Here is a 72,089-nt window from a genome sequence, read left to right on the forward strand (position 1 = left end):
AGCTATATTATATTATTCAAATCTGCTGTGCAGGCAACGTGAACTGCGTTGGTTCCGTCTCGCTGTCTCAAAAATTCTCCCATTTCTGTGCTACACATACTTAAAGTTGTTGTTTTTCGCCCAGTTCTTTGCATCTTTAAGCAACTCCTTGTTCCTCTTTGTCGAATTCTCGAGCATAAAACAGCTTGTTTTCAGTTGATTCAGTTCTGCCTTCTTGTTCAAGAAGAGATCTGTCTGTGACTTTCTGATCTTTCTGTGAATAATCGCTGGGACCTTATGTTTAGGCGCTGGCAGCTGATGCACAGAGGCCACATCGTTCATAGCACGGAAAGGTTCACCCTGCTCGTAACTGCATTAAGCTTCGATAAAAGGTCCTCATCTTTACTTTCCGGAATGCTATAGAATTCAAGGTATAATTTCCTGCTTTGCCACTCTAGGTCATTGATATCCTTTGTTGTCAAGGCACTTCGTGTGCCTTGACAAGCCCTTCCCAATCGTTCTGAAGGCTGAGGTTGAGGAGGCGTTGCATAGGAGTACCTTTGGATCATGTCGGTTAGCATCGCCACTGACACTTTGGGCACCATGTTCAGTGTTTACGTACCAGTACAGCTTCATGCGATTCTCGAACGCCTTCGCCGAGGATAAAGAGTTGATCCAGGAGTGATGTGCTCGTCGCCATGTTTTCCGTCAGCTCAGACGGAAAAGCGGGCGGACATCATAGAATTTCATCCTATTTCGACCGCTTCGACACCAAGTGTGAACTTAGCCTACGCATACAGCCGGTAGACTGAACTGGAATTGTGCTTTCGCGCTCAGTGTGTTCGCTCCCTGTTAATGTTCCATCGATAAAGCAAGAACTAAGAACGCGACCCTAAAAAATGCTGCACCACATGCTTACACATTATATTTCTTGCTTATGCTGGCCAAACTGCTGTGACTTTGTATCACACCAGTTATGCGCGTTGTGAAAGTTTAAGTTGGACTTCCTACAAAACTGTGCTTCTTGAGTCCAAAGGTAATTCTCTAAATAAAAAGCCTCTCCATGGTTGCATTGAATTGCGCAGGACCGCCAAGGCATCCTAAAAATTGTGCACTGAAGATAACAATGCGTTTTGTTTTCGAGACTGAATTATTGGGTGCGCGAATGTCAGAAAACAGAATGTGTTGTAATGTTCTCCGTAAATAGTTATATGAACCAATTATCCAGTGTAAATAACGCAATAACGTAGCTTCTGACCAGGTAAAGCTTACAGCCACTTATGAGGTGTCTAATTGCAGTTTTCAATTCTTCGCGAAGCGTGGCCTTATACCCTGGACCACGAGGAAGTTTCGGAAGTTTCGCAGAAAGACTGGAATTTTGTGCTTCAAAAGCGCAAGTATCCAAGCGCGCAAGACACTTGGCCTGCTCATGTCTTCTGACGCCTCGCAAAGGAATTAGGGCGTCGTGCTAGCTGATCGGCGACGCCTGTTTAGAACTTTGCTTGGCAGCGCGTGGTATCGATGAGTCCTTTTAGGGAAAATATCAAGTGTTCCGTACTTTTTCAAGACCATGTGTTTCGTAGAGAGTTACTGCCACTTTTCCTTATCGGGTACCTCTGTTTGTAACGTCTCTTCCTAGCTTCTTTCTTCGCAAATACGGAAGAGAAAGGAATAAAAATAAAAAGAAGTGCAGTCTAAAAATGTGACCAACGTGATAATAATGAACCATGTATTGTATTATGAGAGTTACTCAATATTATTTATTACTAGTAAAATACTGGATATAATTATGATACTGGTGAAGGTTATGACGATGATAATGATAAGTTGGGTAACATGTCGCCGTTTAACCCGGAAGGCGAAAAATCATTGATGCTGATGGCAATGTATTAGACAACGGAACGAAGTAAGGTTCATAGCTCTATTTGCCATTTAAGTTATAGCAGACATTCGCTAACTTATTGAAATAACAAGTATGGTGTCACGCACGCACAGGTAAACAAACAGCTTTCACTAGATGACCACGAAGACTTGCTGTCACAACTCTGGCGTGATGAAGAGTGGAGGCAGATGAGAGTTTCGTGCTTGCCTCTCACATAAACGCATCTCCTGAACTTGAGATTACAGGACATCCAACACCAGGTGCGCAGGAAGACAGCGTACATGAACCCACCAGCCATCCCGGCTCGTCGTGTCTTTGTACCCACCGGACCATGCCTCCAAGGTAGGGCGTGCGGACCGCCATGATGCTGTTGCGGTCGCTCCAACGTGGTCACTCAAGCTTCGTCATGTGAGTATCGTCATGTCGTCATCATCGTCGCGCAGGCTTCGTAATTCAGACAATGTAACGCCATTGTCGTCATACACTAGTCACGATCTAATCCTCTTCGTACCGTTATCATATCATCGTCGTGACTGCGTCATCGTCATCGCCGTGATGTCATCAAGACTGTTTGCATTCGTAATTCTAACTTCTAAGTGCGGATCTCGTCATGCCGTCGTCGTCACGCTGTCTTTTTAGCATTGTTATCAATTGAGTGAGGTAACCTCATTGTGGTCATGCCATCGTTGCCATACCGCCTTCGCCGATGTATTGACGTCATTCCTTCGTTATGTTGCCGCAATCATGCCGTAGTCATTGAATCGTGATTGTTCCGCTGTTGTCATGACATCTTCGTCATTGCGTCGTTTTCAGGAAGTCTTATCATGCATCGGTTGTCATACCATCGTGATCTGACAACGGATACTGATCCAACGGAAGTCTCATGGTGAGTACTACAGGTGGTAAATGAACGCAACTTCATAAGTGATGTGTATCGCTACATTGCTCGAACGCTAATCGCATTACCATCTGCAGTCATTTCTGCCGTAATTTTCATATAATTCTTATACGGGCTCCTTGAATGAGGTAACTGCTCACTATGGGCGATGGACACTTCTCTTGGTCAAAAGTAATAGTTTATTCTCTCTTTTATAATAAGGCTTCCCTATGCACGAGCAATCCTCTATGCAATCCCTCTAAAAAGGGATTGAGAATAAGTGTAATAGCGAAGCTTTAAATGTATTGAGGCATGTGTCATACATTTTTCGCGCGACGAGCATACTTCACCTACGTCCTCGTGACACAGCGAGATGACAGGTACAGGTGACAAGGTTATGCACTTGTAATCCGGCGCATCTGCTACCTCGGTCTCTCCAAGAACGTTTGCGCCATTTATACTACGTGTGCACGCTCTCTTTGTGTATTTTTATGTCGCTATATTCTCTTGCTAAAAAGAAATAGGAACTCTCCTTAGTTGGAGCTTGCATGCGGTGCATTTATCGCGTTTTTATATATATCCATATGTCTGGTGAAATACCCACCTGGTGGCACATGCGCTAAAGCCCCGGTGGGTCGCACAGAAGGAGAAACAAGCTTCGCTTAAAAAAAAAATGTCGGCTAAATGCTGCACGTCCTCACTAGCTTCGCTCGTTAGAAATGCTTATCTACTTCACAGCGCCAGTAACCCCCCCTCCCCTCTCTCTCCTCGACTAAGAGAGAGGAATTTCCAACCTGCGCACACCACAGCACCAACGCAGTAATTTCAGCATGTTGCATCCCACACGTGTTCGGTATGAGGAAAGTTCGTCGGAAAATGCGTCACTATTAATTCGCTACCACTACTATAAAACTAGCCGACGGCGTTCAACACAGAAAGAGCCGTTACTGAAGAGGTCATCTCGATCGCCTATCAGTTGATCGGTAAGAGGAAAGAAATGCTCTATTGTCGGTTTATAACCGCGTTACTTCGTCTATCAGGTCACCTTATTTCTTTTACGGACTCGACCGACAATAGTATGCAAAAACTTCCATGTTGCATTGCCGACGAGTTGCGATCTGGGTAAGTTGGCAAAGATTCTTGAAATATGAACAACACAAAAGACGACCGATGGAGGAGATACGTGGCACAGACAACGACCAGTGGCTGTGTGCGACACGTTTCTCTTCTGTTCTTCATCTTTTGTGTGGCTTATATCTCAAATACCGTGCATTCGGTGCACCTTAAGGAAAGCCAAGGAGGACAAAATTGATTCGGAGCTTCCTACTATGGTATGCCTCATAATCTGGTGGTTGTGACCCGTGACACCTGAGAATCTATTGACGATAGTAGTTTCGGTACTGTTCTTTACCTTCCGCTTCTTTAACTTTTTTTTGTTTTACCGATGCATTGCTTCACAACGTTCAGATGGAGTGCGAAAGTTGCGCACAGGTCGCGATGCAGGCACTAACAGGAGTAAATTCCTTCACATGTTCATGAATAATAAGGATCTGAAAACTAGTAACGTGCTCAAAGTAGTGGAACATCGAAAAATCGCTCTTCTTTGAAAACCAATCTTTTGATTTCCACGTCGTCCACACTTTATATTATTGCTACAAACACCTAGCTCATTTATTGAAAAATTTAAATAATGAACGTCAAATATCTGATTCTTTTGAGCCCCTGCCTTCAAATAATGTCATCGAAGCAAATTTTTTGTTTGATATCCAGAGCTACACAGACGAAGACAAGTATTTTTAGAATTCTATCAAAATCTTTTTTCTACTATTAACTCATTATAGAAGTAAACAGCAAACTAATGGCAGTAGTTGCTGGCAGATTAGCTTTAATAACACGAAGTAAGTGACTGGCGCATCATAGGCATGGTGGCTGTGGCCTCAATAGAGACTACACAGCAAGAGACCTGCGGCAGCTCACAGTGCAGTTTCAGCACGGTATACCATATCATTAATTTTCGATGTAGTTTGGTCGATTTGCGTTACGTCAATCTTTTAATCTACTTGTTTGAAGATGCGTCAGGTTGCACTGCAACATTATAAATTGTCCAATATTTCCAGGTTTGCACTAAGCTCAGAAAGGTGCGTCACGTTACACGAGGTCGTGTGCGGTGAAAATCATTTGCACTAGCAGCATTTTCTTTCTCGCTTGCTTAGACCGTGCACGCCCAAATATGCATCGCACGACGTTGTCACGGTGTATGCCTCCGATTCCGTTTTAAAGGTGGACTCCGCCGCGCTTTGGGTGATTTGATTCAACAGTGATTGCATTAGCCGAAGTCATGCAGGACATAAAAGGCGCAAGGTTGTGATTTTACTCGCTCGACTTCTTTATGCAGATCACTGCAAGAAATGTCTTGCTGTCTGGGAATACAGATGCTCGCCGTGGCTGTCATCACTATTGGTAAGACGTCCTTGTCTTGTTGAGGAGGCGTTAACGTTTTCGTGAACGAAAGAGAAAAAGAATAAGGACCTGTATGCACCAGCGTTTCCTGCAGCCTTGATCTCGCTTGTTGTAGTAGCCGCAAAATATCAGGGAGACATCGCCATTCCCGCTTGATTTTTTTTTATTATGGCAACAACGTGTTCGCGGGCCAATTTCACACCGCCTGTTGGCGCCCCTGAAGTACACTGACAAGCCGAAATTACAATCACGCAAAGTTGCTCAATAGAGCTATTAGCTAAAGGCGAATTGCCATAAAGCTAAGATATTAAACTGCGGTGGTTTTAAACAAGTATTAAGGCGAAAGCCTTTCTAGGCTCATGGTAAAGTTTGTGTCAGCAGACCTGACCGCCGGAATGCCCGCCGAAGCGTCATAACGCCATATGCAGACAAATTAAAGAGAGATTAAAGACCCCGCAGGGGCGTCTGCGTAAGCAGGCGTTTGGTGTGTTGCGACACCACGTACCCGAGCGCGCGAGGGTTGGACCCTCCCGCGTGTTGCCGTGGGCGGCTTAGTCGTGTCTGGGGAAAGGGGAATCCTGGGGGTTAAGCCGATGCTGGATGTTCGGACCGTCAAGGCCCCCGGCGGAGGCATCACACCTCTTCGGCCTCGGCTTCATATAGATGGCACCTCCAGTCTGACCCACCTGAAAGAAATCGGCAGTCGCCTTTTCCTGTCCTCCTCTTCAATCTTCGACATTCTAGCCTTTTCATCTTTCGTGTCTTCTCTTCACTTCTCCTCACTTCCTGGTTTCCCGGCGGCAAGGGTTAACCTTGTGTGGCTAGCCAGCCTTGGTTATGCTGTATTTGGTTATAACAGCAATGTACGGCTGGCGTTGGCAGGGTTTCTCTAGCAGCAACTTCTGTCACGTCCCCCTGTTGGGCTCCATGGTGGGTGGTCGGCATCGCGGCCGAAAGCCCAACTGTACCTATGGAAAACGCTTTTCCTAAACTCCCTGATCGCCCTCAGAAACGAGGGCGCACCGAAGAGGTCTTTGAGTTTTTCGGACGCCAAGTCCACAATTTTCCTCGTTTTCACGCGATCCACTCAGAAAAACCAACTAAACAAGTGCGAACAATCTCACCGTTCCTTCTATCGAAGTCTCTTACTGACGTTTTTGGTCCAGGATAAAAGGTGTCGAGGATGGCTAGCGGTGACCTCCTCTAGGAGCTCCGCGATCAGTAGCAATTTGAGAAATTGCCTAAACTAGTATCATTTGGGGAGACCCAAGTAGTAGTAACCCCGCATCGCACGATGAATACCTCCCGCGGCGTTGTCTCGGATGATGATTTGTTGGAGCTCACTGAGGCTGAGCTCTCGGAGAGCTTCAGTGAACAGAATCTTATAAATGTCAAAAGAATTAAGATGAGGCGAGATGGAAAACAAATCCAAGCCAAACACTTCATAATCACCTCCGGTTCGAGTGTCCTGCCCGAGCCAATTGAGGCCGGGTACATCAAGCTCCGTGTTAGGCCATACGCGCCAAATCCCCTCGGATGCTTCAAGTGCCAGCGTTTTGGCCACAGTTCGCAGAGCTGCCGAGGCCGCCAAACTTGTGCGAAATGCAGCGCCCATGAACACAGCTCTGAAGCTTGTGAGAATTCTCTCAACTGTGTAAACTGTGATGGGGAGCACGCCGCGTACTCGCGGTCATGTCCATCCTGGAAGAAAGAAAAAGAAATCGTAACGATCAAAGTAAAAGACAATATCTCGTTCAAGGAGGCACGCAGGCGGGTTTCATACCTGCCCAAGAAAAGTTTTGCCGATGTGACGCGTCAGGGGGCAGCGACACGGCGGCCACCGGCGGCTGTCCGACCCACAACCAGTGAGTCGGCAGTTACGCCATCTGCCCTCGCGGCGGTTGGAGCTAGCGCTGCTCCGTCAACTCAGCAGACGGCGCCACCGACCCCGAAGATGGGCCCTGCCGAGGCTGCCCCAACCTCCTCGGCCCCTTGTAGCGCTGGCAACAGCTGGCGCAGCCAAATCCCCCAGGGAGCCCCATCGACCTCCGGGCTGGTGGGCGCAGGGGTCTTACACTCCAAGGCTGGTAACTCGCTGGTAACTTCTCGCTCGCAAGAGCACGTGTCCGGCGCCTCAAAAGAGGCAATGGACACTACACTTGTCCTGAAGGCGCACCAAACGCCTAAGGAGCTGCGAGGCTCCCTCGAATGCTCCAGACAGGGCAAAAATCCGATTACTGGGCCTCGAAAGAGCTCTGTAATCTAAGGCATAACTTCCGTTTCCCTACACATAGCACTAATTTTAAATATGGATACACAAATATTACAATGGAACGTCAGGGGACTCCTACATAACCTCGATGATGTCAAGGAACTCCTGCGTAAATATAATCCAATGGTGCTGTGTGTCCAAGAGACCCATTTAAAACCTACACATACAGGCTTTCTTCCACAATTTAACATTTTCCGCAAAGACTGGAACGATGCTCTCGCTTCATCCGGTGGTGTCGCTATTATAGTGGATAAGCGTGTAGCATGTCAGGCCTTGGAACTCCGAACGCCTCTTGAGGCAGTTGCGGTCCGAGCCTTACTGTTACGAAAACTCGTTACAATCTCCTCTGTGTACATACCACTCCACTATCGACTCCAAAGAACAGAATTTCTTAGCCTAATCGATGAGCTGCCTGAGCCCTACGTACTCGATGGGGATTTCAACGCGCACCATTTTCTTTGGGGAGACTCTCGTTGCGATGTAAAAGGCCGCCTAGTAGAGAGAGAGAGAACTTCATGTAGTCGCCTGCAGAACGACACCATGACTAAATAGCGCCGTGACGCGGGCCCTGACGTCTTCTCAGCGGGTGGTCTCTACTCAACTCCAGCGCGTGTTACTCCCGCGGTCGGTCGCCCTGAGGGGCAACGTTCCGTCGGTTTCGCACGGCCTTTGTCTTTCAAGAGCCCCCGAGACCTGCTGGACGGCCCAGGTTTGACTTTCGTGGTCGTAGCATTCCGCCGCAGCCGCGAGTCGCGGCGGAATCGCTGTACTTGTCGAAGCCTCATTGGGGAACTTGGTGCAATCCCATAGGAAGTGCGTCAGGGTGGCCCTCTCCCCTCTCCCGCTGGCACACGCGGCACACATCACTCACATAGAATTTAGGGTAAAGATGAGTCATTAACACTGGGGTGGGTAAAGAACCAGTTTGCAATTGTCTGAACAGCACCGCCTCCGCTCGGCTTAGCCCCGGGTGCGGGGGTGGGAAAGTCCTTCGAGCCAGGCGGTGGAACTGTGTAAGTTCGTTGAACGTCGTCGTGCGGTCCTTGGCACTACACCACGTTGGACGGTCGTACACCACGTTGAGCGCTCGCGCCACTGCGTGTGCCGTCTCGTTGTGGTTATCGTCCTTCTCGGACGCATCGTTGCCCGCGTGCGCCGGGAACCATTTGATTCTAACACACCGATTCTGTCGTTGCAGGTCAGCCGAGCACAGAATGCGCACAGCCTCACCACACACTATGCCTTTGCATAATTCCGCACAGCACTTCGCGAATCGCACAACACCGTCTGGCACCCGGAGTCGGCAATGGCCAGGGCAACGGCCACCTCCTCCGCCTGACACGCCTCGCGGACCCAATAGAAGATTTTCTTGTTTCTTCAGGGGCATGCTTATTAAATAAAAAGGAGCCGACATTCTATAGCATAGCACATGGCACGTACTCTTCGATAGATTTAGCTATCTGCTCGGCTACACTTGTACTATGCCTAGAATGGGAGGTGGTTAAAAATCCATATGGGAGTGATCATTTTCCCATCTGCCTCAAAACTTTTGAACAGAATGAATTCCTACCACATCCCCCTCAATGGAAAGTTGCATTAGCAGATTGGAAAAAGTTTGAGGAAATCCCCCAGATGCAGCGAAACGCTTTTAAAGATTTCAGTGCGGACGATGCTATTGCTTATTTTACAGCTTTTATAATTGACGCTGGAATAGAGTGCATTCCACAAACGAAGGGGACTACAAAGAAGAGGCACGTGCCGTGGTGGAATGAGCAATGCAAGAATGCGCGTAAGGAGCAAAACAAAGCCTGGAGTTTACTACGTCAGTCTCCAACGACAGAAAACCTCATCAACTTTAAGCACGTGCCATCTAAAGGCAGACGAACGCGTCGTATCGCTAAGCGAGAAAGCTGGGAAAAATACGTCACAAGCATAAATTCTTATACGCAAGAAGCAAAAGTCTGGAATACGCTAAGGAAATTAATTAGTCGACAAAGCTACAACATGCCTTTGGTTGATGATCAAGGCTACAGCCTTCGAGACCAGGCGATCACTCTGGGACAACACTTCGAGCGAGTTTCTGGCTCTGAAAACTGCTCACAGTCATTCCAGAAACATAAACAGATAGCTCAAAGTAAGCCGCTGAACCGTAAAGGTAGCGGAACTGAATTATACAACCATCCCTTTAGCATTGCGGAGTTCAGAGCTTCCTTGAACGGCTGCACGAAATCGGCGCCAGGAGCCGACCGAGTCATGTACATAATGATAAAGCATCTTCACCCTGACACGCAGATCGTTCTGTTGTCTATTTTCAACATTATCTGGGAAACAGGAGACATTCCGTTGACATGGAAAGAGGCCATTATAGTCCCTGCATGAAACAAGGTAAAGATCCGTCCTCTGTGGCAAGCTACCGGCCCATAGCGCTCACTAGTTGTCTATGTAAGCTCTTTGAGAAAATGATAAATCGCAGGCTCTTGCACTTCCTTGAATCAAACAAGCTCCTTGACCCATATCAGCATATATTCGCGACGCTTTCATACATAAACAGTTCTTTCTTTCTGTATTCTTAGACATGGAAAAGGCTTACGATACCACGTGGCGGTATGGAATTCTACTTGACTTATCGGAAATGGGCAGCCGCGGGAAAATGTTTAATGTAATACAAAGCTATTTATCAAATCGCACATTCCGTGTCAGAATTGGTAATATCCTCTCGAGGCTATTTCAACAAGAAACTGGGGTACCGCGGGGGGGCGTGCTTAGCTGCCCCCTTTTTATCATAAAAATGAATTCTTTGCGCTCATCAATACCACGTAATATATTTTATTCGGTATATGTTGATGACGTTCAGATTGGATTTAAGTGATGTAATCTCGCTATCTGTGAGCGACAAGTACAGCTTTGTCTAAAGAAGGTGTCTAAGTGGGCCTATGAAAATGGCTTTACACTCAATGTCAGCAAGAGTACATGTCTTCTTTTCACACAAAAAAGAGGTCTTATAGCAAATCCTGAAGTTGAACTTCAGGGGCAGCACATACCTGTGAGCACAGAACACAAATTTTTAGGCGTAATTTTATACACGAAATTAACCTTTATTTCACACCTTAAGTACCTCAGAAATATATGCCTAAAACCATGAACATTCTTAAAATTTTGTCACACACAACGTGGGGTAGTGATAGGAGATGCATAATGAACCTTTACAAGAGCCTCATTCGAACACGCTTAGATTTTGGGCCAATGGTTTATCAATCGGCTAGCCCGAGTGCATTGAAGATGTTAGATTCAGTACATCACCAAGGTATCCGCCTGGCGACCGGTGCCTTCAGGACAAGTCCTGTGGAGAGTCTTTACGTTGAACCTAATGAGTGGTCGTTTCATCTTCAGAGGTCGTATTCAAGTTTTATGTTTTTTCTCAAGGTAAATGCAAGCCGTGCACATCCCTCTTACTCAAGTGTAAACAACATGACATCTGCAACTCTATTTAATAATCAACCGATAGTTAGAGAACCTTTCTCACTTCGCGTACGGAAACTCAGTCGAGAAATGGATGTTCCACTTTTTGAAAACCCTCTAATTGCTCCTGTCACGCTATGTCCGCCGTGGCAATGGCAGCTCGTTGAGAGTGATACTTCGTTCGTTGAAATAACGAAGAACGCTCCCCAGGTACACATTGAAATGCACTTTCCTGAACTTCAGTCGAAGTACTCTTGCCAGGAATCTTACACAGATGCCTCAAAGTCGCATGCCGGCGTTTCGTATGCAGCCGCCAGTCCATCATTTTCAGACTTAACGTTCTGCACTCAGAAACAAGCATATTCACTGCTGAGGCATATGCTGTACTGACAGGTGTTAAACATATCAAAAAAATGAAATTGCAAAAGGCCATTGTATTCACAGACTCCCTTAGTGCCGTAAAATCTCTAATGTCACTCCAGAAACGCAATAATCCTGTACTCAATGAGCTATATTCGCTCCTGTGCGCAGCATATACATCTAATCAGCACGTCATAGTACGTTGGGTACCAGGGCACAGAGGCATTAGGGGAACATGCTTGCAGATGAAATTGCCACATGCATTTCAACGAAAGCTGGCAACTGTTCCGTAGGTATCCCTGCCTCAGACTTAAAGCCATTTTTGCGCAAAAAACTTCGAAGGCATTGGCAACACAAGTGGGCCACCGAAACCTCGAATAAACTCTATTTGATCGGGCCAGAATTAGGAAATTTGCCACCTATAACGAAAATAAGGCGAATCGAGGTCATTTTCTGCCGCCTTCGAAGAGGTCATACCTATGGCACGCACTCTTATCTCTTGACCGGTAGCGAACCTCCCATATGCTGTAGATGTGGCGAGACACTAACCGTCCTCCAGGTCTTGCTTGAGTGTAGAGAAATGGAAACTGAGAGGAAAAAACACTTCCCTCTAGCCTACCGACAGAACATTCCTTTTCATCCTGCAATGTTGCTTGGTGCTGACCCATTTTTTCACAGTAAGTCAGTTTTTAACTTTCTGCAAGATGTTAATTCATTGCAAGTTATAGGCCGAAGAGATTCGTAGCACAGCATCTTACCAGACGCTGCTGCTTCGATAGTAGCATTTTGTAGAGCACGTGCCTTCAGGCCCTTGCACTTAAGGGCCTCTCGAGGCAATAGTGCCATTGGCATTTACATATTTTATTCCCTCCTTGCATCAGAACATATCTTTTAAATTCATAGTACATCTGAAAAGTCATTGTGACAATTTTATTGGATAAATATTTATTTTACGATTGTTTTTAGGCCCCTCTACAGCCAGGTTCCATTGCTATAGCCAACCACGACGCCATTGATCATTATTTGCATCCGTGACTCCATTAAAACATTGCTTGGCGCTCTTTGGCCATGAGTGGCTCTTGCGCCATAAAACCCCACATATCACCATCATCAGAGATTAAAGAATGAAAAATGACTGTAGTGACAGTGAGTGAATAATAACGTTATAATAGAGATTGGTAGAGGTTAACAATGACAAGAGGTTAACAAGAGGTTAACAATGACTAATAATGACTACTAATGACTACTAAAGACTCCGAAATGACCAATATGTCAACGACGGCTTGTATTGACCACAATTGTTTACGAATGACTAAAAATGCTTACTTGTGAGCAGTAATGAATAATAATGACTGAAATGACTTGTAATGACGAGTAATGATATGATGACCAATATAGCTAACGACAACTTGTAACGAATACCAATGATTATAAATTACAAATACTTAGTAATGATGAGTAATAACTAATAATGACTGAAATTACTTGTAATGGCTGTTAATGACTGCGAAATGACCTGTATGTTTAACGACGAATTGTAACGACTACAATTGATTATAAATGACAAAAAATGCTTACTAATGACCAGTAAACATTAATAATGACTGAAATGACTTGTGATGACTATTAATGACTATGATATGACGAACCTGTCTAGAGACACCTTGTAATGACTACAATTGATAACAAATGACTGAATACTGTTAGTAGTGAGCAGTAATGACTAATAATGACAAATTACTTGTAATGACTAGTTATGACTACGAAATCCGCAATATGTCTAACGAGAAATTGTAACAACTACAATTCATTAGAAATGACTAAAAATGCTTAATAATGACCAGCAAAGACTAATAATGTCCTGAACTGGATCTTTAATTTTTTAACCCATCGACACTAGTTTCTTTCTGTCAATTGATCTTGTTATGCACAAAGCCGTGTAAAGTCCGGTGTGCCGCAAGGTTCTGTGCTTAAACCGATTCTTTTCGTTACTTATATTTATGACATAAGCAGCAACCTTACTTCTACTATTAGACTATCTGCCGACGACTGTGTTATCAAGAGAAATGTCCCTGACCCTTCTGATACTAATGCCTTACAGTCCGATATGAAATCGCTTTGTGGCGTGCACAATGGCAGATGAAAATTAATATTTCCAAAACAAAAGCTGTAACAATTACCGAAACTAAACTCATTGTGTCCTCTTTGTATTCTATCAATAACATGGCCATTGAGAAAGTTCCTGCAGCAAAATACTTAGCCGTTCATATTTCTTCAGACCTGGCATGGCATAAACACATTGATTACGTCACCACCAAAGCGTCGAAGACCCTGTGTTTCATTAGGCGTCACTTACATTCCGCAAATAAGGAAACCAAACTACTAGCATGCGCAACTTTAGTCAGATCCCAACTACAATACGCCGCCATCATCTGGAACCCGCATCAAGCATACCTTGCCGGGAAACTCGAATCATTGCAAAATAAGGCCGCTAGGTTTAACACAAGGAAGTACTCTCGCTACTCCAGCATTACTGGTATCAAATCGTGTCTAAATTTATGTTTACTGGAAACGCAAAGACTTGTTACCATGTTATCTTACTTTCATTGACATTATTACAATCTTGCGCCATTCACAGAATCTCATATCAAACCGGCCCATCGCATCTTTCCCCGATTAGACCACGGCCTTTAAATTATAACCAAAGATCGCTCGCATCAAGCTTATGCGTCATTCGCGATTATTCGTTGCCATTTACCATAGGAATGCGAAAGTCATTTCCGTCAATGGCCACGACGCTTTTGTTTGCAAACTGAAGTGCTTATTGCGCGCCGACTGTTACAATTGTATTGTGCCGACTGCTTAGAATTGTATTAGTCTCTATTGTCGCCACTACCATATTAGTTCTGCTTTTTGAGTATGTTTTATCAAGTTCTGTTCTCAGTAAATGGAGCTCGTTTTCATTATTTATTTATGGTAATATGATATGTAATGTTAAGTAACCCCCTATGTAATGCCTGTAAAAGGGCATTCAGGGTACATGAATAAAAAATAGGGAGTGATATGATATGACCAATATGACTACTCACAGCTTGTAATGACCACAATTGATTACAAATGACTAAAGATGCTTAGTAGTGAGCAGTAATGACTAAATGAAAGAAGAGAAAGAGAAGAGTAGAAAGGGGCGAATGGTAAGAGAAGGAAGAGTAGGCTGTCGCCATTTACCTCTTAAGAGAAATCTGAAGAGACTCTAATTTTTTTTGTACTTTCGATGTATGGCGAAGAACCCGAGGATGAGATGGCGAGACGACATGGATGACTTGACGATGACGTCATCAACTTCAATAAAAGAACAGAAAGATAAACCCTTTTGGAGCACTTTACCTGATAAGTAACACAAAAATGTGTGACCACAAATAGTGGATTGGTTTTGTGACGGAGGTTAATACGCACAATTTGTAAACTTAAACGAAAATTCACCGACTGAGTCAGCTTGTCGCTTCGTCACTCCGGTGGAAAGCATTGTACACGACGTTACGAAACATGAATTCAACAGGAAGAACTGTTTAACGTCATCGCGATTAGGAAAATTGCGAACTCATACACGAACATGGTAAGCTACTTCTTTGCCTCGATCGATATCATCCATGAACGGACAAGCGCTGCATGCGTCCAGTCATAAAGTCTGCTGAGCATTACATTCATATTCATGTGAAGGATGCTGGTTAGCCCTGCTTCATTGGCCGGGTCTTGTGGAAAGGCTGTCCTTCATGACACTTTCTTTTGGCATACGAGAAAGTGGCGACTAAACCGTCCATTTAGTTACAGAACACTGCAGCCGAAACTCCTTGTTGGTTATCGTTAAAATTTGGCCTCGAAGGTGCATATTCCCGTCGACACAGTTTAATAGCAAATTGTGGCAGATTATTTCCTCAAATCTAAAACAGGTTATAAGCCGCCGACACGCTTCGACGTTCTCGTCCCTGTCAGCAACAAAGCAACAGTCTCCAAATTGTGCGAATGCTGGCCACTGGACTTTGTTAGTGGCGCGAACACACACACACACACACACACACACACACACACACACACACACACACACACACACACACACACACACACATATATATATATATATATATATATATATATATATATATATATATATATATATATATATATATCGCCTTCTCATATCGTATTCAGACCGTATTTGAGTACGGAGCGCGGTATAGATATATTGCCAGATGATGCATGCATGAGACATGCCAGATGCATGTCTCATTCTTATAATATTGTGTGCAAACTAGGGTGGCTACTGTCATAGCCAGCGCATGTGATAATGTACTCTGCGATAACATCCTACGAAACCTGAGAAAACTCGGGTTAGCGCTCCAAGTGAAGAAAAGTGGCGGGCTAGTTCTCGTGCTGCCGATAATTTTCCAAACACTTGGACTGACAGGAATTGGGTTCTTTGGCATCGAACCACGGGATACCACGAGGCTCCTTTCTGGAACCATTAGTATTTAACATTGCCTCCATGCAATTAGCGTAGATACTGCAGGACATCGATGATATAAGATTGATAAAATTATGTCACGCAGTGATGTGGTCACAGAGACCGTCAGATATGATGTGAACAACTGCTGAAAGTTGAAAGGACAATGCAGGAAGGACGTAAATATGTGCAAGCCGCTCGAAGGCAGCTGTCAACGCAGAAATCTAGCCATGAACACGATGCCCACAAGACAGAAAAGAAGTTAGGTATTGCTAACAAATGACAACCTTTCGTGTTATGTTCGCAACCGAAACTATGAATTGATACGAACTCACCCATGATAGAGTTCTTCTCAGCAACCAGTTAATGCCCTATAATATAAGATGCATGTAGGCATGGGATGTGTAGCTAATACAAAGACATGCTTCTTCGTAAAACAACCAATATGGAGCCAAAATATAACGTTCATGCAGCCTATACTCTTTCTTAGCTACGTCATTTGTGTATAATTGCTAAGAAAATGAGAATCCCAGCAGTGTTTACGATAAAGATATCGTTCGGTCTGCTACGTTCCAAGAGCTAATAAGAGTAGCAACAAATAACGCTCACAAGAGGAGAAATGTCTTCTGCCTGCTTGTGTTAAACTCCTATGTATTGTACAAAGCAAAAAAAAAAACAAAAACAAAAGCACGGCCTCTCAGTGATCCGGCCGTGCTTCTATGTTATGTCTCTTTTGTAGATTGAGGCAAGCAATTAGTCAATCAAGGACGACGTTCTCAAATTTTATTAAACTTGTTATAGTTCTAACTGCGTAAAATACTCACTGTCTTAAGGGGCCCGTCATCAGGTCTGGCCATTTTAAGCTGACAAGCACAGAGCATACAATGCACGCCAACGATCGCGTTTGCAAAGAATTACATCGTGAAGCACCGCGGAAAAATCTGAACTTTCAATCCGAACGCCGGTTTCCCTTTTGATGGTGGCCGCCGCGTTCCAAGCAGGACGGTGACGTAATCGCGTATCTGCGCTTACGTGCTCGGATCCGCAGTGTGACGTCGATCGTGGTGAAACGTGACTTGGAAAATTATTCAAGGCACCATCTCTTATTTGTGTGATCTGTTGCTTGAATTGACGTATTGAAGTTTAGAAAAATAATTAAACACACAAACGGAATGTCTGCGTGTTTTTTTTTTTTTTGGTTTACTTCGCACCGAAGCAAGAGAGGTGTTCTTCCGCTTCGTCTGCTTGTTCCCCCGGTCGTACAGTCACGTACGCAGGCACGGAAGCTATGCCATTTTCTACGGTGTTCCAGCACGTGAAAAGGCTCTGCGATCTGCTTTTTCTGCGTCAGTATTCGTGTAGCACTGAAGTATACCGCTAGTCAGGCGTCCTTGTGCACAGCGCGCAAAATTGTGCACTCTGCAACCACACAACAGCTCGCGCGCGGCGCTGTCAGCGGAAGTGCGTAGCGCTGAAAAGAAAATGAAAAAAAAATTCGCTGTGGCTTAGCTAAGGTTAAGCCCAGGATGCGAAGCATACTAGCCTTTATTTTAGTTGTTGAACCACTGTTTAGCCTGGTGAACTGCTGTTGCTTGGCTATATTTGGTTCGGCTAGACGAAGAAACAACTCATGCGTTACTCTGCTTCGCCTTCAAGAGTGGAACGCGACAGCGTTCCCGTCGACCCGCCAAGGGGTGTAAGACAATGGGCTACGGCGCAGCGACTACGCGCCCCGCATTGGACGCGGTGAGCGTCGAGCAACGCAGCGTTCGGCGCGGCAACGAAATGTGCGCCTGAGCAAGCGACGCACGCCTGAGCCTTATGACACAGCTCGTTTCTAAGGCAACACCGCATTCACTAGAGGCGCTTTTGTACCGCTTTGAAGCATCGTACTCGTGGCTCAGTGGTAGCGTCTCCGTCTCACACTCCGGAGACCCTGGTTCGATTCCCACCCAGCCCATCTTGCAAGAGTTGAGCCAAAGCCACCTAGAAACAAGCGCAGCTGCTTACATACCGCCGCGACGCAGCGAGCGACGGCGCGAGTTGGAGCCCCGTTTCTCCTTTGTCGTGACGTCACGGTGTCACGTGGTCAGCCTCGAAGGCGACGCCGCGAGCGACGGCGCGAGTTGGAGCCCCGTTTCTCCTCTGTCGTGACGTCACGGTGTCACGTGGTATTGAAGGCGACACCGCCGCGCCTGAGGAGCTGGGTTGAGCTCTAGTAATATGCTTCGCATAAAAAAATGAAGGCAGGGCCTGTGACGTATGTGCACGCGATCGTCGAGGTGCGGTATGGCTGAACGCAGGGACGCAATTTCGCTTGCGGAGGCTAGACGCAGCGAGTAGAGTGAGCGTCTTGCTTGGCAATGGAGCCCGGCTGCTGAAATCATGGGTTCGCGACAATGTAATATCTCTATTTCGGCTATTAATGAACCATTTTGAACAATTTTTTGCGGCAGAGCGCTCCCTAGAGGACATCTAAGAACTTCCAGCGTATGGTAAAAATTTGCTATGGGGCCTGGTGAGGGGCCCTTTAAACAAATGTCTAACGTTGTTTTTAAATTTTTGTCAATGTATGCAAGTTTTCTGCACTTCAGTTGTGTTATTTACATGGTCATAAAATATACCGGTAGATGCATGGTGTATGTGACACGTATATAATACACCACAATATTGGCTGATAACTTCAACCGGGCGTTTGTTTAGAAAAGGCAGATTTGTTCAGTCAAATCTGGCATAAACGCAGGCTTGTTTAGTTTTAAATGGCGAGCATTTCTATGCGAACCCAACGAGAATCTTGTGCGTCCGTCACGTAAGCCGAATGCAATGGCTCATACCCCCAAAACAATGGCTCATAACCTCTTAAGCAATCGCTCATACCTCCGCAAGCAAGCAAAAAATACAAACCTTTATACCCCGTACGGCAGAGCTTACAAGTGCTCATCAAACAGTGCATAAATTCACTGTAATCACCCATACAGCCAGGCCAACATTTCAGCATGTCATTAAAGCTTTTTTGTCTCTCTCTCTCCATACAACACACACAACATACGTTTCAATAGCATACGTTTCAATAAAGAACAAGCTCCAAACAAGCACCCGAACTATCTATAAAGCATTCAATATTCAGCAGATGTAATGGTTTTGCAATATGTTCGCAGGACATCCAGGTTGATAAGGGCCGATAAGAGTTGATAAGGGTCTGATGATGTTCGATAAGTTGATAGCTACAGATGAGGATCACAAGTTTTATACTGGTTGGATCAAGTTTCATAACATTGATAATGAGGTCGGGCAGGATGGATATGAGGAAGTGCACAATGCTTACGCATACGTAGGCAACTCCCAGAGAAGTTTCTGCGTGAATTTAAAAAGATTGTCACGTGGTCGTGACGTCAAAGAACACAGTAGCAATACTGTTAAACACAAAACTAACTTTTATTGGGCGAACCTGTGCCCACAAAAGAGGGTACACTCATAGCACAACGATAGCGGCGAACACGGCCGGCGATCGTCGAAAATCTGATCTGCGGGTCAAGCGCGCCGGCTTTTATACATCAATCGTCGAATGTTCCAGATTAATCGTTTGAACCCGCGTGCCTTCCACAAAGTTCTACACCATTAGCGTCAGGCGATGAAATCCGATAACATAACGTTCAGCGGCAACAGAGCAACGGATAAAAGCATCGATAACTTTCCAGAAACTTCGGATACATGCAGGCGCGTCCCACGCTGTGCGATTACATTGGTAAGGCGGTGAAACGTGGTTGCCCGATACAGATAAGTACACGTGTCAAGATTATGCTTGAAGCGGTCAGGCTTTCTGCAAACAAAATTACGTGTGTTTTTCTTTTTTTTTTTTTTTGAAGTGCTGAAATGGCGTTAGCCCACGCTCTAAAGTGCTTGCGTACAAGCCTTTTGTCAAAAGTGAGCATTTGGGCGCCCTCTTTTCTGATGTGTTGATTTCTGTCGAGCTTGAACTTGGTGCAAGGGGGGCGGGGGCATCTCAAGATTATGAGCAATCTCTGTACATTCGCTCAGAGTATGCAGGTAAGGGACACAAAGTTACTTTCTGTAAGTCTGTTGATTTCCCTTTAGACTTAAGTGTATTGGGGGCTCACCTGAGCCACAAAGCGATTTAGATTGCGCAATGCTTGCTCTGTTGGCATTATGCTTGCCAGAGTTTCATTTCCGACTAGCCCTGTGGCATCAGCGGCCTCTGAAACACTAACGACATAATGACGGCTTTCTTATGCATCTTCGAAGGTCGCGAAAGAAAATTGATTTGGAATAGGTCATCGTAACCTAATTATACCAACGCTGGTCGCTTCATAAATACTTTTCTTGTTAACGACAACACAAACCACTCCAAGGTTGAAATAACCTTGTTGTAAAAACAAGAAAGTGCCACTGGCATGAATATCAGTCCCTGGTAAATCGCTCCACATGAGAAACGCCGTGACCGGCAAAGTGCCTTTCACACGGAGCTTCCTGTGGTTTGTAGGGCGCTGTCGCTGTGTTAAATTTCACATAGACGCATCGAAAGCAAGTTATTATTTCATGTAGTAGCTCATGACCGTACTAGGTTTGCCCCTAGATTATGCAGATGGACATAATTGAAACCCCGAAAAGCATGATACCGACACATCCGAAAGCTTGTGGTGCCTAAACCTCCGTAAACCTGACAAACAAGTTGGACCTGCGATATAGATATTCAGAAACTTTACGTTATGAAACCTCAGAATCGCGCCTCCTTATCGCAAGATTTCGGAACGACTGCAGACGAGAGCCTAGTAATTTGCTGGGCTGGATATGAGGCCCTTCTTTACACGGCATGTGACAAGCGAGGTAAGAAATAACAAAAATACATAACAGCGAAATCAAATACGAGACTGTAATTGAGCTAAACGTCCAGGATATGACATACAGTTTTGCACATTGAAAGGAGAAAATGTTTGTTGATTTAGTTTACGTCATTAACGCTACCGGGTGTAAAGCTCAGATGAATCCAGGTTGCGTCGGTCTGAATTTGGTGTAATTGGAAGCGTTGGAAGCAACAAAGTTCATACACACTAGTAGAGAAGGTGGTGGTTCATGTAAACCATGATACCATTTTGTTTATTTACAACATATTTATGCAGTTTACCGTCCAGGAACTGCACAGTGTGTTTTGAGGCACGCCGTAGAGCAGAGCTACAAATTAATTTTGACAATGAGCGGTTTTTTAACATGCAGGAAAGCAAGAACGCTGTTTCTATAGACGTCCGCTTGCCAAGTTTCATCCTAGACGCCAGGGCTCGTTTCTCCCCTGGCGGAACGATTTCACCTCCAACGGGTGTAGGTTTCTACCGCCGCTTCCCTTCACGATGGCGCCCGCGTTCAGTTCGCGCTACGCGTGAAATGTCTCTTTTTTGCGACGGCGCCTCTTCAGATGACCGGAAATTATGATTGTGTTGTTAACTGAAACACGAAAGGGTTGATGCCACCAGTGAAATTCTTCCCTATGCACTAGAAAATCGTACGAAAAAAGCAGACGACAGACATGGATTACTGCGTTGCTCCGAACGAAGTAAACAACTGGCAAACGAAGGAAGCTCGTTCATTAATCACTCCTTAGCGTATGATGGTTTTTATATGTAACACACATGAATTTAGTAATTACTCGGTATATAATCCTTTTATTCATATAAAAGCTTTCAGTTGTTCGACCAGCGCTTGTCCTGTCTTCTTTCTCCTGTTTCGTTTGTGTGTGCGCTGCTCAAGAATGGAAACCACTTCTGTTGGATGCGCTAGCAGTGGCCGAAGTTCACGCGTGCCGAGAAATTGAATATGTGCACAATGCATTGAACATGACCGGAGTTCATTACTGCATTACCACTGCACCGATAGATCGAGTTACTGGACGATATACGCCCATGTCTTGGTCGCGCTGGCATTGCTGAAGCAGAAATTTTGCTAATACTTTCAACTTTCCTCTCTTGAGCACTGTTAAACAATGGCCAAGCTATTTACATTGCTGCCTCTATTCTATTTTGTAGGGGACGTACTCGTTAAAATTGTGTGCGCATGTCGTACTTGTGCTATGCAGCGATATATTCTTTTTATTTCCGCACAGTGTCAATGGAAGTCCGTTGTCGCCATCAGAGACAACACAGATTTGTAGCAAACATATTGTGAGAAACTACAAAAATGACTTTAGCTCGTATGTACCGTATGTATGTGCTGCATCGTATGTGCCGACGATTTTTCCGGTGGCACATACGATGTCGTTTCCAATTACCTGCTCAGCGTCACTTACATGGCTAAGCAGACGTTGCCCTTTCACTGCATTGCAGCAATAAAAAAATCGTCAAGCGTACCGATTTTCTTAAAGGCAAATAGAAGCGTGTACAGGCTGTTTCACACTTAGGGGAAAGCACCGAACGTATTGCATCGCCATGCGGCAAACAATGGAGTCGTGCGGCGGCAGCAGTGCGGCGGCCGCATTGTCGGGAAGCGTTCTACTGTCAGGAGCAGTGCATTGATTTCATAGGTATTGCGGGAATTCAGCTGATATCTTTGACTAAACCTTGCGCGACGCCAAACTCTCAGCCTTCATTGGCGATAATGGAGTCCTACAAACTTCTTTTGACATGTCAGCAAGGCCGAGGTACTGAGCGCGTGCGCGTATATTTCTTCACTGCGTGTGATACCGTAATCAGCAGCGACAAGACGCGCCAAGATGTGCGCACAACTTGCTCTGCCTTTATTTGACTCGCAAGGAAAACGAAGCACTCAACAATCATAACTATGCGGGTCGAACACGATGAAACAAATGGATACGATGAAAGGAACGTTTTAGGTTAAGACACTGAGCTGGAAGCGATTTTTCTCGACAATCATTCACTACACCAGACAGACCCTGCCCGTCGGCGGAGAATTGAACACGTCACGCTCCGAACTTCATTTAGTATCTCGTCTAACGGCAGCGATGACAGCGCTCATCCTGGAAGGCAGTGAAGTGTAGAATGGCTTGATCAGGGATGTGTGCTTTCGCATCACGTCTCAGTCGCTGACGATGCTGGATCGAAGCCTATCGTCGGGCGACTGATAGAGGGGATGGCGCGCCAGCAAACTTTCAACGAGCCCCAGACATATTAAATGATGTTGGCTCCCGGGGCGGCTACTCCAAGAGAGTTAAGGCGCGCTCTTCAAGCAGTTCTTGCACAACATGAGCAGTGTGGAGAGGTGGCCTATCGTGTTTGAATATATAGTCGCCTTCGAGGAACGGGCCGTCAAGAACGTATGGAATCAGTGCTTCGTCTGTGACTGCCCTGCACCTTTCAGCAATGAACTTACCTTCGAGGCGTATCAGTGGGCGTTGCACAACGCTTAGTAAAGAATACCGGCTCATTTCACGCAGTAACGATGAGATCGGCGGACTGCAACTGACAGTAGAACACTTCCCGACAATGCGGCCAGCGCGCGCCGCCATAGCACACGACGCCGTTCAAGAACGCGCCCCTGGAGCACCTGCGCCTGCGCGAGCTGCCGCCGCCGCCTGACTCAAGCGCTCGCCGCATAGCGATACAATGCGCTCCGAGTTTTGCCCTAAATGTGAAACCGACTGTACATCGTCCTTTGAATAAAACGTCCACGCATATACACGTAGGCACACACTGCGCGCGGTACGAAACGTGCCCAAATACGCACAGTGCAAGAGGCAATGAAGGCGGTCCGAACGAGAGATGGGAGAGGCGTACCACCCGCTAGTTGAATTTTGCCCGCATGCGGCGCTCTCAACGCCGGCGCCGCAGCGCCGCTCGCTGTGCCGTTCTTGTCTATGGAATCTGTTATGCTTCCCTTGCTAAACGTTCTTGCGGTAAATGTAGGAACGAAAGTCTCTTTCTGTGCGTACCCTAATTCCTTTATATATAAGCGTAAGCCTTATGGTGATATACATAGTGTATAAAAATTAGAAGTCTGAAAAAAAAATGATTTCCTAACGCGCATAGGTATTCTAATTACACATACATTTCATACAACGTTAGAATTTCCCATGGCCCGCCATAGCTGATCTGTGCCCAATTTAACACAGGATGCAATTTCTGTTTACAGCCATGCTGGCCGTGGTATCGGGACGCCCCGGATCAGAAGTGGACAGTAACGGAGAAGCATCAAGCAGAGCAGACAGCCAATGGGACCTGGGTGCTGTGACGCAATTTTTACAACCGTATTGGAATTCCATTGTACCAGCACTAGAAAACGCCGCAAAAAAATTTGCAGGATTTTTTTCTTAAGTTAAAAACAGTGATCAACATATATCATCATTTTTGTGCATTGGCGTTTCGAAGTCTCACTCTTGCTTTAACGGAATGAACGAATCTGTTTTTCCTGCTGAAGAAACAATAAAGTTGAAGGGATTGGGTCGTCGCTGTTTTATTGGTCCTGACACTTGTTGCGGTAATCTAGACATTGTTTTTAGTTTTGGAAAATCAGGAAAAGACTGCCCTTGTACCGACAATAGCAAGCGCGTGAGATTTAATAGGCGCACATTATTAAATGATTTTGAATTCATTTATCACTGTTGCCAACATGGCCGAGACTAGCCCTTGCGCCATGAAAATTTATTAATAAATCAATGAACTCCTGCAAACACACCGTTCTTTCACTGTTCTCGACCAACTAGCCCAACTTCGCGCTACTGGAAGAAGCTCTTGCGTTTTGAAACAGTTTGGTGAAACGCACTGAAGATGGCACAATATGGCCTAAGCTGTTCTTGTGCTAAAAAGGAAAGACGACTCAACAGAGTCTGATATCAACCATAGACTTGGCCTCCTTGGGTGCATCAGTGTACCGTGGGGTTCGTCTTTAGGGCGACACTACCTTCGGAATCGGCCCACATTTTTAGACCGCGCTATCTGCGGTATCCACTCATATTTTGCTTAAGTAAAACCACACTTCCATCACTGTTTGCGGCACGTGCAGTTCTAAAGAGCGCATCTCGGTCTGATTTCGGGTCTTTTGCGCTAATTGCGCATTACTGCCCCGTTAACATCTGTATGCTAACTTATCGAATCTTTTTTGTTCGAAACATCATTAAGACGCCATTTTGTAGTGCTGCATGCACTCGAAGGATTCAAATTATGTCATTCGTGAGACAAACGTGGCCAGAAAGACAAATCCCGTGAACCACAAATCGATCTAAGTCGAACTTCGTCTTCAAAACGCCTACTACTGCTAGTAGCAGTAGGCAAGACTGAAGAGCGACTGTCTTTATTTCTGCACGAACTATTGTAATATAATCAACACTCTTTGCACCAACCACTGCAAAAGCACCTGTGTTTCTTACATCCTCTTAGAGTGCCCCGCTGGGGCACTCAAAGCTGGCCAGGCTGGCGTTCGTTTTCTACAGGCGTTTGGTTTGTTACCACACCACGGACACGAGCAATAGGCCGTTGGCCTCTCCGGTGTGTAGCCGCGCGTGGATCTGCTGTGTCAGAGAAAGAGGGGCTCTTGGGGCTTGAGTCGATACCAGGAGTTTCGATATTTATGGCCGATCGGCGGAATCAACACACCTTTTAATACGCAAGCATTCTTTGCAGAGCTACTCAGCCCTGTCAGGCGAAAAGTGTAATCCCTTGTATTTGCAGAAAAATGCGTCATTTGCAAAGACATTTATTCGATATGATGGTGTAAATGTACATATTTTATTTATTTTATTTATTTATTTATTTCAAAATTACTGCCAGCCTCTGGTTAGAGGCCTTAAGCAGGAGTGGTTACATACATGACGAACGAGACTGAGTACAAGGTGTGAAGCGTGAGCAAAAAGAAATAGCACTGAATTTGAAAATATAAGCAGCGTGTCATTTGCGAAAGCGTAGCAATTAGCGCTAACAATGTGAAATTATTCCAGAAGAAAATGTAAACTGCTCTTAGCGCCAAGTTGACAGACACTTAACCGACAGAAAAACTAAACTATAATATATGTATACCACGCGTGGCAAACGATTACAGAACATACATCCTGTCAGACAAATATAATGTGGTAGCGTGTAAAAATGTGTAGCAGTGACGGAAGCATCAGAAAACACGTGCGTTCAATTATGTGGAAGGACAAGCCGAAAAGAAAAGAAAAAAAGGAGGGAAGGGATGTACCCCGGTCATTTACACAATTTCTTTAAGCAGCTTTAAGAATGATTCGATGGTGTCGCAGGCAACCACCGCAGCAGGAAGTACATTCCATTCCCTAATGGTTCGGGGGAAATATGAATTTCTAAAGGCTTCTGTTTTGCAGTAGTAATCTTTAAGCTGCTTAGCGCGGCTAGACCGAGTTGATCGACGAGTTAGAGGCTCAGTATACGTGTCCTTGTCGATGCCCGATTTTCCATGATAGAGCAGATACATGTACTTTAATCGTTTTTTAAATCGCCGTTTTTGCAGGGTAACTAGTTCTGCGGTTTCGAGCATAGCACTTGGTGATGCATACCGGCTGAAGGAATTGAATACAAATCTTATCGCCTTTCTCTGAATTTTTTCCACCTTTTTTATGCTAATATCGCTATGTGGATCCCAGACGACGGACCCATACTCAAGAATAGGGCGGATGAAAGTTTTGTAAGCTAGTAGCTTTATCTCATGGGGTGAATTTCTTAAGCAACGCCTCAAGTAACCAAGCTTCTGCATGGCTTTCTTTTCTATGTATGACACGTGCTCATTCCACTTTAAATCTCAGCTGATAACTACACCCAAATATTTATAGCTTGTCACGCGGTCTAAAATTTGCCCATCGATCGAATACTGGTTGTTCAAAGGGTGTCGTTTCCGCGTCACGGTCATCGCTACAGTTTTTTTCGCATTGATTTTCATTTGGCATGTGCTGCACCATGATTACACTGTAGACAGCGAGGTATTTAACAGCGATTGGTCATCGGGACTACGGATTTCTTTATATAAAACGCAATCGTCAGCAAACAATTTTATTTTAACTGGCAATTCCTGTGCAATATCATTCATGAAAATTAAGCAAAATAAGGGCCCAAGCACTGATCCTTCTGGGATTCCGGATAGTACAGGTCTTGAACGTGAATGTGTTCCGTTTATGTTTACAGTTTGTCGTCTCGAAGTAAGGTATGCTTGAATCCGAGAAAGAAGGGACTCATTTTTAGGTATAGATTTCAATTTGATCATGAGTTTGGTGGGTGATACGTGGTCAAATGCTTTCTCGAAATCTAAAAAAATAATATAAATTTGCCCTTGCTCATCCAGAATAGCTGCGAAATCATGAATGGTTTCAAAAAGCTGAGTAGTAGTTGAAAGCCCTTTACGAAATCCATGCTGCCTGGGGTCAAGAAAATCAGGAAGCTCAAGATAAGCTCTTAGATGTTTAAAGAAAATGTGTTCAAGAAGTTTGGAACATGTGCAGAGTATAGAAATGGGTCGATAGGAAGAAAGCAGCGATGACGCTCCTCCTTTTGGCACTGGAACAATCTTTCCAAACTTCCACTCATGAGGCAACTCGGATAGTTGTAACGACTTATTAAAAATCACATAAGAATTTAGAGCACCACTCGGCGTACCGGAACAGGAATGTGTTGGGTATCGCATCGACGCCAGAAGATCTTTTTGTATCAATGTTAAGTAAAAGCTTTAGAACACCTTCTTCCGTTATTATAATATTACTTATAGGTGGAACGCTTTGTAATGTCGAAAATATGGGTTTTTCACCGTTATCAACTGTAAATACGGAACACATCAACATATCAACTGCATATACAGAACATTCGTATACTTTAAGCGATAAGAACCAACTTAAAGCAAAAATAAAAAAATAACATGGAGGAGGAAAAAGAAAAGTAGAAAGCAGGGAGGTTAACCAGAATAACGTCCGGTTGGCTACCCTACACCGGGGGAATGGAAAAGGGGAAAACAAAGATCAAAGGGTTAAAGAAGAGGGAAGGAAAGAAGGAAATTGCGGCAAGTTCGCTCACGCGTGTGGTTTTACAGAAATTGCAATAATAGTCACAGATGGTCGCACAAACCCGTCGTCCTTAAGAAGTACAAAAGCGCATTCACCTGTTTATGGGCCGACGGGCGATGGGCGTGGTGTTCCAGCAGCACCTGCACAGAAAGCGGCCGATTGTCCAGTTTTTGGAAAGCTATGGCAGGTTCTTGTCTCTCTAGGGCATATCTTGGACAGTGGCACAGCAGGTGGTCGATGCTTTCTTCGGTGCCACAGACCTCGCATGTTCCACTGTCAGTCACTTGCATTAATGTAGAGTATGCCTTTGTGAAGGCAACTCCTAACCAAAGGCGACAGAGAAGCGTAGGTTCACGTCGAGGAAGTCCGAGTGGAGGTCGGAGTTGCAGGGAGGGGTTCAGTCGATGCAGTCGTAAGTTTGGCGAGTTCCACTCGGTCACTGTGAGACTGCGTGCCAGGTGTCGAAGCTGCCTTGCAGCGTCAGTCCTCGAAAGGGGAATTGGAACGCTGTGCTCTTCTTGATGTGCTGTGCGAGCAGCGCTATCGGCGGAATCATTGCCACTGATTCCACATAACATAGAAGGTGAATACCCATACAGAAACATGGAGCGCCTTAGGAAATGCATGGTGAAGCTTATAGTAGGGATGTGCCATTCAAAATTGAGAGGTTGGTCAACTTGAAATCTGGGGTTGCGCCAACCTTGAATTTGGAGGTGGGCCAACTTGAAATTTGGTTGCGGGCCAACTTGACACTTTTTGGGGGCAGGTACAGCTTAAATATGAACATGGGCCAAATTAAATTTGGAGGTTAATCAAATTGAAATTTGAACGCGAGCCAACTGAAATTTGGGGGTGGTACAACTTGAATAGTGATGGTGACCCAACTAAAATTTGGGAGTAGGTCAACTCAAATTAGACGGTGGGCCAACTTGAAGATTGAGGGTGGCTCAACTTATATTTCGGGGTAGGCCAAATTGAAATTTGGGGATGGGCCAACTTAAAGTATGGGGGCGGGGGATGGCCAACTGAATTCTGCGGATCGGCGAACTTGCATTTCGGGATGGGCGAACCTGAAATTTGGTTTGGCACAAATGAAATATGCAGTTGGGTGAACTTTAAATCTGTGGATGGACGTACCTAAATTTAGGAGTGGGACAACTTGCAATGTGGGTGTGGGCGAACTAGAGATTTTGGGGTGGCCCAATGTCCACTGGATGGCGGCTGAATGTCCTTCAAATTAAGAACACCTCGCAGGCATGCGAGTGCGTTTTGATGCTTGCTATATTTTCATGGGTCTTAAGGCTAATTCACAAACGGTGACTGACAGCGGTCGCGCGACCAAGTTGGTCGCGAAGCGACCAGTCGCAAATGGTCGGAATTGGTCGCTTTTCTCGAAAAGCGACTGTTCTGGGCGAGTCGCTCGCTGCTAAATTTTTCAGTCGCGCGACCGTGGTCGCAAAACTGCTAAACCAACCAGCAGCGCTTAGAAAGTTATGTTAGCATGTGTTTTCCTCCGGTGTCCTCCTGTGTCGTACCAAATAGAAAGTCTACGCCGCCATAGCAGATTACAGGAATGTAATTGGGATTTTGCCTCATGATGCTGGGGCGCAGCAGTTCCAACAGCGTGCCAAATGCATGCCGTAGCATTGGCAGCAAACTAAACAGCAGCAAACGAAAGCACAAGAAATTATGCACTGATGCCTACGCAAGGCCAACTACAAATTACAACTTCCTCTCGATGTGACTCTTCGTGACGCGCGCGGAGTTGCAGCGGGAGGCGGCTTACGTGGCTGGCCACTTATCGCGAAAAGCGGCACGGGCGCACACACTAGCGTCGCTTTTTCTTCGGAAGCTTGCGCGCTGTAACAGCTGGTAACACGCACGGTACGGCACATCAGCGCAGTGACGACGTCTTCCCCTTTGCTCGGATCAAAATCCACGGCTGTTGCCTGCACCCGAAGCCAGCGAATTGCGCAGGAATCGCGTAGGTCCCTAGTGTTCTCGCTAAGAACGATGATCTCCGGGATAGCGACTTGCATGTCGCGCTCGCCCGGGCTTGGCGGTGTGGGCGTGGGTCGCGTTCAGTCGCTTTTTAGTCGCCAGCCGCAAATGGCCACGCGACCTCCCCAAGCCGCCGGTGTGACTGAGCCTTTAATGAGGCGCAGTCAGAACGGAGGCGACAGCTTGCGTGGACAAGGAGCGGCGCGCGAGCGTAACACGTGCTTGGGATAGCGACGGCGAGGGTGACATGGCGCCCACATGGTGACATGGCGCCGACAATGGAGTAATAAATTCTGTAGTTTTACGCTCAAAAACCCCCATCTCATTATGAGGCACGCCGTAGTGGGGGACTCCGGATTAATTTTGACCACCTGGCGTTCTTGATGCGCCCTACATACAAGGGACCCCGGGCGTTTTTCTATTTCGCCTCCGTCGACATGCCGCATATGCGGCCGGGATTTCATCTCGCCACCTGATACTTAGCAGCGCAAAATCCTCGCCGCAAAGCCACCGCGGTGGGTCCGAGGGCGCGTGGTGCACCAGGCAGTTATTCACCATTGTAATCTTCTTCGGCTGTACCGTACTTTCTCGAAAGTCTTCACCTCTGTCGATCGTTGGTTTTGCGACACCACAACCACTGCACATAACTGTTATCGCGCAGTACACGCTTCAAGATAGTCGCCTTTTTGAAAAAAGTTTCTCTAAAAAAAGGTGTAGTTGAGTGCGCGTAAACAACTTTTATTGTCGATACAAAAACAGATTCGAAATGTATAGCAAAGATGCATGCCAGTGTGTTGATACTTATGGCATGAAAATAAAGTATCTTGGTTACGCGACGTCAGTCAGACAAAGACGTGGAGTATAAACAGTGTTCGCATGGAAGGTGGCACAAACTCCTAATTTCACAGCCTGCTCATATAATCGGTGCCCACAGTTTCGAGGCCTTTATTATGCTCGAACCTGAATGAATACTCTACAATGCCAGGCTCCAACAGAAAACACTGGTTTTCAAGTGTTTCGCGATGAATAGATACTGCAACGACTCGTGATCAGTTTGGATTACGAACAATGTTCCATACCGGAATACATGAAATTTCGGGATCGCCCAAACTAACGCCATACATTCATGTTAATTTGCAAGGTATTTCTCTTCGCGAGGTTCGGCTGATTTCTGGAATACGACACAGCTGTAAGAGAGCATCATGCTTTTGCATGAAAACAGCCTCTGTCTACTGAAGTGTCAGACCGGAGCACAAACCTCCTATTTCAATCAGGTGCTTCTACAATGGGTCATGAAGCTAAGCCTTTCTTATGCGCGTGAAACGCTGCTTCTCTTTAGCGGTTTCATGATGTTTTCTTCCCCTCCATTGTCTTTGTCTTCTAGGTGAGGGGTCGTATTTATTATGCAAAGTGGGATATGGCGTAGCGGCAACTATCAGCTTACCGCAAGAATTAGCGAAACTGCTTCTTCGGTATCGGGCTCTGGAAGCCCTGGAAATTGTCTGTTGCGCTCTCCTCTAACCAGATATTGTCATGTCCCAATCGATGCCCTGAAAAGATGACAGAGGTTATACCAGCTTCACATTTCTGCGGCTTATTCTTCAACCTTGTTTGTCGGACTATGGCGAACAGTTGTGGCAACGTGTCTAGATATTGTTATGACTGACTGATCGCGACTAGAACGTTTTCTGCGCACTGGACCTCATTCGGTACTCCAACGAGTGGCCTTGTCTTCACACGAATGAACACGGCCGATTCGTTCTTGATGCTGTAGACCATAAAAAGAAAATCATCATGCCCTGACTGCGTGGAGAAAGCTGTTTTTTGTTGTGATTACTTTTCAAGAGCCAACTGCCTATATCATTTGGTCATATCAGACTTCGAGAATCATTTTTCGCTTTCACTTGGGCGAACAATTGATCGGTTCTAGGTATTCGATCGTCATCGGACACCAGTAGATTAGTGATGTTTCGGAAGTCAACACAGGCTATGTAGCTCTTCTCTGGCTTCTTATCGAGAACTAACGGGCGGTTAATGGTGACGTTCTATAATCCCTAGATTTAACATCACTTCTGCCTGTTTTTGATGACTTAATTTATGGCACATTCTAGCAGAAATCACATGGTTATAGTTTGTGGTGAGGTGGTCAGTTAGAAACTGCACTTCACTAAGTTTGTTTCTCTGAAAATATATCTTTATATATTTCTAGAACCTCGGGCACGTGTGCTCACAAAGTTTCATTGGTGCTATCGTCGCTGGTTATCGCACTATCGCCACAGCATTATTGATTTTGAAAGTAGGCAATGACTTCTTGGACTTTTCCACCACCGCGAATGAAGAGGTCCGATCCCTGCGGCTAACAGCCTCATATTTCTTGACATAATAACGTGAAAGAACTAACTGTTGTGCCCCTAGTTTAGCCGATAAGCATATTCATTTTGCTTTCTAGTGACTCAAAATGGCCCCTTCCAATTCATCAGTAACTTCCTGTCACTGGTCGTTAGCGAAATCAGGGCCCGACCACCGATCTTGAGCTGTCGTTGCTTGTGAGAAATCACTGTGAGAAACACAGCTTAGGGGTAGCCTTTCTAAAGTCCACAAGTGTGATTATATACCGGTGAACTCTTGCTGAAGTGGCTATCAATAAGCCCATAATATCGGCGGGGACGTGTTTCAAGGGCGCATCAATCGAAGGCATGTGTCATAAAATAGTGTACTATGTTACAGGTTTCCCTTGATTTAACGTATCTAGGGATATCGCCTTGTACGCCTGGACATTAAAACGCCCCAAAAGCGGGATCCATCGTTTTCTTAGTACCTTGATTTGCGGTACTAGGACTTTCGTGCGCACATTGTAATATATGACGCCGCACAGACTTTGGTACTACCACAGGCTAAAAGGTTCTACCAGGGGATATATTATAGTACCGATTTAAAAGTCCTTTCTCGATAATGACAGTAAAGCGCATGGATTCATTCCCACAAATTGATTGCCCAGTTTAGTTTCGCACCCGTGTAACGTTTTGTCTTTTTCCTGTTCAAGAAAGCTATAACGGCACTTTTGCCAAATAAGTTTAACGGGTGCTAATATTCGTGAAAATGCCCCGGCAATATCAACCTAAGCTTGTCGTATTCCAGGGAGTCATAAGCAGACAAACGACCAAAGACTTTCAAAGCTTCTCTCTTAGGCATAAACTGAGAGCCGTAGCCCATTTGTGCCGAGGCTAGTCTTGGCCCGTAGGAGCCCTCTCACCGTGTTTTGGTATGCGTCGAAGTACCATCGGTCCTCTTTAAACGAAGGTATGCAGTTGTGTAAGTTCACAACGGATAATGCACTCTTTCCGAAGCCTCTCTCGCCCGTTGCTTGCTGTCTAACGCCTTCAGTCTCTAAAACTGTAAGCCGCCGTTGAAACGTTCGTTTTTCAATTTCAAGGCGTTGCCAGCTTGCCTCTCCTCTATTGCCCTCAGCTTCTGCGACACTGAGACGCAACTGTAAGGTCCATCCTTCAAGAGCTACAGCTTCTTCGCGTCATGTTTCCGCTGCCCGTTCCTCAGGAGCTCGCACTTGCTGACCTAACCAAGCCTTCAGCTCCGTGCCTTCTAGACCCACGCGTTCTACCAGCGTCTACAAATCTCACGTTCTCATTTTTCATATTACTTGGGAAAATATATCCGAGAACACCTAAGCACATCTTATGAGCTGTGAATGCCGAAGCATTATTGTACAATTGAATGCCACTGAGCAGTCCTTCGACCTATCAAGTCCTTGCAGGCAAACAAGCCCGTTGAGACGCTTGACCAACGCCTGATTTAGTCCAGAAGCTAACAATCGATTTCTGTGGGTGGGGTCGTAGATTCAAAACTTACTACCGGCAATGTTTTCTTTTCGAATAAATTATGATTTTCATGCAATAATTTCTTCATAGCTATCACCCAGGGGGAATTAAAATGCAGGCGAGAGCTTGCGCGGCCAAGGAACGTGCGGAGGACAGAGGATTCCGAGAGCGAGAGCGAGGGTGACGTGGTTTCGCGGCGATGCCGTCGAGAGGCTTTACTGCCGTCTCCGCTCTCGCCCCACCTGTCGCGCCAGAGCGGCTGCAGGTGTTCCCGTTCGCCGACTCTGCTCCATCGAAGCCCGCACGTGAGTTCGCGTCGCACCCAATGGGAATTTAGGCAGCGTTTCGCTGCTACAGATAGCAGCTTTTCGCTCTATGAGTCATTTGATTCACATAAAAATTCACTACAAAACAAACGATTTCTTCCTGTCGCTGCGTACTCCATTTGTGGTGTTCGTTTTTTTGGCCACGAGGCTATTCTGCAGCTGAGCCGAAGTCTCGCTGCATTTAACGACAGCGAGACCGTTTGTTTGTGCATTGAGCAAAAGTACACATAAGCCAGAGCAGTGCATACCATCTCATAGATACTAGAAACTACAAGATATTGGCATGTTCGTGCCTTAGTGACTGAGCAAAAGAAGGCATAACTAGCTACCATTTATTAAAACCTGACAGACGAAGCATGTTTTGCGTAAAAAACCATTATTCAGTGCTTTGAGCGGGATTCCACATCATTTACTACGGCCTATTCGATCAACTGTCCTATGAATGCTAAAAAACCGAAGCACGAAAGATAGATATCGGGAGGATATCGTTACGGAAGGATAAAAGAAGAGGAAGCAAGAAGGTGGCGAGACGCTGGCTGCTGCGTGTTGTTGCTCATCAGCCATTTTTACCTACACTTATTCTGGTTGTGTGTATATTCTAAATAGAGTATTTCTATACTCCCAACAGCCCCATGATATATTGTTGGAGGTGCTGGGCACCGTGGCTGGAAACGGGGCTCCGCAGTGAACGTCACATCACCGTCACCAACACGAATGACGGTGAGCACGCGGCATCAACGTCGTTCCCGCCTCCAACGTCATCGTCGCCAGCTACATTGCTGTCCACTTCGGTTGTCGTTGCGCAAACCAAGGGTCCTGAAACTTTCTGCGATAACGATGGCGCCGACGTTTAGGAGTGTGTGGCGATTAAGAACGCACGAGTACAATCAACGGATGGGACCTTGCGCTTATGCTAGCTAAGCTGTGGTTCTGGGTAAGAGGCACGGCAAAGGTGTGGTACGAAAACCGCGAAAAGGAGAAAACTAGCTGGGACCAATGCAAAGTTGACAGAGTTGTTTGGCAAATCAGCCGGCCGTAAAACTGTCGCAAAGCAGGAACTGGCCTCCTGTGCCCAATCCCTCATGGAGTCCCATGTCTCGTACATCCAGGACGTGCTGGGGATTTGTTGTAAAGTCGATCACGACATGACAGAAGCTGAGAAGGTCGGGTACGTGCTGATGATGATGATGATGATGAAAAACTTTATTTATCCCTCTTGAAAGGGAAGGGGGCAATGGAATAGAGGGTGGGGGGAGGAACTACTTGAAGTAGGCCTCCTTTATCCTCTCAGCCCACTCCAGGATGGCCTCCTGAAGATCGGGCCTGGAGCTGCGCAAGGCAGCCTCCCACTGCTCCTCACTAGATATTAATTGCTTGAGGAAAGGGGGAAGGGGGTGCTTAGGGCACCCCCACATGATATGGTTTAAGTCTGCTCTGGGAGGTACACAGAATTTACAAGAGGGAGAAAGGTAAATGGCGGGATGAATGCGGTGGAGGAGGTAAGGGGACGGAAAGGTGCGAGTCTGCAGCTGTCGCCACAGAACTTCACACCTACGCGGGGATTTGCCCATGAGTGGCGGAAAGGTTAAGCGGTCTAATCGGTAGTGTGTGCAGATTTCGTGGTAAGTAATAAGTCGATCCCGCGCTGTAAACGGCGCCTCCTCCGTGGCGAGGTCCGACGCATCTGATGCCTGAGCCCGGACTGTAAATCCTCGGGCACTGGCATGAGCCGCCTCGTTTCCGGCAAGGCCCGCATGCGCGGGAGTCCAGATTAATGCCACAGTTTGATTGAAAGGATGAGCCAAGAGGAGAGAAAAAGCTGGCTTAGAGACCCTACCCGCTCCGAAGTTATATATGGCTGCTTTGGAGTCGCTAACGATAATTGATGAATTTGGAATTGTGAGGGCCAGGGCTATGGCCGCTTCCTCCGCCTCCTCCGAGGAAGAGCCAGGAATGGAGGCGGCCGCAGCGACCTGCCCGTGAGAGTTAATGACTGATATTGCGTAATGATTTCTGTTCCCATATTCGGCTGCATCAACATAGAGCACGTCTTTAGAGGTGGAGAATTGTTTTTGGAGAGCCTTTGCTCGCTGCCTCCTGCGCTGTTTGTGATGCACAGGGTGCATGTTTTTAGGAAGTGGGGGGATGCAGAGGTTCTCGTGTATGTGATATGGAATGGTGTATTTAGTCTTGATGATGGGTGCCGGAGTGATAGAAAGAGTTTGTAGAATGTGTCGACCTGTTGCGGTATTGGAAAGTCTGCTATATTGGGATGTGAGGTGGGCTTCTGTGAGTTCAGAAAGTGTGTTGAAAGTTCCAGTAAGCATTAGCCTTTCAGTGGAGGTACGTATGGGGACCCCGAGAGCGAATTTATATATTTTGCGTAAAAGAGTGCCGATCTTATCTGATTCTGATTTAAGGAAATGTAGATATGGTGTTGCGAATGTAATCTTACTGATAACAAAGGCCTGAATCAAGCGGAGAAGTTCGGCCTCCTTTAGTCCGCCATGTTTATTGGAGACTCGCCCTAGAAGACGCAGGGTGTGATCGACTGTGGTCTGGAGTGTATGTAGAGTATATGTGTTGAGCCGGTTGCTTTGAATGTGTAAACCGAGCACCCGGAGCCTGCCCACTCTAGTAACGGGGATGTGGTTTAGGATTACCTCTATGCTAGACATGTGTTTTCCGCTCCCCCGGTGGGATGGCAGAAGTAGCAGCTCGGATTTTTGAGGGGAGCATGTGAGATTCATAGCCCCGGCATGAGCCACGACGGCGTCTGCTGCGGCCTGTAGAGTGTCTTGAATCTTTCCGTCGGAGCCGCCAGTCGTCCAAAGAGTGATGTCATCGGCGTAGAGTGAAAACTTGAGATCGGGAATAGACCGCAATGCTTGGGCCATCGGCATCATAGAAAGATTAAAAAGAAAAGGGGACAGCACTGAGCCTTGGGGCGTGCCGTAGCTACCTAAAGCGTATGAAAGGGATTGCTCTGTGCCTATGTGTATTCTTGCGGTACGGTTGGATAAGAAGGTACATATGTAGTCATATGTCTTTCCGCCAACCCCAATGAGATTAAGCTCTCGGAGGATGGCGGAATGTGAAACGTTATTGAAGGCGCCGTGGAGGTCCAGACTGAGAATTGCTTGCGTATCTAGACTGCTATTTGGTGTAATGATGTCATGCTTCATTCGAAGCATGATATCTTGGCATGAGAGAGATTTTCGAAAACCTACCATTTCTGATGGATAAAGATTGTTGTCCTCCATGTATTTACTGAGTTGGTTGAGGATGACGTGCTCGAGTGTTTTACCTAGACAAGAGGTTAGTGATATAGGCCTGAGATTAGAAGTGTTGAGGGGTTTGCTTGGCTTTGGGATAAAAATTACCCTGGCATCTTTCCACGAACTAGGGAGGGTGCCAGTGTCAAAGCAGTGATTGAAGTATGCCGTGATGGCTGTGACAGAGTTGTCGTCTAGATTGCGGAGTATTTTATTGTTAATAAGGTCGGGGCCTGGTGCTGACATTGTGCGCAGGGTGGCGAGGGCATGGCGAACCTCTGCTTCCGTGATAGCGGCGCTAAGTAGGTCGTTGGGTTCGCCAGTATATTTTGGCATGTCATACTTCTGAGCGGGAGGCAGATGTTTATGGCGGAGGTCGTCGAAGAATCCGTTGAGATTGTTTTTGTGTGCATGTAGCAGTTTGTTTATGCTATGGTTGTGGTGTGTGCGCGATGTGGTAGGGTCTAATAAGTGTCGCAAGAGTTGCCATGTGCGCTTGTTATCGAGGTTGTCATGCATGCTTTCACATACCTGGCCCCACTGCTGGCAGGCCAGTTGTGTGGCGTACTCCTGGATCTGGAGGTCTAATTTGGCAATTCTGAGTCTTAGTTTTCGGTTGAACCGTTGCCTCTTCCACCGTTTGAGAAGAGACTGTTTGGCTTCCCACATGTGTAGAAGCTTGGAATCAACCGTAGTGAGAGCGGTTTCGGGGGGCAGAGTGGTAGTGTGCGTCTGGGCGTCTGCGTGTAGTTGCTGAACCCAATCTGAAATATCTTGAATGTTTGTGGGAGCTGATATCTGGCGGGGCTCTCGAAAATTGTCCCAATTGGTAAGGCTGAGGCGTTTGGGTGCAAAGGGTTTGTGTTTGAATTGTAGTGTGATGGTAATGATGTAATGGTCGCTGCCGAGGTTAACTTGTGAGTTGTGCCATGTGACGTGCTGGATTCTGTGTGTAAGCGTAAGATCGGGGGAGGTGTCCGTAGCTACGCTATTGCCTAGCCTGGTTGGTGCATCGATGTCGTTATGTAATGTGAGTCTGTGGTCTTGTATGTGGATCCATAGGGCTCTGCCCTTAGGAGTAGAAACGGAGTGACCCCACAAATGGTTGGGTGCGTGCACCACCCCCTCCAAGGATTAGGAGGGGGTGGTGGGTGGCAGCGGCAATAGCTTGAGCGAAAAGGGAGTCAAAGCGGTGATGTTTGTCTTGTGGACGACTATAGATATTGAGAATGTAAAGGCCAGGTGCATTATTCTTGCGAGGAATAACTTCTAGAAAATCGTGCTCTATATCGACACTGTTGAATTGGGAGTGATTGGCAGTGAGGTGCTTTTGCATAAGAATTGCCGTATCGGGCCGGGAGACCTTATTGTTCTGATAGACATTATAACCTGGGAAGCTGATTAGTCCGTGAGTTTCCTGAAGCGCAATGACAGCTGGGAGATTAGAAGAGGAGGCTAGAAACTGCTGGAGGTGTGCTTTCTTTTTTCAAAACCCCCTACAGTTCCACTGCCACACTTCAAACTCGGAGCGGGTCGGGCTATTGGCCATTGTTAAGCGGAGCTGGTGGGGAGGCGGATCGAGCAGGTGCAACTATGTTAGGATGATTCGCGGTGACTCTAGCTATCCAACTTGTAGTTTGTTGGATGTGTGCTTGTACGAATTCAATAAATTTGTCGAGCTTTTCATTCCTGGCTGTGTAATCTGTATTGATTTTTTCAATTGCAGTGAGTATATTATGGAGTTTAGTCTCTAAAGCGGTTAGTCTGTCGTTATAATTTAAGATTGTCTCGTCTAGGGTGTCCTCTGATCGCGGAGTGCTCGGAGTTTTACGTTTGCTGGGGGGACGGTGAGGCGGTTCCCGTTCAGTGGAGGGGCTAGTGTCCATGGGGCGGTGTGAAGAGGTTTCAGGTAGGGCTGATGGATGATGAGTCGAAAGGGTCGTGTTAGAGAGAGGGGCTTCAGAGGTTGAAGTAGAGGGGTGACGAGATTGGAGTTCTAATTTAAGTCTTTGAATTTCGGCTTTTAGAATAGTATTTTCTTCAAGGAGGGATTCGTTATTAGCAGTCTGGTTTGAGGAGCAGCTGGAAGAGGCTACCTTAGCCCAGCTTACCTGGGGTGGGTTGCGCGAGGAGTTGGCGAGAGTAGGGCTTGATGATAGAGCTGGCCAGGCGACGTCTTGGGTTGCATAGCCAGGCCCGCGGTCCTTGCTTTTGCTCCGACTTCTTCGCCGGCTTGAGTCGCGAGTGCGGTCGAGACTGGGAGTTCGGTTGGTGGTTGAAGTGTCTTTTTTGTGCCTGGGACGTTTAGGGCGCGGTTTGAACCTTTGTTTGCACAGTGAGGAGCCGGTTTGATGGTTTCCGTTGCACACAACACATATCGGGTCACATTCGTGGTCCATGGGTGCGTCTTTCATTCCACACTTGGGGCAGAGTGTGTCCGTGGCATTAGTGCAGACGTCCTGGCGATGACCAATCCCGCGGCATCGGGTGCAGGCTTCTACCTTCTGCCTGAAGGGGCGGCATCGAAGTGAACAGCCGTCGTAGTTGACGTAGAAAGGGATGATTTCGCCTTGGAATATGACCATGATGGTTTCAGTATTGCCCAGGCGTCGTGCGCCCCCAATAATCAATGTTGGGTTGCATCTGCGGAGGGTTGAGGCGATGTCATCTTCCGAGTAATCTGGGGCCAAGTGAATGCATCCTCTGCAGGTATCGATGGGATCGGCCACATGGGTGGGGACTTCGTAAGGGTTACCATTGAATTGCAGACTCTGGATGTTGTGGTAGAGATCTGCACGTCCCATGTCTGGTGTGCTGATTAGAACGGTATTGTTGATGGTGTTGACACGAATTTCGTCAGAACTGGTGCGGTCGGTGATGGGGAGCCCGGCAGCCTTGAGGATGACTTGTCTGAGGATGCATGCATGGATTCCAGCGCAGTTGAGGCCCACACGAACTCTTAGGATGATTTTATAATCGCTGCGCGGCAGCGGCGGGGGCTTCGGTTCTGCTCTTGATTGAGTCCTATGAGGCACTGTGGGGTATGCTGGTGGCGAAGGAAGCTGACGCTGTTTCGAGAGGTTATTGTGGATCTCGCGCCAGGTGCGCGCGCCATCGCGCTCCGTCCCTGCGCCCATGCTAGGCGGAGCTAGGCCCAGCAGCGGGACAGCCGAGAGCCCTAAAAAGGGCTGCGGCTCGCGTAAGGGACGTCGGAGTTGCTAAAGGAACTGTCAAGAAGTGCCGATAACACTCACATAGGTCCAGGCAGGAAATCAGGCTCTTGAAGCGATTGGGTAGGCACAAATAGGAAAAATGCAGGAGCCGAGGCAAAATGCGACCGCTCGCACCGTCGTCGTCTTCTTCCTCGGTACGTGCTGAAGATCATTGCTGACGACGCCTTTATTCGTCTCATGTACAAAAGCTGCTCGACAGTTGATGCAATCAAAGAGTGCCAACAATTCGAGCAGACGGAAAGCCGACGTGTCTTGCAACCATTTGCAAGACTTTCCTATGCTGCCTCAACGTCGACCTCGGAAGATCAACCCGCACAGCAGCATGCGTCGCCAACAGAGGGCGTGGTGCGAACCGTTCGACGTGAACTGGATCCGATGGCGCCCGCAGATTTCTGTACGTGTAGCCCTGATGCTACCCCTTTTTCAGTTCCTCTCGGAGAAGCCATCGTTCGCCAGGAACTTGAAAACATTGGTTTACATTCTGTCTGTGTCGTCACCAGCCCCATAGCCAGCGAGCGCCCTTCTACTATTTTCGCTCCACCCCGATGCTTCTCCCCATGTTATCGGAAACGGACTGAGTGGAGAACTGTGGACGAGCAGCCAATATGTTTCACCTGTCGCCGAATTTGTCATGTCGCCCGATAATGTCACAGCTCGTAGCCCTCAACACCTCAAACGCCGATTAACTTGAGCCGTTTTGATGGAACTGCCCGCAATATTTTGCCCACCGCTGTGTCTCAGAGCGCCGACAACACTGCTACGACACGTGGTACAGTCGCTCACCATCGCCGCGCGGACACCAGTCTCGTTCACCGTAAACACGTCGCCCATCTTCCCGTTCGCGGTAGCCACGTCGCCAATCGTTCCCTCTGGCTTTTGGCCGCATCCTTTCGGAAAACTAAGAAATGCAGCCCTCGAAGTTGGTGCTGCATTCCCTACTACTGCAGCAGAACCTGTCTGTGTCCACAGAGAAGTGTAATTGACGTTAAAATAGACGGCGTAGCTCTCCAAGCATTAGTCGACACTGGAAGAGGTAGATAGATAGATAGATAAATAGATAGATAGATAGATAGATAGATAGATAGATAGATAGATAGATAGATAGATAGATAGACAGACAGACAGATAGACAGACAGATAGATAGATAGATAGATAGATAGATAGATAGATAGATAGATAGATAGATAGATAGACAGGTAGACAGATAGATAGATAGATAGATAGATAGATAGATAGATAGATAGATAGATAGATAGATAGATAGATAGATAGATAGATAGATAGATAGTGCTTTAATTCATACCAATTCTCGTACACCAAAATCAGGCCTACCAAAGGAAGAAGAACATGACGAGGCGTTGGCTGCTGCGTGCTGTTGCTGGTCAGCCATATTTAAGTGCACTTACTCTGTTTGTGTATATATTGTAAATAGTCTTTCTATACTCCCAACATTCCCGCAACAATATGCTTATTCCCCTCACAGAGATTGAGAGAATTGAGAATTCTACAAGGGCGTCAAAGAAATGAAGCGGGGGTTTTAATCTCGACTTCCATCTCCTTCTCCGAGGCGCGGCATGATCGAGAGCCAGGCGCCGAGACGTGCGTCTCGGGCCGTGTATTTCGGTTCAACTTTGGGCCCTGCGGCACTGCGGTCTGCCTGTCTTAGATGATGAGGGAGCAGCAATGACAGCAGGCACCAAGGGGTTGGTTGGAGTTTCTGCAGGAGTACTGGACGTGGACCGTGTAGACTCCTCAAACCGGTGTGGCGTTGCCCACTGCCGCGTCACACTGGAATAGCTTATTTGAGCTAAGAGCCCTAGCCTTTTCCTCGCTTCGTAGAATATATCTTGCTTTACAGTGATTGCGATGATTTCTTTTTCTCTTTACCAGCAAGGGCAGCTGTGTGAGCAAGCTGGATGATTGCCCTTGCAATTTACAAATTGTGGATGAGCATTGCAGTTGTGAGATGGATGGTCGTTGTCACTATATTTTGCGTATGTTTCCTCTGCGTCATTGTGATGCATGCCCAGACCTCTGGCAATTGAAACAACGCCTCGGTTTCGGTATATATGGTCGGACGTTGATTTTCAGGTATTCTACATTGAGTGAACTGGGCACAGTAATAGCACCAAATGTGAGTATTACCTGTTTCGTGGGGATCTGTTAGTCGTTTCGTCAAAGTGTGTTTCTTTGTACTTTGATTACGTTTTGCCCATGGAATCCCTCAAGGAGTTGTCACTGAAGTTCAAGGGCGTGAGGCCGGCAGCAACATGACTGTGCCACTCACGCATTTTGTTCTGCTAACGCAGGTTATCTGCTGCACCGACGCACAGCCACCTCATCGCAATGGCAGCGCATACGCAGAGGGTCGTGCATCAATGGCTACCGCATTCAGGGTAGAGCACGAAAGCTACGGCGGCAGCGACTTCGATGTGTGCCCGGCTACCTTGTTTGGACAGTGCCGACTATTGTCCAACGAACCAGTGGGCGGATGAAGGCCATGTCTACGGTGTAGAAAAGGCGGACTGGATCAGTGCAGCTTCACAGTGGTGAGGCCGGCACCAACATGATTGTGCCACTCACGCATTTTCTTCTGATAAAGTAGGTTGGTGATTGTTCGAATGAGAGTTTCACCTTTCACGTATTCATGGTGTCGGTGCCGCCGCGTGGTTCAAGTCTGGATTCAAAGTACGGTACTGTGCGTTGTTATGCCAAACGTCGTTTCTTTTTAGTGAGCAGATATGCATTCTATTTTTTTGTTCTTATTCCTGTGCGGTGACGTAGAGCTAAATCCTGTCATAACCACTGCTGAAACACTGAACCTAACTTTGGATAGCCAAGGAGAAATACCAGTACTCACCTACGGGGCAGAAACCTGGAGGCTTACTAAAAGGGTTCTACTCAAATTGAGGACGACACAACGAGCTATGGAAAGAAGAATGATAGGTGTAACCTTAAGGGATAAGAAAAGAGCAGATTGGGTGAGGGAACAAACGCGAGTTAATGACATCTTAGTTGAAATCAAGAAAAAGAAATGGGCATGGGCAGGACATGTAATGAGGAGGGAAGATAACCGATGGTCATTAATGGTTACGGACTGGATCCCAAGGGAAGGGAAGCGTAGCAGGGGGCGGCAAAAAGTTAGGTGGGCGGATGAGGTTAAGAAGTTTGCAGGGACGGCATGGCCACAATTAGTACATGACCGGGGTTGTTGGAGAAGTATGGGAGAGGCCTTTGCCCTGCAGTGGGCGTAACCAGGCTGATGATGATGATGATGACGATGATGATGATGATGATGATGAAGGGGAAATAAAGCCCAAATTACAGGTGATCGAACCATCGCAGAATCAAGGACAAATAGCTATAGAAGAGCTTAAGTCACAATGAGATCCTATGGAAAGTGCAATAACACAGTTCGCAAACCTAACAGGAGCTGTTACTGAATGTAGGAAGAAAATTGAAGATAGTCGCACCATGGTGAAGGCCTAATCCCGTAAAATAGACGACTTGGAAAACCGCAGCAGGCGATGTAAGCTGATATTTTATGCTGTCCCTGACAATGGAAATCGTGAACTGCCCGCTGTCTCCGAGAAATTTAGTACAAGAAATTGTATCACGTTTCGGACTAACACCAGTGCAGATTGAAAGGGCACACTGACTTGGCCGGTCCCAGGCCAATAAACCTCGGCCGCTCATTGCAATGTTTTCAATATGTAAAGATAAACCGGCAATTCTAGCCAACGCCAAGAAACTAAAAGGATCAAATACTATTGTATCAGAAGATTTTCCATAGACAGTGTGCAGAAACAGAAAGTTTCTTTGGGAATTCGGCAATAGAAAATGTCCTTGATGGTGCTCGCGCAAACCTAAAATATGATAAGTTGTTTATAACCGGGCAAGCATATGCATAAGATGAAGGTAGTGGCCAGGTTGTGGAAACGACAGGACGCATGCGCAGCTCCGTAGCAGATGTAACTTTCCTTGTTGTCAACTGCCGCAGTATCAAGAACAAAGTAGATGATTTCCATAACCTTCTATGCATGACCAAACCAACTGTAGTGCTTGGAACGGAATCATGGCTAGATGAAGAAATAACAAGCAATGAAGTCTTTCCAAACGGCCACACATGCTTTAGGAATAATAGAAACCGTCATGGAGGGGTGGTGGGGTTTTTATACTTGTTCATACATTGCTTTCTTGTTCCGCTCCCGATATAGGCAGGGGAAATTGCGATGATATATCGTGTTAGATTGGGTTACCAAACGGGAAAGCACTATCAGTATGTTTATTTTATAGGGCTCCTTCAAGCACTCTTGCTGTCTTGTCTGATTTTTCAAAGACGATAGAGACAGTCAATACAGATTACCTTGTCATTGGCGGGGACTTTAACATCCCAGTGCTTTCTTGGAAAAAGCACCCTTTTTAATACTAGGGTTACATCTGCAGACGTAAACAAATTGTTGATGATACTAAGCAGTTTCTCCTTAACCCAGGTGGTAGCGGAAGGTATGAGATTAAATAACGTCTTAGACTCAATTTTAACGAATCAGCCAAATTAGGTTAGGGAAGCTTTGGTGGTGCCGGGTATTAGCGACCATAAAGCTGTGGTTTGTGAAATGAAGTTGTACGAAAAGACGCAAAGCTCGGGAGCCAGAAGGATGTATAATTACAGCCAAGCCATCATAATTGAAATAGGACTTGCATTACAGAAATTCCTTCCCGAATTCGAAATACTTTCTGACACAATCGGCGTTGACGAGTTATGGGTCCTTTTTAAAGCAAAAATGCTTGAGATGCAAGAAACTATGTGCCGTCGTGGGTGCAGCCGAAACGGCGTGCTAAATATAAGCCATGGTTTAATGGTGTGCTGCGACGCCTTACTAGTAAAAGGAATAGGTTATACAGGAAATATAAAAGAAACTCCATTTCGGAAGCTTGCGATCAACTTGCGACCATAACCAATATGCTGCAAACAACAATCCGCCAGGCAAAATAAAAAAATTCTTTGACGCTTTGCCTTCTCGATATCAAACAACAAAAAAGCTACTCTGGAATCTTGTCAAATGTAATGAAAAGACAAAGTATGTATTCCACCATTTCAGCATGACGGAGTGTAAATAGGAAATAGCTTAGAAAAATCCAACTGCTTCAACAAGTTTTATGCTTCCATTTTCTCGCCCAGTGCGTCGAGAGCAATTCCGCATCCGTCTGCTAATGAGGTCATTCAAAACATGGATGATATAATTATTGATGAAAGTGGAATACTGTCTCCTTGAACGTATAGATTCCAGCAAAGCAGGGGGGCCTGATGGATTGACAGGCGCTTTTATCAAATTGTGTGCGTCGTTCATCCCTCCCTTTCTTAAAATACTGTACTCGAAGTCATTGCACACTGGGATCCCACCACACTAAGGCAAGATGGCGTGCTTGGTGCCAGTGTATAAATCGGGACCTCGTGAACTAGTCAGCAATTACAGACCCATATCTCTAACAAGTATCGTCTGCAAAGTATTACAGCACGTCTTGTGCAGCAACATAATGACACACATTACCAAGCATAACCTCCTGAATCAGAAACAGCATGGTTTCAGGCAATGGCTGCCCTGTACAACTCAATGAACAGAATTCGTTCATGAAGTTTGTGGTGCACTGGATGCTCGTGCTTGTGTTGACTCGGTGTTTGTAGATTTTAGAAAAGCTTCCGGCCTGGTGGATCACACATTGCTTGTATGTAAACTACGTTGGTTTAATATCAATGTACAAGTAATATAAATGATCAAGTAATGAACAAGTAATTATGAACAACTAACAAGAACAAGTAAAGGATTCAAGAATACCTTTCTTTTCGGTCTCAGCATGTAGTGGTAAATGGCGCTGAATCTGGTGCGGCCCGCGTATCGTCTGGCGTCACCCAGGGCTCGGTATTGGGACCATTACTTTTCTTAATATTTATAAATGACCTTCCCAACACTATTGTTTCTTCCGTAAGATTGTTTGCTGATGATCTGATAATATATAGGGAAATTACAAGCTTTTCCGATACTGTCATTTCGCAAAATGATTTATTTAAAATACAAAACTGGTGCAGAGAGTCGCATATGCAAATAAACACATAGAAAACTGTCCACGTGCGCTTTGCCAAAAAGTGTATGCCAGACGCCGTATATTATCTATCCGGTTCCCCATTGCAGATTGCTTCCGAGTACAAGTACTTGGGTGTATTCCTCACACAGTCCATATGTTGACACAGGCACGTTGATTTCATTACAGCAAAGGCATGCAAAGTGTTAGGATTTCTACGACGCAATACAAAACTCTTTCCGCAGCAGGCTCGTCATCTTCTGTATAAAAAGCTATGTTAGAACCACTTTAGAATATGGATGTACCGTATGGGACCCTCTTATGCGTACCGACCGAGATAAACTTGAGAGAGTCCAGAATATAGCAGCACGGTACCTAATCGGCAACTATGACAGAAACCTTAGTATTACTAGTGCAAAACAAACATTAAAAAGGGACACCTTAGAATAGAGAAGGCAGGCATTACGCTTGCAACTTTTTCACAATATATTTTATGGCCAAATTGCAATAGACCGTAATAAGTATATTCTTCAGCCACATTATATACCAGACGAACAAATCACGAGCTCAAGGTTAGGGAATACAGTTGTAGAACTAAGCTTATCAAAAGCACTTTTTCCCCGAAACCGTTTTAGAATGGAATCGACTGCTTGCTGCCGTAGTTAGTATACTTAATAATTAACATTTTGTGAATGCTTTTTGACATTTTCTTCTTTATTTTACAGTATATAGTAACTGTAGAGTTTGCTATCATTACATAGTGCTTTATTGCATAATGCCGTTTCTTGCCTTTTTTTTCGTCGTGCTGTACATTGATATGCTGATGTACCATTTTTGTCCCCTTGCGTTTTTTCGTATTGTATTGTATAGTTTATAGCTGTTTTTTGGATGCCACAAGCTGTTTATACTGATGTACGTAACCTCCCCCCCCCCCACTGTAATGCCTAAATGGCGCTGTGGGTATGAGAGTGAATAAATAAACAAATAAAGAAATCCTCTTCCGATATTATTCCTCTGCTTGTGTTGAGCGAGCGATGTGGAGAGATTTTCACACTATTGTCAGTGATACTTGTGAGTTCAGCGATCATTTAGGTTTGGTTTTGTTTGCCAATTCGAGGATCGAATATGTTTGCCATCTTTGATGCTTTGTAGCCTGGTCCAATCATGCTTGATAGGCATTTTGATTCTAGGAAAGGTGATAGTTTTCTGACGGTTGTGTTGCCTTCACTGTGAATGACATGGTGCATTGGGAAGGCGGCTTGGTTAGGTTTGAAAAAAAGCTGGAATGCTGCTTCGGTGCGGCCTCCTTTGAGGGTGATCTAGGAGGGGGAAAATGTTTGCCATGCAAACCCTGGCAAATTCGGCGGTGATGGTAGCCATCCGCCAATGAGCCCAACAAGGGGACGCTACTAGGTTGGGAATAATACCCGCAGATGCCAGCCAGGCATCGCCGCTATAGCCTAATATATTGTCACATGTAGGTAGTGGGTCGAGGGCAAGAGTGGGTCGAGCCCAAAAGAACAACGAAGACCGCGCGCCCCTTCTTCTCGCGAGCCAACCCTGAAGAGTATTCTGAAGACTTATGACAAATTTGTGGATGTGCGGGGTAGCCCTCACGGACTTGCGAAACCATCCAAGGATCCGCACGACGAATCCAGTGCCAGTCGACATTCCCGCGCATCGAGCCAGCCACAGGATCAGAGGACTATCCCCTGGAGTCGTCGACGCTACGCCCACCACTTCCATCGGTATGCCAAGCGCTTCCGCTCCACCCGCCCCAACCGGTATGGAGCGCACGATGTTGCAAGGATGTGCACTTGAGAACCCACGGGTTCCGACAATGTTCCATCGTGCAGTGTTCGAAGACTGGATTACGAACTTCGAGTGCGTGGCCGCCTTGAACAATTCAAATGATGCGGCAACACTCGGACACGTCTACTTCCACCTGGAGGTGGGCGCGCATGCATGGTTTTGGAATCGTGAGGAGCAACCGAGATCGTGGCACCAATTATGTCGTCGGCTTCTGTAGACCCACACCAGTGCTTATCGCCACGAACGAGCGGAACGAGTGATTCAGGCCCGAGTCCAGTTGCCAAACGAAACTGTGACCACGTACTTCGAAGACATGACGCGCTTCTTCAGACGAGCTGATCCAGGAATGACGGAGGAGAAGAAGTTACGCCATCTGATGCGCGGGGTCACGGAGCAGCTCATTACTGATCTCATGGGGAGCCCTCCAAAGACAGTCGCGGAGTTCTTCTCCGAGGCCGTGACCATGGAAAAGATGCTCCTGCATCGGTGCAAACAGTATGAGCGGCAAGTGCACAGAATGTGCGCTGCTGGCATTTTCACGAACATCGGAAGCAACACTGACTGTCTGAGAGAGCTCATCCGCTCTTTTGTGCGGGAAGAGTTGCAAAAGGTGGGCGTCACACAAAAACTGCCCCCTACGGTAAGCTCTCTTACAAGCATCATCAAGGTAGAGCTGCACCAGGCTCTCCGTGATAACTTGCCACCTAATAATGATACGGCACGACCTACTGAATACCGCCGCGCGACCTGACCTACGCGGAAGCCTTAAGGCACCCTGCTTCCTCTCTACCGCTGTTCGTTTGTACTACTCCTACAGTGACACTCCAGTCAGCGCAGCCTATATCGTACTGCGAAGCTGGGTACACGCCGCCGGCCTTTGGTCGTGCCGCTCCAGTTGCCCATCGTCCGGAGCAACCGGTCCACTAGATCGACGATAGACGGACGTCCCCTCGGAAGTCGGATGTTTGGCGCCCACCCGATCACCGGCTTCTGTGTTTTCGCTGCGGGGGAAGCTGACCAACGGTACCGGCAGTGCGCACACCGGCACTACCGGTATGGCAGTGCCGGTATGGGCACTGCTATTGCTGCTTAGTATGCAGTATGGGCACTGCTAGTGCCGGTATGCGCATTGCTACTTCGTCTGCGTTTGCAGACGAAGTAGCAAACGTGAAGAACTGTTTCAATGTCTGAAGTAGTGGAGACAGCAGACTCGTCTGTGGGCCACATTGACACCAAATCTGAACTGCCAACTGATAGCCAGACAGCTCTGCGTAAGCTCTTGCATGAATTCCGGACCTGCTTCGCGAGTTCTTGAATGGTACGCGATCCTGTGCAACTAGATACAGGATCATCACGTTCGAGGACACACGCCCGATACACCAGCAGTCTTACCGCGTGTCTCTAAAAGAACGCGAAGCCATACGTACGAAGGTCCGGGAGATCCTTGACGACGGGAAAAAGATAGACGGAACGCACCGCTTCTGTGTCGACTACCGGAAGTTAAACAACGTGACTAAGAAGGACGTGTACCCGCTGCCGTGTATCGACGACTGGTTAGATAGGCTACGGCGTGCCCACTACTTTTCTTCTCTCGATTAAAAAAGTGGCTACTGGCAAATCGAGGTAGACGAACGAGACCTCTAGAAAACAGCCTTTGTGACTCCAGATGGTCTCTACGAATTTCTAGTCCTCCATTTTGGCCTGTGTTCATCCCCGGTTACTTTGCAGCGAATGATGGACACTGTCCTCACTGGACTGGAGAGGCAGACTTGCCTTGTGTACCTTTATGATGTGGTCGTATTTTCTAAAACGTTCAAGCAGCATTTTCACCGCCTTCTGAGTGCACTAGAAGCCATCCGAACGGCAGACCTCACACTTAAGATGGAAAAGTGCCATTTTGGTTACGAATAGCTCAAGTTCCTCGCGCAGGTAGTAAGCGCCAAAGGGGTTTAACCCGATCCAGACAAGCTTGCCGCTGTGGCCGCATTTCCAGCTCCTGCCGATAGGAAGGTGGCCCGGCGCTTCCTGCGCTTGTGCGGCTACTCTCGCCGGTTTATTAAGGGCTTTTCGAAGATAGCGGAGCCTCTGACTCGCCTTACAGAGGACGACACGCCATTTGTCTGGCATACTGAGCAACAGGCAGCTTTTACTGAATTACGACAACTCCTACAGTCAGTAACCGTTCTTGCACATTTTGACGATTATGCCAATGCAGAGCTGCATACCGACGCAAGATGCATTGGCCTTGGCGCAGTGCTCGTCCAGCGTCAAGATAGAGGGGAAAGAGTTATAGCCTATGCCAGACGCTCACTCTCCTGCACCGAGGTAAATTATTTGACTACGGAGAAAGAGTGCCCCGCAGTCGTGTGGGCGATTATCAAGTTTCGCTCCTACCTCTATGGCCGTCCCTTCAAAGTTGTGACGGACCAGCATGCCCTCTGTTGGCTGGCAAGCATACGCGACCTTTCAGGATGACTGGCACGGCGGACTGGCACGTCACTATCGTTTATAAGTCCGACCTTAAGCACGAAGGCGCTGATACACTGTCCCTCCACTGTCATGACAGACAGAGGGACAGCATTCCCTGCCCAGATTATGTATGAAGTTTATGAATAAATCAATACCAGGCATCGAACAACGACCGCGTATCATCCACACACCAACGAACTTACCGAGAGACTGAATAAGGCGATCAGAGACATGATTTCCATGTACATCGACGTCCAACACAAAACATGGGATTGGATCTTGCCTTACGTGGCCTTCGCGTATAACACCATCGTGCAAGAGACGACGCGATTCACACCATTTCGCCTTCTCTACGGTCGCGAAGTCCAGGAGATCCTGGATGCTATGCTGCCGTGGGGAGACAGCGACTACTTGGCAACTGACACCGATAAATTTGCTCAGCGTGCCGAGAACGCTCAGCCGCTCTCGCGGCTGCACGTCGTCTAGCAGCAGCAGCAGACGGACGCACGAAGTTGCAGCATCCGCCACAGGGACGTGTCCTACAACCCCGGAGTCCAAGTATGGGTGTGCAGCAGTTGTTCGCCGCCGTGGCCTTTGTGAAAAGTTACTGAGCCAGTATTTTGGTCAGTATAAAGTACGACGCCGCATCAGTGACGTTAACTACAAAGTGGTTCCGGACAAAACATGCCATACACAGACCCGGACACAAAGAGAACCGAGCTCGGACTTAATTCATCTTTTGCGCATGAAGCCGCACACTGCGCATTCATAATGTGTTTTCTCGCATGCACCCTTCTTTCTCGTTTTCGTTTATCTTCGTCAGCTTGCCTCTCTGTTTAATGACTGTGCCAGCGGTACGTCTTTATTTTCTTTTTTCGTACTTTCGCTTTGTCTGCGTTGTGTTATATTTTCGCTTGTTTATTTTGTTGTTCTTGCTTACGCCTATTTTGCAGCGTCGAGACGATGCTCTTGTTCGGAAGGGGGGATAATGCCACATGTAGGTAGTGGGTCGAGGGCAAGAGTGGGTCGAGTCCAAAAGAACAAAGAAGACTGCGCTCTTCCCCCACTGCTTGCGAGCCAACCCCGACGGAAGCGCTTTCCAACAGCCCGCTGTTCTGCGGTTTCTTAAAACCCCAAGAGTATTCTGAAGGCTCATGACAATATGTATTCCCAAGACTGGATATGTTACACGCGCCTAACTCTTGCCGCCAGGAAATTCGGAAGTAGTAAGAAATGAAGAGGAGACAGGAAAGATGAAAAGTTGTGCGAAACAAGAACATTAGAGAGGAACACAGGAAAAGGCGACTGCCGTTTTTCTCCAAGTGGGTCAGTCTGGAGGTGCCGTTTATCGCAAGCAGAGGCCAAAGATGTGTGTTGCCTCGACGGGGTGCCTTAAAGGTCCAAACACCCAGCATTGGCTCAAACCCTAGGATCCCCCTTTCCCCATACACAGCTAAGCCGCGCACGACACACGCACGAGGGTCCAACTCTCGTGTGTTCGGGTACGTGGTGTCGCAACACACCAAATTCTTGCTGAAGCAGAAGCCCTGCGGTGGCTTTGGGTTTAGGGAAGAGATATTAGATTATGGAGCCTTTATACGCATCTGGAACCTAAGGAGCGGCCGTCGGGAGCCTGCCGCGGCTCTTTAGGCGCTGGATGCGACGCTTTGTTGGAAGTTATGTCCATTACCTCCTTCGGAGCGCTGGGCACTCACTATCTCGAGCGGTGTGTTCGCCTTGTGTGGTTCGCCACAAGAGACGAGACCCAGGGGGCCACCAGCCTCGAAGTCAATGACCCCTTCTTGGACGGCAACACAGCAGTGGCTTCAGACGCCAATGGTGGGAATCGCGTCGCACCCTACTCACTGCACCTGGGGCGGACAACCGCACGAAGCATTTGTGATGCGGCCCCTTGACGCATCACTTCGGCAAAGCTGTTCTTTGGCAGGCAGGACACTCACCTCCGTGCTTCCTTGAATGAGAGGTTCTTTTTAACCTTAATTCCTTCGATTTGTTTCTCTTTCTTCCATTCTGGACAGGACCGCGAGTATGTGGTGCATCGCAGTTTGCTCATTTTAGAGGGATTTCTCAGCTGAATCTTTGGCATTTGCATCAACGGAGAGGATTAGGGATGTACTGCCTTACTTGGATCTCGATGTAACCTGCTTCTATAGTTTCTGGCAGTACACTGGAACTCAATGTGATAATTATTTACTTGGTTTCGATTTCTAGCTTCTAGCGCCTCATTCTAATTGGTTTTGCATTCGTAAGATTTTGTTCCTTGCATTTATCAAAAGTGCAGCCTCAGTCAGGTCCATCAAGTCATGATCCGAAATCACACAGCAGATGGTGTTGATGGTGCGTTGTAGGGTCACTGAAACTAGGGTGCCCCCAATAGGCACAAGTGACTTAGTTTTTGATACTCCTTTTTGTCATGAAGTTCCAAGAGGAGGTTGCCACTTGCTAGTGTAGATGCCTTATAGCCTGGGACAATTGTCTGAGGTAAACATTTGGAAACGATGAATGGTGAGATCATTCTTTTGTGTTTCCTGGTTTCTCAGAGTGAATGACTTGATAGCGTCGGAAGTTTGCCGTGCGTCGGCCAAACAGTTTAAACACTTCGCTGCGCCCTCGTTTCTGAGAGGGATCAGGGAGTTTTGGAAAGGAACTATCCATATGAAATGTTTCGTTTCCGGCGGTAATGGCAGGCGCCCACCATGGAGTCCAAGAAGGCGCCCCGCAGCTCTTATAAAGAAGCAAGTCTTGCGGACATCAACTACGTTTAGGCTATAACCAAATATGTACAATCAAGGTAGGTTGCTCGGCGTAAGGTTAACCCTTGCTGCCGGGCAGATCGGAAGCAAAAAGAAAGGAAGAGAAGACAGGAAAGATTAAACGTTAGAGAGAAAGACGAATATTGAAGAGGAGGACAGAAAAAAGCTACTACCGATTTTCCCCGGGTGGGCCAGCCCGGGGATGCCGTGTATGTGAAGCAGAGACCAAAGACCTGTTTGTCCTCTGCCGAGGGGCCTTAAAGGTCCGAACACCCGGAATCGACTCAACCCCCAGCACCCCTCTTTCCGTGGACACGGCAAAGCAGCCCACGACTAGGCGTGGGAGGGTCTAACCGTAGTGTGCTGGGGCATGTACTGTCGCAAACTACCAGGCGTTTGCTGACGCAGACGCCCCTGCGGCGTAACCTCCAATGACCAAGAGCGCCAAAAAACTCGTGCTGACACCACTTCTGCTCCCACCTTCCTTCGTGGAGCGCTAGTGTGGCTCTTGATTGTTTTCCGCTGCACCTGGTCTCTCTTCAAAACTATTACCCATTATGAATGTCTCTAGTGAACTGTCGACCGCGAATCCGCCGTCAAGTAAGTGATCGAACCTGTTGAACAGTCTTCGGTCATGCGCTGTCGCGGACGACACATTGTCAACGCTGAGCGCCTGAAGCCGTACTATGATCCGCTCATACTGAACGGCTGTTAGGTCGCCGGATGGCTCCCTTTTCGTTCCCGTGGTTGATTGTGGCGAAGAAGAGGAATGCTGTAGTGGCCGACCCTCACCTGCGATTTGCTCGGGAAACGCCGCTCGTGCTGAGAGTCGGCGCCCTGGTCCGATGATTGGCCTATACGCGGTCGATTATTAATTACCTTTAGAAGAGCTATGATTATCGTGCAAATATAAGCTTTGACAAGTGTAGCAAAACTTGCAACTGCAACTAATTTTAATGTGTACTTTATAAATATACTTAACAGCAATAATAAGCTCACTTTGCACAACGGTCTACAATAACTACTGCAGTCGTTCGAAACAACTTGTGAATTTGGGAAAGCGAGTTGTACTTACTTAAGGAGATAAATAAATTCGTGGCGGAGGTGCTTTGATTGCTGCCGATGTTTATTTTCACCTATGTCCATTCTAATAAAAAGGCTGCAGAACTGACAAGAATGTGGGTAGGTTGTCTTTGACCCAGCGCACACTCGCAAGGGGAGGCTACTAGGAGATGTAGACATCTCATCAGATACTTTTAAGATTGGAGACGGTGTATCAAATTAAAATGACACTTTAATTTTGCAATATATTTTCTGCACAATACACAATATCATAGTCACAGGTTATTGGATAAAGAAATCAGAAGATGAGTGGAAACAGTGCAAAGGGAGAGGAGAGAACGTGAGAAAAGAACAGACAACCTGGCTTCCATCTGTCTCTTTTTCATATTTCTCTATTTCTATTGCAGTCATAATTCTTGCCAAACACTAACTATTCACAAATCATAAGTTCTCAAAAGTGTGAGACAAATATAGCGTAAAACTGAGGAAGTACTTATCAACTGACATAAATGTAGTGGTTATAAAATCCGCTTCAAAGAACTCTAAGAAAATGTAATAATCACAGGATTTTACTTGTCCCGCTGTGATAACGTTCACACGTGTTACATACACGCCATTGTTGAATGTTGACTGTCTTTTTTGATGAAATTGCTTCAGCAACTTTGTTGAAAATTGCCAGTCAGCTCTTTTGTCAGCAAAAAGATGTTAAATGCTGAAATAATAATAATAATAATAATAATAATAATAATAATAATAATAATAATAATAATAATAATAATAATAATAATAATAATAATAATCTTTGTTTTGCCTTATCACACTGGTGAAGGAAGCTGTGGGTAAAAGTTGCTTTTCAGAGAGGCAGCATTTTTTAATTCATGAATTGGCGCTCTTTCGCCATGAGTGGCCCTTGCGCCATAAAACCCCACATATCATCATCTTTAATTCATGAATGACCCAGCATTGCACTTCTGCGTTAATCAGTGGGAGGGGGGGGGGGGGGTACGGTATCGAAATAAACAACTCTACATTTTGGCAACGTACTTGCTCTTCAGTCAGCTAGTCCCGATTGCACTATGCACTTTGGAAAAAAAGGAACTTGTGAACAGGCACGTCCTGGGCCAGTATTCACGTATTTTTAGGGTATGATCATTGTGCTTGGAAATATAAAGCGGTTTCTTTAGGAAAGTCTCCTTAATTATTCCAACGTTATGATCCAAAATAAAAGAATGCGTTCAACCTGAATGTTCTTCGGTGTAAAGACACCGATTCCCAACTCAATTCTTGCGTCATCCTGGTAACGCACTCTGTATTTCTATAACTGTCCAGGACAAACCTGGTCGCTCTGCTTTGAGTACTTTCTATTTGAGCAATCAAAGTTGTTTTCGATGGATCCGATACAAGGCACTCTAATATCGGCCTTACGTATGTTGTAAACGCACTCCGTTTGAGCTCACACTCGCGACATTTTAAGTTGCGCCCAACAAAGTTCAACGCCATGAAAGCTTTGGCTACTATTTCGTTGACATGTGCATTCCATAAACAATCAACAGAAATCAAGACACTTGAATATTTGTAGATATTGACTTTAGTAATCGCATCCTTCTTAATACTGCAGGTATTTATGAGTGGTTTTCATAGTAAAGCACATTCTTAGGCACATTTCAAGCGAAGATGTAAATGACTAGACGATTCATTCGTCTGTCCGTCCGTCTGTCGGTCGTATGTACGCCGAACGCTCCCCCTTCGCAACCAATGCGCATGCACGAAAAAAAAGACAGAGAGCCGCAAAATTAGCGAACACAACCTAGATAGCACAAGGAGTGTTTATTCTGATCCATAAAATCACGCTATGTGGCCTGAAATTTGCATTGAAAAGGCTGGAGAGATAAATGTTGTGGCGTCAAAATCACTGTTGACTACTCGGGAGCATCTCCATTAGATTCTATGGGAGACGGGCCATGTGACATGGCTTCATGAATAGCAGCGAAAAGGCGTTGTGCTATCTAGGTGTTGTTGGATTAGCTGTGCCAGTACTTACGTCGTTGCTATCCATCGCATCTGAGCGCGCGCGCAGCAGTTTCTCTCCAGCTTCGAAATGGATAGGCCACGCGTCATACGTACTCCTTCAGAGCAGGCAACTTTCCATCAGCAAGGCCGTGAGCAGAACCGGGAAAGAGCTCGCCTACGCCGTGCCAATGCTGCAGCCCGGACACAAGAACAGGCTCGAGCGCAGGGAGTAACTGCATACCGAGGATCCGGCAGCCTACTAAACCTTCGTTTAATTAACCGTTTAATTAACCCAGTGGCAAACACTGGTGCCGCACGTTTCAACTTCGCTTGTTAGCCATCTTTACGGAGTGCTTGGGCGGTGATTTTTTAGTGTTAGGACAAATATTCTATTGGTTACACTAGTGATATATTCTGTCCAAATCGCTCTGAAGCACTGTCGCGTCTTGTTCACAGGAGATTTTCTGTATGCCACGCGGTCATCTGCAAATAACCGGGAGGATGACGTAATAGCTAGATGCATGCCGTCAATATAAATAAAAAATAAGATAAGATACGTTCCAGTACAGAGCCATGTGGGACACCAGATGTGTCCCACGTAACACCTACGTAACAAAACATTTCACCATGGCACCACGACACGTTGGCTACGCAGGGAGAGGTAATTCTCAATCCATTTGATTACCTCGTGACCTATGCCTACCTACTTTAGTTTCTAAATGAAGAGAAAGTGGGTTACCGTGTCGAAAGGTTTTACACAGTCTAAATATAAGCAATTGATCTGGCTTTCAGCATCAAATTGCGACGCTATATCATGGTAAAATTCCACAAGCTGCGCCGTGCTGGACAGGTCCCTAAGGAAGCCACGTTGTTCTTTGATCAGGATATTGCTCTCCACAATGTGGTTTATCATAGCCGCGTAAATAATGTGCTCCATTACCTTATATACAGCACATATTAGTGAAATTGTCCTATAATTTTGGCCCTCCTTTCTCAGCTGCCTTTATGAATCAGTACGACGTGTGCAATCTTCCAATCGTTGGCAATTCACCGACTCGCAGTGACTACGTAACGATCACGAAAAGATAAAGCGATATGGGCGATGCGCAGCGCTTCAGCGAAAGAGGTCAGATACCATCCGGGAAAACTGCTTTCATTTCATCCGATTGTTTCAACAATTTTTTCATACCGTGTACGCTGAGTTTCAAAGGTGCCATAACTTGTATGCCGCCAACAGGGATCGTTAACGTGTTTTATTGCGTTGGAAGAAATACAGTGAAATAATTTATTTCGGCACGTCGCTTTTTCTTCGTCAACTGTAACAATTTGGTTATTACACACGATTTCTTTGACACCCAGATGCCCTGGCGCATACCATTCCATGTACTTCATAAAAAGCTGAGGATATTTTTCAATCTATCATTTAGTTCTGCGAAGTTGTTTTCTCTTGCGATTTTACTATTCAGCCTATTATCATGCGTCATCTCTGCTAATTTCTCATTGTCAGCCTTACTCTTTACTCTCTAGTAGTGCTTAAAAATTGTTTTTTTTTATGAACCGTAGGATGGATGTCCCCGCCCGAGTCCTTTCCCGCTTTTTAAGTTTGGAATAATGTACGTTCGCTATATATTGCGTCAGGCACTCGAACACAAGCCGGTAACCAAAAAGTGTTTTGTTTACACTTTCACGGTCTCCCTTATAACAGAATAACTCCTTTATTTCTCACAAAAGATCGATCGCTGAAATTTCATTTTTAACTGTGGCAACTACAGCTGAAAGATCACTAATTTCTGGTATAATTGTTGTAGAACTTATTAGGTTACGTGAGCTGGAGAACAACAAATCTAAGATATTGCCTCCGCGTTTTGAATTCTTTAAGTACTTTAATAGGCCAAACGTGTCTACGGCCTTTTTCATTTCAGTGTTCGCAATGCAACGAGTATCAGTGTGGCAATGTTTATCACGGCAGTACAGGTCTAGCAGATTGAAATCTCCACCTAACAACATGACTTCGCCAGACAGCTCAGACACAACTTCATGCAGAGCCCGCAATGCGCCCGAATCAGAGTTTGGAGTTCAATGAACCTGCCCAATAAGAATCCTAGAACTGCTAGATAGCACAATTTTACACCAGACTGTACCAATAGCGTCGCGGCAGATATCCAGAGCGCTAGAGTGTAATATCGAATGATCAAGTAGGGAAACCCCTCCGCCGAGACAAGGCTTATCTTTGCGGTAGACTACATAGCCTCGCGGAAATACTTCGGCATAACTAATTGCTCGAATAAGCGAAGATTCAGTGGCCACTACGATATGTGCCTTTACTGACTGTATCTAGTCGATAAGCTCATCCACTTTATTCACTATGCTCCTGCAGTGAACTAATACGACAGCTAGATCGTTGTGTTCTGCGTCTTTACTTTTATTTGCGGGTCACTGCATCGACTGTGGAACAACCTCCCCTTTCTCCTTATTTCACTGAAAAGCCCTACCATTTACGATAAGCTTATCAAAACTTAGTTTTTAACTTTATATGCTTTCTCTCCCATTTTAACTTTAGCATATTTCCATATTTTCTTTCTCATAGCGCGCGTTTCAGCTTAGTTGTCTTGATCGACACCATAAGCTGTCCCTTTCAGTTTCTTGACTAACCTGCTGTGCTGGCTCCAAAGCCCCCGGTGGAAAATTGCTGGCGCCTATACAGCCTGGCTCGTCGTCACGTGGTCGCCAGCTATCAAAGCGTGTGCGTACCGTGCAGCTGGCGTTTTCTTCATGACAACTGCGTATGAATGCCGGTTCTCTGTCGATGTCACTGATTACTGGCGGTGACCAATTGCTATCAAATGCAGCACACACGCTGGTGATAGGAAGAAGCCCACAGCTACCTTTGAGAAGCAAAACAGTAAGCAACGGCAATTAAAATAACGGGCAACCTACAGCAAGTCTCTTAAAAGATACAGGATATCTTAGTCTCAAAAACAGACAAAACATAAGAGCAAGTAAAAGGGTGAACAGAGAGCCACTTTAAAAACCTATCAAATGTAGTTTCCGCAATCCGCTTGCTGTACAGTGCCGAAGATTTATACTACATTTCACATATTTATTCAGTAGTGTATTAATTATGTAGAACAATCTATCTCTGAAGTAATTTGCTTTCGGAGTCATCGCTTTCCACATTTCTTTATGCTGTGTTTTAGGCGAAATAATGTTTTGCTGTAGATGAGAAAGGTGAAGTAGAAAATGACGATTTTATTTACCTTCATGTGTGATCGCTACTGCTAATTTACAAGTGTAGAGCTTAGGCACAAGTAAAATTGCAGCCTACTGAAACAATTCACCCGTGTGGGCATGATGCGATAAGTTGAAAAGCATTCTGATGTATTTATTTTGCATCAGGTATCGTTTTTGCAAGTACGTAGAAGTTGTGCAGCCCCATACTAAAAGAACAATACAGTGAATACAAAGGTAATTCATAATGTCAACATTTTGCTATGAAGGAAGAGGCCCTTTTACAGCTATATGTCCTACCCACAATGTACGATAGCTAGTTCAGCAAACTGTCGTTATGGTCGTTCCAAAGCATATTGCTGGAAAACGTAACTCCTTGCATTTTTATGATCTATTAACGCAATTTCAGTTTCACCATGCGTAAGAGGCAAATGATCGTGTACTGGCATATTTTTTGTATAAATAACAGTCTTTTCCCTGTAGTTCCTTAGATTGTGACAAATTGGATAGTTGAGAACACATATATCAAATATACATTGTTCATTCATTTACTGCAGAAAAAGGACAACAGCCCAAGGCATTACTATACATATTTAAAGGTTAATGAATGTGCGCAAATAACATCATACAACCGGGTGCATTGTAAATATAACCAAATGTGAACTGCGTTTAACCTTGTATAGTTGTAAACCAAAAATAAAAGTAATACGTCTGTGTTGTTGTATGTGCAAGAAATAACTGCATTTCATTTACATGCGATGTTGTGCATATATACTATGGAATCGGATAGCTCAGGCTAGTTTTTGCATAGCAAGAAGCAGGGCGAGGGATCAGCAATAAATCAGGCGCAAATATAACTTCATGACAAGTATCTTGTCCCATAAAAACATTAACCTTGCTATGTAGGCACCGGTTAATTGCAGCATGCACTTAAACAACAAAGATAACTTAAAGCGTAAAATACTAACTACCATGCCAAAGCATAGCTCATCAACAGCACTACCAAAAATTATAACATCATGTACATGGAAAGCTACATTCTTAACGACCTTCTTCACTGCAAGAGCAGTCTTTCCCAGAGCCTTCATTTCCAATCCTGCGTAACAAAAGCCTTCATCGAGGACAAAAGTGATAGTCGTACAGGGTGTTATGTTGCAACCTGTATGGTCCATCTTGGAATACTGTAAGACAAAGCGACATGTTGGTTTGGATGAAATTGCTGACTGAAAATGGTACACTTTTGAAACTGAACAGTTCCTTCGATTTTGGAAGAGCATTCCTCGCTTGTATCCTCATTGCCCAATGATGTCTTCCAGGTGCATGGTTTTTAAACTGCACTACAATGTTTACTAACATGTGAAGCTTCGGAAAAACGGCTATATTACCATAGCAGTATACAAACAATTCATGATGGCTTGTAACAAGCTATTCCAAATATAAAAAAGACTCAGCATTGGATATTAAGGATAATAACAACGGAGTGTGGCTAGCTGAACGAGGCATTCTACAAATTGTGATTTATTAGGCAAGAATTACTCAAGAATATGGGGAAGGTAAACTATCAACACAAGCGCTTTGTGATGGCTGACACAGCGCTCAAATCAGTTGCAAGGGTGCTGGCCTGTCACTTTCACAAACCCCATGGTGAAGCTAAGGAAGAAATTGGATCATTAAGTTGTTTTCTTGAAAACCAATGCTTGTCTTTGACTTCAGTGTTAAGAAATAGGTTTGTTTTCTTTGGCATAACGCCTGCCAGAAATATGTGCATGGGGTCATATAAGATGTTTTATAAATTGAGAAATGGGTACTGGGTCACCACAGCGTCAACATTGAAGCCAAAATGCTTTGAGCGGTTTTTGCGGTCACATATGTGCAAAGTTTCCTTGATTTGCTTCCCCTGTGTTTTCATTTCGCTATCTGCGCGGAGGATGCGTTGGTCATGGTGAGTGCACTGAGCATAATCGGCTTTCTCCGCAAGACATGTACGACAGCCGCGTAACAATGTTGTGCCAAATGACCGTTTAAACCTCCTAGTGAATGAATAGCTAAAGCAGCTCCTGTTATTGTTATTACACAACCAAAACCCTATCTGGCCCCTTTCATTATGGAGAATAATACCTTCATTACTGAGCACCTTCCGCGTGCAGATGAAATAATGAGAAAAATTAGCCCTGTCCCGTAATCGACAGTAGATGTAAGCATGAAATGGCTATCGCCAAAGCAGACTGGTGGGAGGCGACACAAGCTACAATATTAAAATGGGTGTAGTTGATGCTCGTAACGGCAAACCCCACCACACCGCATCATACTACACGAAAATGTTTACAATTGAACCTTATTGCAAGTGTTGTCTCGGTTAAACAGCCATCTGCGGCGTGCCGGATGCTGCCGGATTGGTCGGGCAGCGTGGCGCCATCTCTCGATCCAGCCCAACCTTCCGCTACGGAAACCACGCACCGCTGGCACTGAACAGGCAACCCTGTCCCAACGCCAAAAGATCACAAAGTGTAAGGTGCACCTATATCTGCTTTTAGAACGTCCGCTATAGGAAATTACAAATAAAACTTTATCGTACTAGAAGGAACAGCTTCAGTGATATTGCGAACAAACATTAAGAAGAACTCGGAAGCAATATTTTTTGTAACTTGTTTGGGCAGTAGCTAGCGCATACAATGCCGCTCTGTACGAAGGCCTGGGCCCAGAGACCGCAGTTGCTTATGTTTTGACTGGTTGCCCAAACGTTATCGTTTGAATTCCCGGGTAAGGGTTCAGGCTTTCGGTTCAAGGTGGCTTGAAGGTAGCCAACAGGAACTAAATGAATTTCATGCTTAAAGCTTGATCCTTTCATTGTGGTACTTGATATTTTCTGTTTGACCCCTTTCTAAACGGAATGCGTTGCTTAGTTTCCAACGTTCATGAGGTGGTAAATGCAGAGTGCTCATATAAAACATCTCAATTTCCCACGCTTTCTTTTTGTCATTCTAAAAGGATTTGCAATGCCGATATCATCCTAATAGAGCTAAGCGAAATTAGATTCTTTTTCTGTTTTGAAAAATTGAATGGGTGCAAAACTGGGTACCATCGAAAAAAGTAAGAAACCACCCAATCATCTGGACTTCTGAGTGGTTTTCTCACAGGAGAAACAATTTCAGGATGCTTTAGAAATTTTCTAAGATCTTTTACTTTTATAAAATAGGCTTTTCCATTTCCAGCCTTGCGTACTCTGAAAGGAGTCGAAAAGATATGAAGGTCTTGAAAGGGCTGCTTTCGAAGTGGGTCTGCCCTTATGTGGTCCACATCAATAGAAAGTCCAGCTGTGGCAAGCATATTGCTAACTTCATGAACAACACCGTCAGTCACGGTCTTTTCACTCATGTGCGAAAATTCCAATCAGCTACAAATACCAGTGAGCATTGCAGGTACACTTACATTTTCTTTTGCCATCTAAATAATTGCTTGGATTGTTTCTTTCTATGATTTATTTTGTGTGCACAATGTAAATCAACTTTTTTGCATATACTGTAATGTTTATCAAATGCATGAGAAAATGAGGCCGGGATTGCAAATGGTGCTCACAAACGTCACCACTGTGTTACTATGTGCACATTTTATGGGTCGAGAAAAATCCATGAATGTATCACTTAAAACCACACAAACAGGAGACGTCTTCTTATCAGTCCATTTAGGCTTTTGCTTGCTTGGACTCATGTTGCCATTTGAGCGCTTGGTTGTGCCATCGCAGTGCTCGTGTGCAACATCATGGCAGAAATTCACCTCACTCATCATTGATGCTTCGTCTCCTGCATGTTTCAGAAAGGAAAAGCTTAAGGAAGCAGTCTAATACATCTTAACAACAGTTTTATAGCTCATACTTCCAGTCAATACACATGCTTGCAAAGTTGTAGGAAAACGTGGCATTAATAAGTGTCCGAACATTTACTTCAAACGGTTCAATCCGGTAATTATTATGCAAAATATGTGCTTGAGCATGCATTAGCAGATATGAGTGGAAACCCTGGACCCAGCCCTGCAACAATGCTGAACAGGCACCCGCTCTTTGTTGTGCAGCTCTTGCTGGGAACCACCGCTGCACCAGCGACAAGCCGCGTGCACTGCTTGGATCACCATATCGGCATCGATAGGAGCGAGTACGTGTGAACCGAGGAACATTTTGCACCGTCAGCTTCCGATGGCCCTGAGATTCTGGCAACACCTTTTGATCAGCGCAGCATGACGTCATCGGCTGCCGCTTCTATAATAGAACCCTTTTGTTGCCTTAAGTTCTGTGGGGGCCACGGCGGCCGCATTTCGATGGAGGCGAAATGCGAAAACACCCGTGTACTTAGATTTATGTGCGCGTTGAAGAACACCAGGTAGTCGAAATTTCCGGAGTCCTCCACTACGGCGTGCCTCATAATCAAAAAGTGGTTTTGGCAGGTAAAACTCTATAACTTAATTTAACTTCAGTGGGCACGCTGGACCTGGCTCTGCAACAATGTCGACTACGCACCTGCTCTTCGTTGTTAAGGTTGGTGACCATCGTGCCATCGTGGCCCTAACGTGCCCCCAACGGTGTATTAGCCTTGCGTATGACTGTTTACTAGTGTGCAGGCTACTTTGTGGTGATATAAACGAATCCAAGACCGACACAAAATAAACTACATGAACAGCTACTTGCGGCCAAAAACATATCCTTACCGATGTAACTTAAATCAAAGTGCAGTTGCGCAGCATAAATACAACGTACTCTGGAGGACGTGCAAACCAAACTTCCTGATTATTCTGCAACCATGGTTTAGCCCGCTCAAATTGGGACGACGCTGATTTTTTTAGAAAAAGCGATGACCTTTCCAAAAAAAAATAACTAGGTTGGAGGACCATAGCCGGCATACCAACGTGACTATTTAGGAGATAGAGGAGCTAGCTGAAGAAAGCGAATCTATGATGACAGAAAAGATAATCAATGAGGTATTCCAAGACAACTTTTTTTGAGAGTGAGGGCATGCAACGCTATGAAGTCTAGGGAGACTTCCCTCAATGTTCGCATTCGCGACCACACAATAGTGCGTCAGATTGAAGCAAAGCTAATGTATGTGTGTATATTTTTTGCGTAACCTTATCTTATACCCATACGTTGCTAATTATGGCATAAATATTATATGAAAGGTGCCGCAAAGCTGAATCTATTTATCGCTGAAGAGCAAAGGGACACAGCTCTGCGACTAGGAGACGCAGCGCATCGCTCACCCCTGCCACTAAAATATAGTGCGTTGCCTATTCGAAGCATGAAGGTGCAAACCAATCAGTAATTTGACTTAATCTTACGTCCACAAGTTGCACTAGTCAAGAAGTTTTTATTACAGAGAAAGCGTTGCAGATCAAACTCTGCACTGCGAAACACGTGAAGCAAGGCTTCCATCCCTAACTTGCGCAGCATTCACAGCGTTTCATGCTGCGTATGTAACGGAGTACATGGTGATTATTAAGCGACCCGTATGCGAAATTCCGAGCGGAAAGCTGCAGGAACAGCTGTGATGGTCACGCGTCATGTGCTCCGTGCTTGTATTGCACACATGGTTTGCGGAGAACGCTTTGTGCGTTTCGACGTCAACCCACGCTTGTCGCCATGAGAGTGCCTTGTGCGCATGAACGATGCCTGCAGCAACAGTGAGGATGCTCGGCGTGCGTGTTGTCGAGACGGCAGATATCTGCACATCTGCGAAATTTTGTGCAACCAGCTGCATGCCTGGTTCCGTCATAAAACGCAGAAATTAGCAAAGTACGTGTACACGAAAGGTTTCTTTGCAGTTGTTGATGCTGCCTTGCCAGTACAATTTAGATGTCCCGTCATATCTTTCTTGTCTACTTTTCTTTAAAGAGAGTGTTGGACCTGGCAAAAGCTACACTCAGAAACCTGTGGCAAAGGCATAAGTTTGTACTGGGGGAGTATTCTGCAAGCGCACGCCTAGTGGACATGTCCATTTCGTCTGCGACTGAAGTACTGCCTGGCTAGCCTGGGGTACGCGTGAGAAAAATATAGACACTTCAGCCAATCAGCACTTTAGAAGCAGACGAAATGGACATGTCTACTAGGCGGACACATACAGAATACACCTCCAGGTCACGCAAGAGCTAGTCGAATGAGACTGGGTACACTTCAGAAACAAGAAAGAAAAAAGTTTATTCCTTCAATAAACCGCGACTACTGAATCGGTTAGCATGAAAGCTCTTTTGTATAATTAAGACAGCCTTTTATAAGCGGCTGCTCTCCAAACATCCTTTTCTCGCTTATATTATTCCTACTGCACAAATCTTGGTCAGTTCGAAAAAAAAATGCAGGAATTGAGCGGGCTGCATAACAGGTTTCCTAATTTCGTTGCTTGCGTGTGTGAAATTTATTTAAGCACCGCAAAGGCTAAGGCTCATTGGCATATCAGTTGTGAGTGAGTGCTCGTGTTGTTGTTTCCTCCTTTTCTCCGTATCCCTTTGCGCTGTTACCAAAAGAACAATGAATCCTAACCACCTCGCCCACGTTCAAAAAGTATTCATTAGTATTCATTCGTTCTAAGTATTCATTAAAAGTATTTGAATGCGATTTTTAAACGGGGTTATTGACAATCAAAGATTACCCTTCGTGCCCTCCGCTGTGCTCCAATTCTTTCTTGAAAGGCTTGCCCTGCGAAGGCTACGGCGGAGCGGAGTGGTGTCCCAACGTTCCGCCCGCTGAACGCCACCGTGGTGGTCAGTTAATTGTTAGTTTTGGCTGTTGACGTAAAGGCCACTACTTCCCGTTACAGCGCCCACTACACCCTAAATTCTCAGGCCATCTCCCAACTTCCGCTTCAGCTAATATAGATTTTATATGTGAAGATTATGTACCCCATTTGGGAGACACAATTTTGGCATCGCCGCCTCATGTGAAGCCGAAAGTATGTGCCTAATCTGAATTTCGCACTTGTAGTCTATGAGTCACAAAAAGGCATGTGTTGCCTTGCTTGGACGCTAGCTGCCAATGCTGCGGGTGTCGGGGTAAATGGTGCCGTGGATTTTCATCGGTATGGCTGCTTTTGCAGCCGAGAGCTGCTGACGGGCTTCCCAGTTTTATGGCAATTGTGAGCAATGCCCTCTTGTGAAGTGCTTTTCACATTTCTAGCACTGCGAACACGAAAAATTCCGCATTGGAAATTCGCGTGCATTACATTTCAGGTTAGTCCATGTGTGCACGAATTTCACTGGGGCAAGTTTATTCCCATTGCAGGGCGCTCAGAAAAATTATAGCGACGCACAATGCTGTGCTGCGGAGGAACATAACCTCCTTGGCAGCAGCCGGCACCAGCAGAGCGGAAAATTACAAGTACAGCACAGATATGTACAAGAAGTCTACGGTATCATGTACCATGCAACGATTATGAGGCTCGCCACCGCGGGCGCTCCGGATTTTTGTTGACCATATTCGATTCCTTGCCGTGCACCTAAATCTAAGCACACGAACACTTCTTGCATTTCAAAATGCGGCTACCCCGGCTGGAAATAGAACCCACGGCCTCCTGCTTCTCAGCGCCACGCCATGGACGCTAAGCCATCGCGGCGGGTCCTCGCAGGGCCATCTGCGTCAGCAGGCGTTTGGTGTGTTGCGACACCACTCACCCGATCACACAATGTTTGGACCTTCGCGAGCCTAACCGTGCATGGCTTCGCTGTTTCCGGGGAAAACCGGATCCTGACGGTTGAGCTGATGCTGAGTGTTTGGACCTTTAAGGCTGCTCGGCGGAGGCAACACACCCCTTTGGCCTCTGCTTCACGTAGGTGGCACCCCCGGAATGACCCACATGGGGGAATGTGATGTCCCACTTATGGGCACAAAGGTTCGTGTTCTCAATGTTTTAGCGGTTCTCTTAGGCGGAGCCTCCGAGAACCCAATTGAGGACGAAGCCGTTGGTTTGGACACACACACAAAGACTTTTAATCACACACAAAAGAAGCATAAAGCAAATAAAAAGAAACAGAAAACATGCTTGAAATACACACTCAAGAAAACAAGAACACACTTAGGGCTTTAACGAGGTTAACGAGGGCGCGAGTCTGGGCGTGCCCACAAGGGCGGCGACGCGTCGCAGTCTCGACGCGGCAACGCGGCGTCAAGCTGGCAGAAGGAATGGCGCCGGTCTCACCAAAGGTTGCGGCGTAGGTTGACCGACCGGGTACCGGGAGCGCGCCAGCTCTGGTGAGGCGAGGTAACGCTGGCGGCTGGGTGGCAGGAGTGGACGGCGGCGGCGTTCTGGCCGGGCAGAGAGCTCGGGCCCGTAGCCCGACTGCTCCCCTCTCGCCCACGGGCACGGAAGCTCGAACGCCGGCCTCGGGCAGCAGGCGGCACGGCAGACGGGGGTGGCGTTCTGGCCGGGCAGCTGGCGTAGAACTCGGGCCCGAAGCCCGACTGTTCTCGTCTTGCCCACTGGCGCAGAAGCTCACCGGCCTTGAGGAGCCGACGGCACGCTCAGGTAGACGGGCGACGCACAGGAACAGGTTGGCAGGAGGCCCCGGGCGGGTGAAGTCCTGGTGGGCTCGGGTCCGGAACCCGACGGCCCGTCTTCAACGCCCGCTCCGGTGGTTGACCTCCTCCTGCCGTTGTTTCCTGGGACGATCCTGGCGTCTCCCCGGCGTCTCCCTGCGTGTCCTCTTGCGTGTCGCCCCCGTTCTGCCAGCGCACCACGCTTTTTGTCGTGGTCTGGCCGATTTGGCATTTACTGATTGGCTGCCCGACGACCCGTGGTCTTTTCTCATTGGTTGCTTTTTCCTTTTGTTGTCTTTCCTGCGCCGCGCGTTCACGTGCCGGGCGCTCTGCGGCGTCGTCGTTTTTCCTCCTTCCAGCTCGGCGCGCGTGCACTCAGCGTCGTCTGCTCTCGACGGTCCCGAACACCGCACCGTGTCGCGCACCACACATCACAGGGAAATTGGCTGTTTGATTTTCTTGTTCTTCTCGCCACTCTTCGTCTTTTTCTCGCTTTCAATCTTTCCAGCCCTGTCTTTAATTATTTTTTTACTATTGATTTCGCGGGCAGCAAGGGTTAACCTTGTGTGTAGCAAACATCCTTGGTTGCACTATTATAGCAATACCGTATAGTTGGCGTCCCCAGGAAATGTTTCTTATAACTCCTGCGGCGTTCCCTTGTTGGGCTCCATGGTGGGTGGCTGGCTTTGCTGCCGAAATCTCCACATATCCTTGTGACTAGTTCCTTATCACCACTCCCTGATCGCTTTCAAAAAAGAAGGCGCACTGGAGATGTATTCTAGTTCTATGGACATCAAAGGCCAAACTTCCCATGATTCCACGCCATTCACTCGGAAAAACAGGAAAACAAGATGGAACAATCTCCCCTTTTCTTGTTTCTAAGTCACTAACTGGGACTCTTGGACCAAGGTACAAGGCATCAAGGATGCCATGTAGTGATCTTCTATTGGAACTCCACGTTCAGAAACAGTATGAAAAGCCACCCAGTCTAGTGTCATTCGGAGACGGTTAAAGGTCACTAACTCCGAACCGTATTTTGAACGTCACTCGCGGCGCTGAACCATTGGAGGGCTTCAGTGAGGAAAATGCTAGCAATGTTAAAAGAATTCGGACAAAGCATGGTGGCAAGGAAATCCAGACTAAGCACTTCGTGGATACTTTCGGCTCAAGTATTCTGCCCGAGTCTGTCGAAGCCGGGTACATTAAACTTGGTCTTAGACCGTGAGTGCCAAATCCTCTCAGATGTTTCAAATGCCAACGACTCGGCCACAGTTTACAGAACTTCCAAGGCCGCCCAACGTGTGCGGAATGCAGTTATTATGAACACACCTCTGAATCTTGTGACAACTCTTTTCACTGTGTGAAATGTGATGGGGAGCCCGCCGCACGCTCGCGGTCCTGCCCATGCTGAAAAAAGAAACTGAAAGTGTTACAATTCAAGTCAAACAATACATTTTACTTAAAATGGCCTTAAGGCAGGTGGCCTACCAGTCAAAAACCAGATTTGCCGAAGTCGCCCGTCGGGGGGCTGCGGAACAACGCGGCCCGATGGCTGGTTGGCACAAGCGTAGTGTGTCATCTGCGGCCTCGGCGGGTGCAGCCAGCACTGCTCCGTCATCCCAGAAGGGCCTCTCAACGGCTGGGCTGGTGGGCTCCAAGGTATCGGCATTGGAGGCGAAGCTTTCAAGGCAACCACATCTCTCCCAGGACCACTTGTCTAGGGCCTCGCAAGAAGCCATGGACACAACACTCAGCGTGAGGGTGTAGCCAGCGCCTAAGGAGCGGCGCGGTTCCATCGACCGCTCCAAGAAAAGACAAACCCCGTATCATGGCGCCCGGAAAGGGCTCCGTGAGGTCACTTTATTCGTTGCGCACAACATACAAAACACTTTCAAAATGGGCGCACAAATTTTACAGGAGAATGCGAGAGGACTTCACCGTAACCTCGACAGTATTGGATAACTCGTAATCAATATAATTCGAAGATGCTGTTTGTTCTGGAGACACATCTGAAATCCACACGAACTTCCTCATACAATACGGTATCTTCTGCAAACCCGTGACGATGCTGTTGCCTCGTCAGGAGGTGCAGCAATATTCCTCCGTGAACTGGTTGCTTGCCACACCTTCTCTTTTCAGACACCAGTTGAGGCGGTGTCCGTACGAGTGGTAGTTTTCAACAAGTTGCCAATCGTTTTTTATTTACGAACTACCACACTGCAAACTCAGCAAAGAAAATTTCACATGCTGACCAAATCCCGCAACCGTAGATTAGGGCCGGCAATTTTAATGCTCCCAACCCTTTGTTGGAAGACTCCCGTTGTGATGCTGGGCCTGAACTTATAGAACACTTTCTGGTAACCTCTGGTGCGTGCCTGTTAAATAAAAAAGCCGACCTACTAGAATAGGCAACACAATTCATATTCTTCTATAGATTTAACGATTGGCACTGCGGCGATATTCACGACATTCCATTCCTTACATAGAACGGGATGTCGTGAAAAGTCTATTTCGGAGCGAGCATTCCTCTGCAACATTGAACCTAATTCTACAACATGACAGTCCATCATGACAATATGACAGGCTAAAAGGTCAGGAAACTCATCGATGACGCATGGTCAGTCAACAAGGAAAGAGCTTGGAGGACCAGGCTAACGCCCTCGGTGAACATTTCCAGCATGTGTCTAGTTCAAGCCAGCATTCCGAGTCACTTCTTAAACAGAAAGAAATAGCTGAGCGCAAGGAATTCGACCGTAATTACAAAGAGAATTACGCTTATATCCTTCCTTTTAGTGTCGCTGAGCTTCGTTGAACATGTGTGAAAGCTCTACTCCGGGAGCCGACAGAATCATGTATGCCATGAATAAAAAACAGCGACCCACATACATTGAGGACGCTCCTAGTACTTTTTAACAAAAGTTGGACTGTCGGAGACCTTCCAGCTGCATGAAAAGAAGGGGATATCGTTCCAGTTCTGGACGAGGGTAATGGTTCCTCCTCCCTATCAAGCTAACACCCAATAGCTCTTAGGAGTTACTTTTGTAGGCTTCTTGAAAAAAATATGGTTAATTGCCTCTCTTAAATTTTCTGGAATACAACAAACTGCGTGATCCATGCCGGTATGGCTTTAGGGAAGGTCGGTCGACGACTGACCAACTCATATGCACTGAAGGGATAATTCTAGATACCTTCACTCATAAACAAATCTTTCTGTCGGTATTCCTCGATATGTATAGGGCATGCGATACTACCTGGCGTTATGTAGTATTGAGTGACCTTTCCGAAATTGTAATCCGCGGAAACATGTTTAGATTAAATGAAAGCTCTCATTCTAACCGGACATTCCGCGTTAAAGTGGGAACACTTGGTCTAGGCCATTTGTACAGGAAACCGCAGTGCCGCAGGGTGGCGTACTTAGCGGCACCATCTTTATTGTTAAAATGAATTCTTTGCGTTCCTTTGCGTTCCACAAAGTTTCTTCTATTGTCCATCTGCTGATGGCGTGCAGGTAGGATTCAAGTCATGTAACCTGTCAATCTGTGAGCGACAAGTTCAGCTAAGTCTGAACAAACTGTCTAAGTCGGTTAATGAGAATGGATTTTACCTCAACCCCCAAAATAGCTCATGTGTCCTGCTTACAAGACGAGGCCTGGTCCCACAGCCCAGTATTGAACAACATGGAGAACGCGTTCCTGTGAACTCAGAACACAAACTGTTAGGTAT

At 46.3% G+C, this 72,089-nt stretch overlaps 1 long non-coding RNA gene across 1 annotated transcript; it reads left to right on the plus strand.

The window, feature by feature from the left end:
* Positions 1-3,586: 3,586 nt before the first annotated feature.
* LOC142591205 (uncharacterized) lies at positions 3,587-24,396 on the plus strand. Its single transcript, XR_012830390.1, has 3 exons — positions 3,587-3,721; positions 5,134-5,198; positions 23,885-24,396. It is a non-coding gene; the product is annotated as an uncharacterized LOC142591205 (long non-coding RNA).
* The last annotated feature ends 47,693 nt before the right edge of the window (positions 24,397-72,089 follow it).

Source organism: Dermacentor variabilis, chromosome 8 (genome assembly GCF_050947875.1).
Source record: "Dermacentor variabilis isolate Ectoservices chromosome 8, ASM5094787v1, whole genome shotgun sequence".
Classification (NCBI taxonomy): Eukaryota; Metazoa; Arthropoda; class Arachnida; order Ixodida; family Ixodidae; genus Dermacentor; species Dermacentor variabilis.